General features: G+C 47.0%; 1 protein-coding gene across 2 annotated transcripts; it reads right to left on the minus strand.

Moving 5' to 3' along the window:
- Positions 1-3,355: 3,355 nt before the first annotated feature.
- Positions 3,356-38,916, minus strand: KIF3C (kinesin family member 3C). Of its 2 annotated transcripts, none has more exons than XM_016209178.2 (8): positions 36,731-38,916; positions 19,469-19,570; positions 18,678-18,800; positions 17,220-17,338; positions 16,642-16,758; positions 6,311-6,416; positions 5,965-6,137; positions 3,356-5,773 (listed from the first exon to the last, which is right to left on the minus strand). In XM_016209178.2, exons 1-8 carry the CDS (start codon positions 38,264-38,266, stop codon positions 5,680-5,682), a joined length of 2,370 nt encoding a protein of 789 aa, XP_016064664.1. In that variant the 5' UTR covers positions 38,267-38,916; the 3' UTR covers positions 3,356-5,679. The 2 variants fall into 2 exon arrangements, with proteins under 2 accessions (XP_016064664.1, XP_016064655.1); XM_016209169.2 differs by having other exon boundaries at positions 6,311-6,419.
- Between the last annotated feature and the right edge of the window lie 11,795 nt (positions 38,917-50,711).

Below are 50,711 nucleotides of genomic sequence, written 5' to 3' on the forward strand. Positions count from 1 at the left end.
AAAGAGACACGTCGTTGGGCACAGGGGCTCAGTGCCCTCAGTGACTTTGTGTCCTCTGCCTCTACCATCCTTGAGCACGGGCAGGTGGCCCTGGTGCCAGTGCTTGTTGAAGGGCAGGCCCACTGCTAGCATGACTCAGAATCACATGTGGCTAGAACCGAGATCCTCAGACTTAAGTGGTTCGTTGGAATCACCTGGAGGTGCTAGTTTCAAATGCAGATTCTTGGCAAATCCTCCTAACACCGGCTTAAAGGGGTCTGTCTGGCACCATTATAAGTCAGCAAGTGGACAGATCTGGACTGGCACAGAGCACAAATCCCATCAGGGATGTGGGTCTCCTTGTGTCTCTACACTTGCATGCAGTGCTTATTGCCTCAGGGTTGCAACATGGCTGCTGCTCCTTGAACAAGCCTGACCCAATCTTGTCCACAAAGTTCGTGCATTTTTCTTCCCCTGGAGTCCTTCCTCCAGATAGCTGCACAGTTGGTCCACTTCCTTACCTCCTTCAGGAATTTGCTCAGATGTCACCTTCTTAGTACGAGCCTTAAAACTGCAATCCCTCCCCCTCTCCCTTCTTAGTAGCTGGAACTCCCTATCTCTTCTCTGCTTTATTTTTCTTGACCACTTATCACCATCTGATATGCAATATGTTTTTCTTGTTTAACGTTTCTCCCCACCCTGGAATGTAAACACTGTGAGGATAGGGACTTCTGTTTGTCCCATTCACTGCTGCATCTCCAGCACTTACAACAATACTTGAAGTATATGGGTAACAGGTGCTAAATAATTTTTTGTTCAATGAAAGAATATACTTCCATAAGGTGCCCTTGAGTTCTAGGCAGAAAGAAGAAAGGGGAAGATGAGATGGGTGATGTCTAAATCAGGAAAGCAAAGTAATTTCCCAGAAATCCCTAGCCAATTTTCATTTACATCTCCAAGGCCAAAACCATGTCACATGGCCACCTACTGCTACAAGGGAGTCTGGAAAGATGAGTATTTCTAATTGCGTGCACTGCCCTCCTTAAACAAAATTACTTTGTAAGACAGAAGGGAAGGATGGATATTGGAAAGGCAACCTACAGTGTCCACCACATGGATCTATCCCGGACCTAATGAAGTAGAATCTCTGAGGGTGATAATTTTGATGCAGGTGAACTGTTGTAAGAAAAATGGCCAGAATAAGAGAATGAGCCATCCTGGGTGATGGACACACTGGTCATGAACATGTTTGGTTGACTACCAGAGCATACTCCACACTCCCTGTTACCCTCGCCTTTTTTGAGAAATATCTTTATTTGCACCCCTGCCCGCATATACATGGTTATAGCAGTAGGACTCTTGGAGGTCTCAGTTATATATCATGTTCCCACCCACCTGACCCAAACCACTGAATCAGAATCACATTACCATGAACTTGGCACTAGGACTGAGATTCTAAGTCTCTCCGGATGACTGGATCATGTAAACAGAGCTGCTGGCAGACAGATCTTCAACGTCATGAACTGGAGCAGCTGAGGGAAGAGCATGAGCCCCACACAGGAAGAAGTGCTGTGAAACAGAGGGTCTTTGTGGTGTCCGAGTTCCTGGTAGCAGGTCATTCCTGAGGCCTGGTTCTGTTCTCACCCTTGGAGTCCACGGCACGCCTCTGCGTTCTCATTTTGTTCAGGCCAGCTTAGGCAAATCTTCAGTCCTGGCTGAGTTCTAACACACACACACCCTGGCCCTAGGCATCTGAAAACAGAAGGAAGTAACTCTGGAGATCAGGTGTCCAGTCTTGGAGGAAGAAGTGAACCACGGCAGTTTCTTTATCAACTGTCAACAAAGGGCTGGGTCAAAGGAAAGTTCTTCTCGCTGTTTTGCGAAGCTCTAGAAAACCACCCTTGTCAGCCACACAATGGAGCCCACTGCTAATGGGGGGAATGAGTGCTTTTAGAATAGGACCTCTAGGTTAAGGGTCTGGGGGTTTGGCTGTATTTCCAACCACTCTGCCCTTCGGCCCCTGGCTTCCACTACTTGTAAAGCATGTAGGGTACATATCCGTTTTCCTGAGGTACAGATGGGCCAGACAGGTAGTGTGGCACAGAAAACAATGGGCTCTAGAGTCTGGAAGTCCACTTTCATTGCATACCCTTAGCCTCGGCACAGGCATGCCTTGTTTTATTGCACTTCACTTTTACTGAGCTTCCTAGGTGTTGCATTTAAAAAAAAAAAAAAAAGTTTTTATTGCTTTCAGAGAGAGGAAGGGAGAGGGAAATAGAAAATCAATGATGAGTCATTGATCGGCTGCCTCCTGCACGCCTACTGGGGATCGAGCCCACAACCAGGGCATGTGCCCTGACTGGGAATCGAACCCTGACCTCCTGGATCCTAGGTCGATGCTCAGCCTGAGCCATGCAGGCCTGGCCGGTGTTGCACTTTTTACAAATTAAAGGCAAGACCCTCCATGAGCAAAAAGATTACTACTCCCTTCATGACAGCAGTCTGGACCTGACCCCACAGTGTCCCTGAAGGATGCCTACAGTTAATTCCCCAAGCCTCATGTGACCCAGTGGCAGTGCCCCACCTGCGAGGAAAAAACGAACCTGTGTGCGTACACCCCCACCCCTGGCAAAGCCTCTCAAGCAGCAGGGCCGTTTGAGCCTGGAGCCCTGTTAGAAGGCAGGGCTGGGACCTGGCACAGGCAGGGAGCCCCTCCAGGAAACTGGGTGCTGAAACAACGGCCCACTGCTGTGCTGTGCACCGGTCAACTGCCGGGCTCCTGAGAGTCAGGGGCCTTGTGTTTGTTTTTTAGCAACTACCTTTCACTTCCTATAAGACCTCCATGCTGCAGGAAGCCAATCCCTGGAACCCAGAGGGACGAAGGGGCCCTGTGAAGGGATGAAAAGGGGAAGCCAGTCTTTAAGTTATTCTAATTCAACACCCACCATGTGCCAGGCACATCGATGTGCTCTGCACACATTATTGGCTGTTTTAGCTTCTCTTGGCTAATAAATGGAGGCGCAGGCGAGGCAGAGCCGTCAAATGCTATTGACCACTTATCTGGACAGCATCTAGGCAGTTCTCAAATCTGCTAATAGCTCAGATTTGAGAACTGGGTGGAGACCGCTACTAGAACATGAACAGCTGCTGCCACAGCTCTGGCACAGACCAGACTAGAGCCTAGGGCCTGCCCCTCAGCCCTACTGGGCAGACGGGTTCCCTTTTACTAAGCAGCCAAGGCACTGATCATTGCAGCTGGGCTCCCAATGCTGTTGAACCCTCACTGGAAAAACAAGAGAGAGAGAGGAGGGAGACAATGAAAAAGGGAGTAAAACTAGAAGACACAAAGGGAAGAAAAGGCAGGCAACCGGCTCCGTAACGATGCTCATTCCTTTATTGTCAACTGTTAATTCAAACAGGGCTGGGGCCTGCCGGCTGCTGGCAGCACCGAGGTGCAGGTGCGTTTCAGCTCAACAGAGAGGCCTCATCCTAAGCCAAGGAGACACAGGGCAATGCTTTATATATATATATTTATATATTACATATGTAATATATGGGCCACTGCATTATTAGCTGTTGTCCTAAATACAGACCATAGCAACAGACATGAAAATTTGGTCCTAATCAAGGCCCTCACTTTATCAATCAAATGTCTGATACATCAAAAGGAAGAGAGAGAGAAACAGAGACCAAGATCCAACCACCCCAGTGGCCCTGTTCCCAGCATATCCTATGCTGAGTGTAGAGTGTCCCCTGTGGAGCTAAACACACACACAAAGACACACATACATACACACATACACAAAACCGCAGGCAGAAGCTCCTCTGACCACGCCTCGGGCCCAGCCCTCAGACCAGGGTTGGTGAAGTTGGGTAGATTGTGCTATAAGACTGTTAGGGTCAAGTGACCAGACAATGCAGAGTCAATGTGTCCAAGTGGTGAATGGGGGTGACACGTGCTGCTTCATCCACAAATGAGAAAGAGGTCATTGGGAGGGCTGCTCAATGCAGGCCGGGAGGTCCCCCTGTGCCCAGGCTCCCGGGGGGATTTCTGCACACAACTCCTGTTCCAGCCTCAGCCAAATCAATTATCTGGATTCTGAGTCTCAAATAATCTCGGGCTCTGATGAAAAATGTTATTTCCTTGATGGACAGGAGCAAATGGCAACTGAGTTGCCCAACCATGTAGTCCAGTAATTACAGCAGGAATGACAGCATCATTGATTTAAAACAAACCATAACTTGGTCCTTAGAGCAGAACTTGAAAAGTGTAAAAAGGGTTAATTTCCTGACGAAAGAGAGTAACCAGGTAATCAGCCTCCACTGCCACCTCCCACATACCAACTTCCAGGCAAACCAGTCAGTTTTATGCTTTTATATAATGACTAAATTCTTCATATTCTAGGAACTGGAGACTCCCACTATTAAAGGGCATTTTAAAATCCTAAACCACTGGTTTTCTCTCATGATTACTCTTCACCCCTCCACCAAAATACACACTTAAAAAGTAAGTCAATGAAAATTAATCTTTTCTTTTTTTTTGGTAGAAATTTACTTATCACTTGAGATACCTGGAGACATCTTGGGATGTCACAAAGGAAGATAAAGAGCACTTCCCTAGGGACCCATTTGCACAATTCTGAAGAAGGGGTTAATTTTCAACAAAATAATACCCAACACGTGATCCAGAAACAGGGGTAATAGGCAAAGCTGGAAGGTCGTGCCTGGGTCTCCATCTCCTGTGCAGGGGTAAGCAACAGGCTCCGATATCTTTGTTTAGCCAGGGGGACAATGACATCGTCCCCTCCCACTGTGCACTGGGATCCAGGCAGCTGCAGGAAAGACATTCGAAGCAGGAAGGAGGAGCATCTCAGAAACGGGGAGTTGGTTTGACACTGGTTGACCAAAGTCACTTCTCAGACGGGGGACAGAAACAAAGGGCATCGGAGGAGGGACTTCCCTTGATGACTGTCCACGGTGCCTCCATTACTGCTTTATTTTCTGCAGGTCCCAAGGAGGCAGCAGCTGGCTGAGTCACAATTCCTACCCAAGGCTTAGGAAGGTAGGCAAGAGGCAAGCAGAGTTTGGGGCACCACAGATTCTTGGCAAAGCTGAAGAGCATGGGCTGTGTGAGTGAGGTCTTTAAGTCTTTGAAAAGGAGCACAAGAAGCTGAACAAGGTTTTCTGAGGCCCAGAAAGTGCTGGGAGCACTGTCAGGATGTCTCCTGTCCTCAGGGGACACCCAGGATTTTTCTAGTCCCAGAAAGTGCTTAGGAGCTGCTCACCACCAGCATACGAGGAGATGGAGATTTTGGAGACAGGTGGAAAAAGTCCTCTCTTCTCAGGCACTGGCCACCTTCCCCTCTGGGGACAGCTGACAGGGAGGAGCTTGAGGTCTGACTGGGGGGGTCTACAGTCAGCAGGAAAGGAGGCTATGCAGTGACCATGGCAGGCTCAGGCGAGGGCCTCTCCCCCACACTAACTGAGCTCCACGAATAAATAACATTAATTAAATAAAGGAGGCTAAGAAGAGCAGGCAGAGGCACGGTCTGCCAGATTCTCACCCCCTCACACATACAAACATGTACATGCGCGCGCGCACACACACACACACACGCACACCAAGCGGCAGATGAGATGATCCAGGGTTGGCTGCTCCATCCCAGAAGTCTGTTAGATGGGCAGCCTAACTGAAGGTTGTCACTCATGGTCTAGCACTGTTGCAGGGCGCAGAGCAGCGGAGGCCAGTGAGGCATGTGTGGTGGAGGGTGGAGGCCGCTGAGGACTCTGGCACCTGCAGGGGGTGGGGACAAGTGGGTGAAAGGGGAGGTAGGAAAAGTGCAGGAAAGAGAACAGTGAGGACCGTCCATTCCCTCGCCCTGTTGCTGGTGAAATGCCTCCCCTCACACCCTCTGAATACACCCATGCAGTCTCCCTGGCTCCGATCCTGAGTCCACTGCCCACTCTGACCACGGGGGTACTGACCAGGATCTGGATTTCCGAACTTTCGATGTGGAGGGTCTTTCCAGAAAGCTATCCAACCGCATGAGCCTCTCCATGTGTAGTGCACGGGGATCTTGGTCTTGGTCATGAGAGAATTCCATCTCAAAGACAGCTGGAGGGGACACATCCAACTCCAGAAACATTATGTTTTCGGCCTGTGGTGGGAGTATCACACCAGACATGAGCAGTGGCCTGACGACTGTACCTTCTAGGCTCGGTAAATATTGGGTGTCGCAAGGGAGGTGAGGTAGGCAGAGGAGGCAGAGGCTGCGAGCATCGCCTCCCTTGGGCTCTCTCCCCTCCCCACTTCTACTTTCCAGCTACTTACCCTGTACCTGGGGTGGGACCCCATGGCCATGGCAACCCGAGCATACTGGCTGATAGGCCTCTTGTAGCCCACTGCAGATGTTGGCCGCTTCTTCATTTGGCTGTTGCTGCTGTAGGGAAGAGGCCATATGAGAATGGATTTCTTTCAAACGCGAAGCGGAGATGACATCCTGAGGAAATAGCGTCATGCAGGTGGACAGGGGGCCCTGCAGACCGCAGGCGCTGGAGTTTCCTTCTCTTTGCTTTAATACAGCCTGACAACTAAAACAAGTATAACACAGCAGGCACGTTTCTGCCCTCTGTTGCTTCAATTATTTTCTACAGTACGAAGGGCTGAATGAGGAATTGGGTGAAAAAAGCAAATTCTATCCTACTTTAGCTTTCAGGTTCATATGCTAATTTCACATACTACCCAAAACCACTGATGATCGGTGTCCTGCTTTTCCTTTTCCTTCGCAGGAGTTAGCACAACAAAATGACTAAAAACTCACGCTCGAGATGCAAGCATCCCCAAACAGCTAAATCAGTCTTGAAAAAGAACAAAGTTGGAGGACTCACATTTCCCAGTTTGAAAACTTATCACAAAGCTATAGTAATCAAGGCTGTACGGTGCTGGCATGCAGACAGATAACTATATCAACGGAATAGAACTGAGTCTAGAAATAAATTGTCATATTTACCCTAATTAATTTTCTATAAGGGTACCAAGACCATTTCACGGAGGAAGAATAGTCTCTTCAACAAATGATACTGGCAAAGAACATACATGCATAGCCCATGGGCACAGACAACAATGTAGCGAGGGCCAGAGGGAGGGGAAGGCGGGGTCTGGGTGGAGGGAGACAAAGGGGGGGAAATGGGGGACATCTGGAATAATGTCAACAAAAAAGAAATAGAATTTTAAAAATAGAATACTGGGACAACTGGATATGCACAAGCAAAAAAAAAAAAAAAAAGTGAATTTGGAACCTTACCTTGCATCAAATAAAAAAATTAACCCAAAGTGGATCATAGACGTAAATGTAAAATCTAATCTATAAAACTTTTTAAATTACACATAGTGGTAAATTTTTATGACCTTAGCCTGGCCAGCATGGCTCAGCAGCTGAGTATCAACCTATGATCCAGGAGATCCCAGTTTGATTCCCGGTCAGGGCATATATCCAGGTTGTGGGCTTGATCCCCAGTTGGGGGCATGCAGGAGGCAGCCGATCAATGACTCTCATCATTGATGTTTCTCTCTCTCTCTCCCTCTCCCTTCCTCTCTCTCTGAAGTCAATAAAAATATATTTTTAAAAAATCTTGATGACCTTAGATTATGCAATGGTTTCTTACCTATGACACCTTACTTATGACATCAAAAGCTCAAGCAACTAATGAAAAAAATAGATAAATAGGACTTTATAAAAACTAAAAACTTTTATGCTTCAAAGGACATACAGAAAATGAAAAGACAATTTACAAAATGGGAGAAAATATTTAGAAATCATGTATTTAATAAGGAGCTTGTATCCAGAGTCTACAGATAACTTTTATAAATCAACAACAAAAGAGACAATGCAACTTAAAAATGGACAAAGAACCTGAATAGCCACTTCTCCGAAGAAGATATGCAAATAGTCAAGAAGCCCATGAAAAGATGCTCAACATTATTGATTAGCAGGAAGATGCAAATCAAGACCACGACGAGGTACCACTTCACACCCACCTCAATGACCCTAATCAAAGAAGACACACAGTAACACACGTCGGCGAGGACACACAGAACCTGGAAGCGTCGTACGTTGTTGGTGGTAACGTACAATGGTGCAGCTGCTTTGGAAAACAGTTTGGCAGTTCTTCAGAAAGTTAAACACAGAGTTACTATATAAGCCAGCACTTCCAGTACTAGGTATATATTCATGATAATTTAAAACATGTCCCCGCACAAAAACTTGTACACGAATATTACAGCAGCATTATTCGTAACAGCTAAAATGTAGGGATAACCCAAATGCCATCAATTGATAAACGGATAAACAAAATGTGGCATAGCCATCAAGTGGAATATTATTCAGCAATAAAAAGGAGTGAAGTACTGATATATGCCGTAATATGAATAAACCTTGAAAACATTTTGCCAAGTGGAATGAAGCCAGACACACAAGACTACCAATTATACGATTCCATTTATGTGAAATGTCCATAATATGTAAATCCGTAGAGATAGAAAGCATATTGTTGTTGCCTAGGGCTCGGGGCATTGGCAAGAAACGGGAGTGACCACCAGCGGGGACAGGGTTTCCTTTAGGGGTGATGAAATGTTCTGAAACTAGATAGTGGAGATGGCTGAACAACTCCGTGAACATACTGAAGTCTACTGAATTGTACATTTTAAAATGGTAAATTTTACGATATGTGAGCTATTTCAATACAACTGTTATTTAAAAAACAAAACTCAGGCTTGGCTTTTAAAAAGTGCATATTCTTTGACACAAATCCCACTCCTAGGAATTTCCCTAAGGAAATAATCATTGATGGGGACAAAATTTACATGTAGGGATGTTTGCTGCAACATTATTTACAATTGCAAAAAACGAGAAACAACCTAAACCTGCTCAGTAGGGACCAGGTAAATTATTCTTCAGCCATGGGAAGGAATATTATGTAGTCATTAAAACCAGTGTGTGGCTCTAAGTATCCATAAAAAGATTTCCACAACACATTCAATAAAAAAGCAATAAAATGACACTTTTTGTTTTGCTTTTAAAGAAAAGTGTGTATATGCTTATGAAAAAAGTGTGGATATTAAACAAAATGTTAAAAGGGCAATTGTCAGGGAGGTGGGATGGGGTGGAATGGGTCACTGGGGAGAAAAAGGGACATCTGTAATATTTTGAACAACAAAAAAAAGGGCAACTGTCTTTGCATAGCTATGATTATGGATGATTTAAAAAATTATCTTTATACCTTTCTACAATATCTAAATGTTTTTACAATGACTATGTATACCTTTGTATCTAATGGATTATTTCAAACATTCAGAAAAGTACAGAAAATTATACATATATCTGTATGCCTCCCATCCAGCTTTGCCAAATTTTAATATTTCGTTGTACTTACACCAAATCTTGTTTTAAGAAATAAAATGTAGATAGTTGTTAAGACCCCCATCTGTCTCCTCCCCCACAGTTAACCACTGTCTTGAGTTTGGTGCTTATCAATGTCATGCATGTTTTTATACTTATATACGTGGATATTCATAAATAATATATATGGTATTTACATGTCTAAATTTTGAACTATATGGTGTACATACTGCATTTTTTTGTGCTCAACAAGCATGTTTTTTAGATTTATCCATGTAGCTCTAGATTAGATTATTAAAGTTTATATATTATTTTAAGGTTTTAATATAGCAACATACATACATACATATATTATTCATGCATATATATTTTATGTATACAAGAGGTTGATTCCTCCCCTACTCCCCATTAAACATAGTTACTGTGAACATTTCTATACAGGTATCTTCAAGTACATATTCAACAGTTTTCCTGGGGTACATACCCAGGAATGGGATGGTTGCATTGTAGGGTATGTGCATTTCAACTTGACTAGATATTGCCAAGTTGCTTTTCTAGTGGTTATACCTATGAAAGTTTCCATTGCCCTGTATCTCAGCCAACTCATGGTATGTCAGACCTTTTTTTTTTTTTAATATATCTTTATTGATTTCAGAGAGAGGAAGAAAGAGAGAGAGATAGAAACATCAATGATGAGAGAGTCATTGATCGGCGGCCTCCTGCATGGCCCTGATTGGGGATCAAGGCCACAACCCAGGCATGTGCCCTGACTGGGAATTAAACCGCGATCTCTAGGATCCTGGGTTGATGCTGAACCGCTGAACCATGCCCGGCTGGGTGGTATGTCAGACTTCTTACTTTTAGCAATTTGATGAGCATGATGTATTACTTTATTACTCAAAACAAACAAATAAATTAGGAAAGAATACAAGAAAGTTATTTCCATTAAAAAAAATAATAATAACAGCCTGGCTGGTATGGCTCAGTGGTTGAGGGTTGAGGCACATGCTTGGGTTATGGGCTCGATCCCCAGTGGGGGGGCCATGCAGGAGGGAGCTGATCAGTGACTCTCTCTCATCATTCATGTTTCTATCTCTCTCTCCCTCTCTCTGAAATTGATAAGAACATTTTTAAAAAAAATAACACAGGTTTTGGAGGAAGACAGACCCGGGTTTGAATGCTGACTCTGACAGCTTTGTGGCCTTGGGAACTGGCTTCATCTCTCTGAGCCTCAGCTATCTCAGCCCTGTCCTCCAGAATGGCTGAGATGATACAAGATAAACACTGAGCACAGGACACCACAAGGACTCTGTACACGGCCCCTGAGATGATGATTTATTCTCAATGCCACTTGCTCATTTCAAGCAGGGACACAAATGAGCAATGAATGAAGCCAAAAGGGAGGCAGACAGAAGACAGAAGGGGAGGTGAAACTGGCGAGCAATTCACAGGCAGGGTGCTTTGTCCCTGCGTGGTAGACCAAGCCGTGCAGGAGCCCATGGAACAGTGCCTGCCTTCCGCAGTGAGGGTAACAGGAACATTCTCGTGGCTCATTTTATGAAAAGTTAAAGAAGAGTGCTGGGCCCCACCTGGGGTCCCTGCTGACTCCTTTACAGATGAAGACAAGGAAGGATGAGGCTGTAGGAGCCCCACCTCGCTGGCTCTGCTACGCTGGGACCCCAGAGGCTGCATGTGGAGAGGCAGCATTGGTGACAGCTCTGAGGGCGGCAGGAAAATTAGTAAAATAACAACTTATCATTTATAAGGTGAGCCTGCATATCCCATTTGAATTGGACAACAGCCTCCTGAGGTGTAGACAAGGCAGGCACCATGCTGCCTTTCGTGTCCAAGATCATCTAATTAGGAAGAGACTCGGAGCTGAACCTTCCTGGACTCTCAGATACTCTTTTCACGATGCTGTCCTGTCTCTGCGGAGTACACATAACCCGGTCTGGGGCTGAAGTGCGCCTAGAAGGCTGCAGGCTCTGGGAACGGGACAGAAGGACACAGCTGGGCGAGCAGAGCAGTGGATCAGTGTGAATTGGCAGCCTGACCCAACAAAGATGCCAGGGCTATTCTGGGTGGCATTCGGGAGGAAGGCTTTGGGGGAGGGGAGCTGTAACTAGGACACCAAAGTCCCCATCTACTCTCTCCTCGCCCCAGGCCTACTTCCATGATTGATCCCTCTGTAGTAAGCAGGTTGTGGGCAACAGCCCAGAGTGAAGGCCTGGCTCTGCAAGTATCCACCCTCCCCAACAGGAAGTATGTGCTGAGTAGGTCCTGAGAGTTCTCCTAGGGCCCTCTGTCCAGATGGCTGTTATCACAATGTTTTTCGCCCCCTAATATTAAAAAGTCACTCTTGGCTCCATCTCAGGGGCTGACCCCATTCTGATGAGCAGCTCTGCCCAATTACCCCCTTTCTTCTCCTGTCCTGAAAACTGGCATCAACATCATAGGGTGTGTTTTCCTCTTAGGTCCTTCACATGCAACTGCCACCACACTTTAGGCTTTTCTCCAGGATCTGGCCCCTCTGTCCCCACCATAATGCCACCTTGCAGCACTCCCCCACCCTGCATGTCTGAACTCTCACCCTTCTCATGCCCTTCGCAACACTGCCCCACCCCCAGCTGGAAAGGCTGACTGTCTCCCTGTGACAGATTCCCTTCACTTCTCACTGGCATATGAATAAATCCGGGGACCCAACCCAGAGCTGAGAAGGTTCTTACTGAGGTAAACTTTGCCTTTAGAATGAAACCAGTTTAACTTTCTATCCTGATTCTATTTACAGCAAGGAATGTTCTCTCTTTAAACTTGGAGATATCCAGAATAAAAAATTAAAAGTTAAAACAAAACAACAAAACCAAACTGCCCTCCTACAGCACTTCTAGGGAAGAAGGCAGAATGGTTTCTCTGGTTTCCCCATAATTGTAATGCAGCTTACTGGTATGATTGCAACCATTTATTGATTGTCTCCTCTGTGCCAGGGGCTGGCCTGGAGCCTCACACACATGACCTCACTTCAACCTCAACAATCCTGCAGGGTACATTTATCCCAACTTTAGAGATGAACAAACTTGGGTTCAGAGAGGTTAAAAAAACACCTTCTCAAGGCCACAAATAAGAGGCAGAGCAGGGTCTAGAATTCAGAATGTTCTAAATCGCAAGTCCAGTCTCTTTCTACTGCACCAGGATGCCTTTGAAAAGAATCTAGGGTGGCTGGCATTGCAAAGGCCAAAGGGCTAAAGTTACAAACAGAATTTTGTGAACTGTAAACCATGGGCTAGAGACATTGCCAAATATTCAACCCTTAGAAGGTAATTTTGTATAAACACAATGAAAAATAAAGTCTATTTATGAGAAATTAAAAATAAAAGTTCATACTTGAAAAAGTTTTTGCTTAGAGCTGGTTGAAAAATTGTTGGAGATTATGGAAGGCACCTCACCTGAAGAAATTGTGTATCAACCAGTAGCAACATAGAGAAAACGCAGAAAAAAGAAAAAGGGAGAGACTTCTAAAATAAGCTGACATGGGCGCATTTCAAGAGTTGCCTGACAATAATCCCTTGTTTTAGAGAGAGGCACGGGAAGAGTGCATGGGGTAGATGCTTATTGCTAGAGGAGGAGAAATAGGTTTTTCCAGCAAAAGCTGTCTAAAGAGACAGCATGACTTGAGGTACCAATTTCTTCCCAGCAATGCTCGCTTTCCTCTCCCTTTGAGCAGCCTCTGGTGTTCACATCCCCAGAGTACCACAGGCCAAAGTAAAGCAAACCAGTCAATGCTTGACTTGAGCGAATGGGACAATGCCCTGATTAGTTAAATATGCTTCAGGAAGAAGTTTTCAGCCCTGATTAAGTTACGTTGCAAATAGTGGGACCCAATGCTGAGGGAAGGCACCTTCCCTCCCAGGAAGGCAGCTTCTTCCACAGCCTCAGACGCCACTGTTTCACCAAATGGGGGAAGCTGCACCGAAGGACCCCTGCACACTCAGCCTTCTGGGAAATGTGGGGTGTGGGGGAGGCGATCTCCGAGAGCAGGGCCAGCGGCTCTTGCACCATGATGCTACCCTCTGGCTCTCTGAGCTAAGTCAAAATCACGATGAGAACTCCAGTTATTAGGGAATTGTTTTTACTTTATTTTAACCACCATCTGCTGCTTTAAAAAAATTAAAAATTTTGTTTCCTATAAAAACTTCCAACATCTATTTTTACTTTTCTTTTGCATTTTTTGTGATTTTAAAAAAAGTTCTGAGATAAATATTATTTATCACAGTTATCAGACATAGCAAAATGGACAGTGACATTTGAAAAAGAAAAAATGTATAGCAGCAATTCAGAATTGCAGGTAGTGGATTACCTAGCATGTATGTATGTATTTATTGATTGATATTCCCCCACCATCACCTGGTATTTATTAGGAAATATTTTTGAGGTAATGTATTGGAGTTTTTTCTTAAAGAAATCTATAATAACTGTTTATATCATTTGTATTTAAGTATGGTAGAGAACACTGATATGTCATAATCACCTTAATACCTTTTAGCCTTACCAAGATATATTTTGAGATTCTCTATACAAAATATATACTCTGTATGTATTCTGAGCAGATACATACATATTTGTATAAAATAGCAATGGTTAAGTTGTGAATATACTTAACCAAAATTTTGAAAAAACATAAACATAGTTATACCTTTACATTTTTATATAAAGTGTTTCAGGAACACAGTCCTTTTGGGATCCAGCTAGAAGTGCTGCTAACACAGACCTGCAAATGCAGGCTGGGGAGCGCCTCTGTGCACACGTAAATCAAAGGGGTACGTCTGTAAGGCCTGGCTCTTCCCAAGGAGTTACGGGAAAGAAATACTACAGAGTAAGCTGAAGGAAGAAGCTTTTGAGGACTAAGCAGTTTTCTGGTTTTCTAATGGCAAAGAAAACAATGGATCTTTCTTTGCATTACTTTCTTCCAGCAAGAAGGACGGTGGGAGGAATCAGAAAAGAGGAATGGTGGGAAAGGGCATTACTGGCAGCTAGCTCTACTGTGTCTGGCCCAGATCAGTTACCAGAGGGTTTTCTGAGATGCACAAAAGAGCACAAATTTACGTTTAAAGCAGAAAAGAGGGACAAAAGAGGCAAGGGGCTGGGAAAGGCAACAGTTAAACAGTAAACAAAGATGCCTATCTATATTTTGGAGGACTTTTCTTTTTCAAAGTTATTACTGGTATCTAGTCTACCTATTATTTAAAGTGTGCCATTTTAATATAACTGTCTTAGTTTTAAAAATTGTGTATGGTTGGTTTTTCAGTGTATGCAAACTATTTTATTTTTGCAAAAAAGGAAGTTATTTAGAAGGTTATTCAACTTAAAAGTTATCTGAGTTATTTAAAAGAAAGTAAACTTAAAAAAAAAGAAATAAAGAATGGAATATACTCATTAAGCAGAAAGCTTGACTTCAGGAAAAGCACCCATCATGCTTCCAGTCTGGACTGTATGCTTGAGGTGGTCAAGTCAAAATTGCTGAGACAATGTTTTGCGAAGTGAATAAATTCTGAAGCATGAAGCTATAAAACTCACATCAAGATCCCTTCTCAGTTCCACATGAGAGGGGACCAAAGAAGCATGACAAATGCAGTGTACCATCTCAGGTAGGTGGCTGGGGGGGGGGGGGGGGAAGGAGGAGACACTGCCATAAAGGACAGTATTATGGTACTGGCTAAAATGCAATATTACCTATATAATAGTATTGTGTCAATATAAAATTTCCTGAATTTGATCTCTGTATTGCGGTTATGTAAGATAATGTCCTCATTCTTAAGAAATACAAGTAAAGGTCCAGGATGTCTGCACTTAATCTCAAATTGTCGGGGGGGAGGGTTGGGGAATTAATAAAGCAAGGGGTGGCAAAATATTAATTGGTGACTTTTTGTGAAGGGTATGTGGGACTTCTTTATATTATTCTTGTAATTCTTATTTTTCAAAATAAAAAGTTTAAAAAACACATGCCTTCTCAGATTCTCTCTCATCCCATCCATATCCATCCAACATAAATTCCTCCACCTGTTGTAAACTTCAACTGCAGAAATTTTCTAAGCACAAAATAACCCTTACAAAGCAGAAGCCCCACTACCACTTTCTTCCAGCAGAGGGCGCGGGAGTAGTAGTTTTTGAGCCTGGCTTCCTTGCTGGAAGCCACACCTGGAAGCTTTGAAAAAAATTAGTCTGGGGAACAGCCCAAGATCCTTTAAGTCAGACTCTTTGGAGCCCAACTTACAGGTGATTCTAGTTTCAGCCAGAACAGAGAATCTCTGCATTAGATACTACTGTGGGTCTCTACCTAGATTGGAAAGATAGATTTTAAGTCCAAAGTGACACCACTGAAAAGCCTACTTGTGAACTTGCCACTTACAAACCTGCTTAGTGTCACCTTGGGTAGGATCAGCCTTTCAGAAAGTAGTCAAATGAAGCAGGCATCTGATGCTCCAGTGAGAAGCTACAGACCTATACAGCTAGCTTCCCAACCCAGCTTTGGGGAGACTCCTGCCATACCCTGGCATTAATATTTTTAGAATAGAGAGAGCAAAGAATCTCTGGGGAGTGCATTGGCATTTGGCCTCCCAAATACCTCTCTATACAGATTTTCAATTAAGGGACAGTGAGTGATCTAGCTGAGTGAGGCAGTCACTCTGGAGGGTTTGAATATCCAGCCTTGTTCTTCATGGTCACCAGCAGGGGGAGCTACACACTCAGCCAATGGACACAAACTGTACCTAAGGGCTAGGCTGTAGAAACAGGTGGAAATGCTGAATCACCGAGCTGAGTGAGGCTATAAAGATTGGATCACACCTCTATCATTTCTTGATCTAGTTACTTCTCTGTATTCCTCACTGGACTTGAGAGCTGACCATGTCTAATTTACCTTCTGGGCAGAGTCTCCCACAGTGCCCAACACACAGAAAGGCAAATATTAACTACTGTTGCTGCTTTTGCCACCAGACTGGCCAAATGTTAGCATTCACTGGGATTGCCAAGAGGCTGAGATGCTCTTCCTCCCCTCCTCAGGTCCCTCACAGTGTATTTTCTGCATCCCAGGCCAAGGAGGCACTTTGTTTTTGTCAGGACACCCTTCATGGAGACCCCTACGCTAGGTCCTGAGAAAGCCATCCTCCCACTGCATCCCCCCCAACCCTCCCCACTGGACCCTGGCCATCTCCAACCTGGGTGGGCCTGTAAGTCCCTAGGCCCAGAGGGGGAGCTGCATGAGACTCACACTCCGGCTGGCACGAGGGGCTGGAACTTCCACTGCTCCTCCTCGCAGTCCAGGAACAGTCTGTTCATGATCTTGTTCTTCTCCTCGGGGGGGATGAAGTTCTCGATAATTAGGTACCTGGGATCGGAAAGGAGGTAGAGATGAGGAAGTGGGGAGTGAGACACCACACGTATAGATGAAGTGGAAGGGTCAGAAGGAAGAAGCAAAGAGGCAGAGGAAACACAGGTGGAGACATCAAAAAGTTGGGGGAGGGGATCCCAATAGAAATAATAGACCTTGAAAGTCACTTCTAATGCAGAGTGCCGGCTCGAGGCTGACCGGGTCCTTTTGGCCAGCCCCCAGCATGCGCTCTGGGGGTTCATCAAATGCAGGCTGAGGAGAGGAGGAGGAAACAGAGAAGGCAGGAGAAATTCCAGAGCCTGGGCCTCTCCCTCATCCCTCAGCCACGTGATTCCTAAGACAAACGGACTCATGGGTGACAGGTGGAGCGAGGCCTTCAGGAAGAAGATACTGTCAGGGAGAAGCCTGGGGCCCGAGGGATGGCTATGGGCCAGGACTGGGAAGAGGAGGGAGCCTACTTGAGCTTGAGTTCCCGGGTCTGCTCGTTCTGCGCCTCCTCCAGGTCCTGCCGCACTCGGATGTACTCATCATGCTGGTCCTGGATCTCCGCCTTCACCGCCTGCAGCTTGGCGTAGAGCTGGGTGGGGACAGGTGCAGCTCAGAGGCCACCCAGCTTGGGCCCTGATGGCTGCAGGCTCAAGGTCCACCAGCTCAGCACAGGATGGGGCCAGAGCCTGGTCTGAATCTCCCTCCTGCGGCCCCAACACGAGTCAGGGCAAGTACCCAAAGGCTACCTGGTCCCTCCTACACTGTGGCCTGTTACCTGCTTTCTCTGGCTTCTGTCAGCAGTGTGGGATGTTCACACTGGAAGGGGCTCCAGGGACCTTTTGGTTCAACACCCTCTTTTTATAGGTGAGGAAACTCAGGCACAGACTTGCTCAAGGTCACACAACTAGTTAATAGAAGAGCCAGAATCAGGGCCCAAGTCCGGGGCTCAGGGAGTGGAGGGGGCCTAAGCCAGTTTGGAAGGCAAACCATCCCACTCCTGCCTCTCTAGGAGCTCTCAAAAGTGGAGGTGTGGCTCGGCCAGTGTGGCTCAGCGGTTGAGCATCGACCTGTGATCCAGGAGACTGCGGTTAGATTCCCGGTCAGGGCACATGCCTGGGTTGCAGGCTCGATCCCCTGTCGGGGGTGTGCAGGAGGCAGCTGATCAATGACTCTCTCATCAATAATGTTTCTCTCTCTCTCCCCCTCCCCTTTCCTCTCTGAAATCAATAAAGATATATATTTTTTAAAAAAAGTAGGGGGATGAAGGGGAGCACTGACCCTGCTGTGCCACTTTTAACCACTGAGGAGTGTGTCCCTGGAAACTGCCACTGTGACTGGGCTCTGCCTGGCTGCTCTGGGGCAGCCATATCGGCAACCCTAGGAGCTCTCCAGGTTCTTCCCAGAATCCAGGCCAAAACTTGCTGCTTCCTGCCCTCCACCCTCGCCTCCTGTACACGCTGCTCCTCGGCCACTGACTTTGCAGACACCCTCACCCCTCCACAAGCCCTCAAGGGCCCTGTGTCTCCTTCCTGGAGCTGTCCTAGGCTCAGGTCTCCTCAGGCCCCCTCACCCTTCCCCTGGCCCTGCTCCAGGCTATCCAAACTGTGACTCACCAGTAACACTGTAACGGGGGAAGTTACCCGGGCCGGGAATAATGAGGACAGTCACCCTGGAGGCCGGAAGTGACAGTGTTCCCAGCCTATCAGGCCTAGGCTGGCCCAGGAGCAAAGGCTCTGTTCCACCCAGCACCAAGCCCTGCCTTCCCCACTCCCCGCCCCAGCAGCCCAGGCAATGTAACAGGGGTTCAGCAGTTCAAGCAAAGTGGGGAAGAGGCACTAGAAGACACTCCCCCTTGGGCAGGTGACTGTCTTGGACAGAGGTCGCTAGGCCTGCACACACCTTGACCCCGTCCGGCTGTGGCATCTCACCTTCTTGAGTTTCTTAGTCTTGACCTCCACCTCCTGCTGCAGAGATGTGTAGGTGCCCCGGAGCTCCATGGTCTCCTCATCTCGGAGCATCATCTCCTGCTGCATCTCCCGCTCGCGGCGTTTCTAGGCCAGTGCAGGGCACAGGGGCTCAGAGCGGCAGCACATACGGGGAGGGCCAAGGGAGCTCACGGACAGGCTCACTCTGCCTCTCATGGGACCTGGCTTTACTCTGGCCACGGCTGCCCGAGGAAGAAGGGAGCATCCCGTGGCCCACATCCATCGCTCCCACCCCACCCTCCGTGGAGCCTCCCTGAACCTTATCCTCAGCTCCTATGGCCATGCCTTTACTAGGCACTGCCCACGTGGATGAACACCCCAGCCCTGGCACATCCAGAGGTGTCAACCACTTATACAGATGTCCCTCATACGGCCTCCCAGCTGCCTCACCATCTCACCATGCGGTATTACAGTTTACTGGTAAGGCCAACAAATTGTGGCTCATGATGATTCAGGACATAGTCATACAGGTGGCAAAGAACTTGCGCCCTGGCAGAAGACTCAAGAACTCGGACCAGGAGGTGTGGAGGCTGACACTGTGGAGAGCCACCTCCTTTCTCTCAACCACCAGCTAGCAGTGCCCCTGGGCTGGTGCACCCATGGGATCCAGGGCAGCATGTCTTAGGTTCTCAGCACTTCCAGGGATCCTGAGTCTCTGATGGCTTACTGCTCGATGCCCCTCAGACATGACCTCAAGGCCATGCGTCCCCAGGGACCTGAAGCCCCAGCCCTACCTGCTCTGCAATCTCCTGCCTCTTCAGTTCCAACATCTTTTGCTGCTCGTTGGTGTGATCCATGATGTTTCTGCCCCCGATGAGCAGCTTGCTCTCCATGGCCTGGGGACACAGAGAGGTTTAGAGACACACTTTTCAAAAGGCCACAGGACTCCCAGATTGAGAGGTTTTGTTTCCCTACTTTCTGTAGTCCTTCCAGGAAGGGACATAAGATGTGTCCCAGACAGGGCCTTGTGGCCCTCAACAAGAAGGAAGTTTTCCCCCCTAGTCCCTTGGGCTCTAGCACAAGGCTCCTATTGTCGGCAGGACCATTAGGTAAGAAAAAGAAAGGGAATCCCTTAGGGAATGCAGGGCACCTGATCTGTTTGCTTTGGATCCAGATGGAAGGTGGTTCACATGCCTGGGAGGGGGTGTTGATGGCAACCTAATCTTGGCAATCAGCACCCAGCTGGTGTTCCAGGAGGGGGAGACAGAAGATAGTTACTGGGCGGCCCAGCCATTTGGCTGACTGTCTCCTGACTCAGAAAGAGGGCTCTCAACACAGGCAACAGAAAAGAGTCTAGTGGTAGGCTGGAAAGCAGAAGAAAGGCCAAAGGGAGAAGACTCTGTAACACTAAGGGGCACACTGGGCCCCAGAGGCACATGAGCTTTGGAGATGGCCAGACAGACCTGGGTTCTACCCACCAACTGCAAAGCCTCGGCCAACTTACCCCCTTCAGTTCTCACATCTAATATTGGAACCGAGCCCAGCTCGTGTGGCTCAGTGGTTGAGTGTTGACCCATGAAACAAGACGTCACCGGTTTGATACCCAGTCAGGGCACATACCCAGGTTGTGGGATCGATCCCCAATGGGGGGCATGCAGGAGGCAGCGGATTGATGTTTCTCCTTCATTGGTGTTTCTATCTCTCTATTCCTCTCCTTTCCTCTCTCTCTAAAAATCAATAAAATCATTAAAAAAAATAATAATAATATAGGAACCTAATATGACCCAGGATGGCTAGCAAACATTTGCTGAGCACTATTTGCTAGGGCCCTTAACAGACATTATCTGTCCTCACCCTAAGAGAGAGGTACTATTGCTCTCCCTCTTTAAAGAATTTTTTGGCCTGGCTGGGCGTGGCTCAGTGGTTGAGCATCGACCTAGGATCCAGGAATCAGGGTTCGATTCCCGGTCAGGGCACATGCCCAGGTTGCGGGCTCAATCCCCAACTGGGGCCGTGCAGGAGGCAGCCGATCAATGACTCTCTCATCATTGATGTTTCTCTCTCTCTCTCCCTCTCTCTTCCTCTCTCTGAAATCAATACATACTTAAAAAAAAAAAAGATGATTCTCTCATCATTGATGTTTCTCTATCTCTCTCCCTCTCCCTTCCTCTCTCTGAAATCAATATTTATTTTAAAAAAGAGAATTTTTAAAAATTGATTTTATTTATTTTTTTAATATATCTTTATTGATTTCAGAGAGAGGAAAGGAGAGAGAGACAGAAACATCAATGATGAGAAAGTCATTGATCAAGCCCGCAACCCGGGCATGTGCCCTGACTGGGAATCGAACCCCGATTGCCTGGATCCCAGGTCGACGCTCAACCACTGAGCCACGCCCGGCAGGGCTAAATTGATTTTAGAGAGAGAGAGCAGTGGGGGAGAGAGAAACATCAATCCATCAGCTGCCTCCTGCACGGCAACCCCCCACACCAGGGATCGAGCCAGAAACTAGGGCATGTGCCCTGAGGGAATGGAACCAGTGTTAGGAGGAGCCACAGCCACACTGGCCAGGGCTACTCTCCCTCTTTAACAAAGGAAGAAATTTAGAGAAACCAGCCTAAGGTCATGGAGATAGTTAACAAACCTACCACCCCAGTCTCACTGTGGCAGCTCCTGGCCCAGTGCTTGGCACAGACATTCCATAGGTGCCTGCTGAATCTGAAGCATAAATGAAACAGATTTGTGTAAACTGTGTAAACTGTGACTACATGAAATGCACTGTCACTATTGCCAATCAGAGGGTGCTGCCCCAGGGCACTCTAGCTGTTCTCTGATTTCATCCTAGGCTTCCTGGAAGGTTGAAATCACCTTGAGCCACCAGGAGAAATTGGCTGCCTCCCCGCTGGAATTTTTCCCAGTGGAACCCGCTGAGCTGCCTGAGGGCTCTCAAAGCAGGGGATGCTGTCAAAGGGGACCCCTGCGCCACCTGTGAGAGGCCCATCACTGGGGACATAGCAGGACAGGGGTTAAGGGTGCTTTTGGGAGGTCAGAGGTTGGACTCGGTGAAAGTGCCAGAGGACACTGGGCAAAGTTGGGCCAGTTAGAGCAGCCCCACGCAGCCTTGAGGCCAAGGAGAGCGGCTGCAGAGAAAGGCACCCTCCAGTGGCTGCCTGTCCTCACTGCCACACCACAGCCACCTGCTACACTTGAACCTCCCCCAGGCCTTGCTTGGGGTTAATATCTCACCATTCACCCCACCACAGATCACAGACCTGAACTCATCCTAGACTCCTTTTCACTCAAGGTAAGTGAGCAATTCCTTACATTTTGTGTCCTAGGCACCTTACCCACCTCACCCTAGCGCCCGCCCCTGCATCTCACACGCCTCCCAAAATCTGGCCAGTCATTAAATCCCACCACTGTCTTCTTGGTGAGGCTCACACACCATTCTGTTCTTTTCATCCTCATGAAATACCTGCTGATTGCACTGTGATCTTCAGGACTCACCTGGGTCACTTCCATGAGCTAGTCACTGCCTCAATTTCCCCTTCCATCCATCTCCACATGATACTCAGAGGAGCCACCAAAAACACAAGTCTGAGTGTGCCTCGCCTCTGCTGCAAACTGTTATCTACTTACAGAATAAGCCCCCAAGTCTGCAGCAGTTCCAGGCCCATGGGCTGCCCTAGCTTCCCAGTCTCCTCTTACTACTTACTCTCTCTTCCCCACTGTGTGCTCTGCACTCCAGTTCACCCCAAAGGAACCCCCTAGGATGAGTGCTGTGCCTTTTCACAGTGCTGGCCTTCTCTTCCCACCCCATGTCCACCTGCAAAACCGCTACTTCTCCTGCAAGACACAGCTTGAGCATCTTGGGACTTTTTCTCTGATTTCTTCCAATGTGCACATTTCCTCCTTTGGGCAGCCTCAATAACCAGGACACATCCCTGGTGTTCTGCCACAACATCCCACTATTTGTTTACATCCTGCCTCCCCTGAGAGCTCAGTGTCAAGGGCTTAACACAGTGTGCTAGGCACACAGTGCTCAATCAATGTTTGATGACCTGAAAGGAATCCTTGGGGTTGTCCCAGCTGGGGGTTTCAGATCCTGCCTCTGGGCTCTCTCATCCCAGCTTCTCCTCTTTCAATTGAACAACCCACACTCACTGCTGCAGAGAAAAAGGGCAGAGCAGCACCTGGGCTGCTGGAACACCTGGTAGGAGGGATGGGCTGGGGGTGAGGAGAGAGGAGAGAAGGCACAAGGAAGCCAACTAGTGCTGTGGGCCGTGGATGACTGGTCCCTCTAACTACCATGGAATGGAGTCTTGAGGGACCACCTCATTCTGGAACACACTTGTCCACTCCAGCCCTGAGTCCTTGCACTTCCCTTGGCATTTTATGTAATCCAGTGCTCTTCACTTTTTGCTATCCAATAAAAGACACTAGTTCTCAGACTCGGTTACATATCAGAATCACCGGTGAGCTTTTAAAACTCCCAGTACCAGGCCCATCGCATTATCTCGGTCCCTTCCACTCATGGCTGTGAAAACTCCTAGGCCAGGTGCTCTAGAGGAGACCCCAGTAAGGAAGGTACAGGCAGCAACAGTAGATGCCCTACTGTTTCCTGCCTGATTTAAAGACTGGAGACTAGGGTGGGCTGACAAACACAGGACAAGCAACCAACCAGAAGAAAACCATTTTCTTTGTACCTACTACACAGGGGTGTATCACATCTAATCCTCAATAACCCTGTAAGCACTGGGTCTCAAACTTCCATGTATATCAGAATCATCTTTTGAAAGGCCCAGTGCCCAGGCTACACTCCACTGCCAGTTAAATTGGGATGGAGGAGAGAGGGCAGGTGGTAAGGTTCAAGCATTGGTGGTTCTGAACAGTTCTCAGGTGATATCATTGTGCAGTCAAATTTGAGAATTGCTGCTTTTTGAGGTCTCCTGAATCAGCATTACTTGGGAGCTTGCTGAAATGCAGACTCTCAGGTCCTACCAGACGTAGTGAATCAGAAACTGCATTGTAATAAGATCCCAGGTGACTTTAAGGGGCATATTAGCACCATTATTTTTCCAATGAAAGTTCAGAGAGGTTAAGTTATCCATCCAAGGTCACATCATGGCCATTAAATATAAATGGAGAATCCAGACCCAGGTTGGCCTGGCTCCAAAGCCCATGCTCTTTCTACTGCAGACATTGTGCCAAATGCATCAGGAAGCAGAATCTGCTAAAAGAAAAGCAACATGCTTCCAGGAAGAGAACATCATATCTGACTAATCTCCAAGGTCATTACTGTACATGTGGAAGCCTGTGGCCAGAATTTTAGAGGTAAAATGCTCCTGGTAAGGTTCTTCTTCAGAGGTTATTCAAAGTTACAGGGTAGGTGAGAACAAGAAGAAAGGGAAGTACTTTCTCATAACAGAAAGGTAGATTAGCAAAAGGAAACAGAAATGAACAGGAATCTTTCGAGATGCAAAAAAGTTCAAATGTTGAATGCTGGGACTGATGCCACTGGAAAGTGTGCATGGTGAAATACCCAATTTCACAGCTGCTCCCAAATCCTTCCTGGTGGTAAAGCACAAAAGAATCTCTAGGCTGGGTGAGCTGACAAAAAATGGCAGGTGAGCTTCAATTACAGTTTTACATTTTGGGAAAAAGTACTCCTAGCTCTACTCATTAAATGATAGCTACAAGCAATCAGTTATAAACCAAAACGGGCGGGTGAGGAGAGAGTCAATCTCTATAGTTCCCAGAAGACATTGGCTTAATATGCTGTCACAGCTAAAAAAGCCAATAGCATCTGGCCAGCCACCATCGTGAAGGCTTTTTAGAGACAAAACAAAAATCATTCTATCCTAATATAAAACCATGATGCAGCTGAATCTGGAGTACTGTGCACAGCTCCCTCCCTGCATCTCCGGGGACACGAAGGAGAGAGAAGATCCAGAGAAAGGCAGCTAAAACCATTCAGAGCAGGGCTATTCTAAGAGACTTTAAAAAATAGGACTCTTTACTCTGCAGAGACAAAGGAAGGTTAAGAGGATCGGCCTGGAAACTACACAATCAACACAGGTGTAAAAAGCAAAGACCCAGACTTTTCCAATCAATCCTGGTACACAGAGTAAGAGCTTATATCTTGAGTTTTTAGAGTAATTAAAGGGAAGTTCTACTGTTTATAGAAGGTAATAAATTTATGAAATCTGACATCTCAGGAACATGAAGTTAAATACTTAACAGTTTATTAAGGAATTCTGGGGACATATTTTTAACCTTTTTTGTCTTCCTCTCCTTTCAAGGGGGAAAAAAAAAAGCACTAACATCAAAATAATGAGAAAAGACTTCACATTTTTCTCATCATAGCTAATCAGCTTCTGTTATTTTCCCTGTTTTTCTCCAGATTTTTTCGCATCTGTAGACATGGTATAAATACAAGCGTATGTCCTGCTATTTCCACTTTGTCAAATATCTCAAGCATTGTCTGTTACTCCCATAATGTTTATGATTATAAGTTTAATGATTACAAAATATTTAAAGTGGGTCATTTATAATATATTTAATTGACATCCATTATAAGATTATTGGTTTACGATGTTTGCAATAAACACCCTTCTGCATATAATTTTTTGCTTTTTTAGATGACTTTCTTAGAAGGAGATTTCAGGAATGGATAAAGGGTTATAAACATTTCGAGTATCTTAGAACATACCGTCAAGTTACCTTTCTAATGGTTTATACCACTTAAACTACTGCCAGCAATAATGGAATCACTTTTATTAGACTATCATATGCATGAAGTATTATCATTGTTTTTAAATTGTCTATAATAACAGATGTAAAATTGAGCCTCCTCATTTATTTTATATTTCACAATATACCTCTTTATGCTTTTTGGGGGTGACTTTTAAGTGAGGAGGTAGACCTCTGATTCAAAACAATTATTTATTCAACCTCCACATTTTTTAGCTACCCATACCTAGTCCTATGTTCTCCTCATTCCAAATTCTGCCTGGCAGTGTCCAAATCGGTTCAAGAACTGGCTGATCAACCCATCTGGACATCATGAGGCAGAATTTGAGCTGCTAATCAGGCCTGGAATTTGATGCATCAGCCAAGACTACCAGGCCCCCAAGTTCCTTCCAACCCTCCTCTTACCCCCATCCCCAGGACATGATTCCCAGGACTGGGTTCTGTGTTGGCTCTTGCTAATTCACCTTCCTTACGGACCTCCTCCTTGGACCCGGAACTCTGCTTCAGGATCTCTCATTCTGGCTGAGCCCTGGGCTCCATGAAAAGTCCTGGACGATGCCTGACCACCCCTAATCACCCCATTCTGTTTGGCCATTGCCCCTGTGCTTCTCTGCCTGCCCCGCAGAGAAAATGGGTCTGAAAATGAGTCTGCCTTATCAGTTACTCGCCAAGTCTTGCCCACTTGCCCAGCCCACACTATCGGCCAGGCCTGCCTGACAGAACCTGTATTGTGCTAGAGGAGGGGGCTGGCTCTGGCACGAAATCTGCGGGTGGGCCTCAATCCAGGCGCAAGGTCTCGGCCCCCTCCTCCCCAGTCTCAGCTCATGCTGTCTGCTTCACCCCCCACCCCCCCCTCTGAAACATGTCACTCACAAGTTTCAATTCTTTACTTAGAAACCGGCTTTTCCCCCTTGCTTTTGTTTTTTATTTTCCCTATTTCTTTGAGGACACCAGTGGCCAACTCCTTTTCCTCAGAGATCCGTGTCCTTAACTATCACCTATGGAGGGCAGGGAAGGACATGAATGCCTCCGGTGCCTAGGCCCACTTCAGGCTGGGGGGGCACTAGGCAGAAGGGCTGGGAATATGGGCTTCCTAGTCCCCGGGAAGGGTTCTCTGGAGCTCTGAGCTGCCAGAGTTACTGCTGCCTTTGTGATTCCTCAGACAAAGTAGTACAGGTGGGTGAAAATTGTGGATAGAGCTGGGTTTGGTCCTACTGGTTCTAAATACATCCAGCGTAGCTCAAAGTCCAGCAGAGGCTGTGGGGGCAGAAGAGACAGGGTAGGAGCTCCAGGGCACCATGGTCTGACTCTGGAAAGAGCGATACAAATCACAGGCAAACTGAGCTGACGTCAGGGAATCATCAACCCCAACCCCCCTGGCTTTACTGATGAGGAAACTGAGGCCCAGATATGGAGTATTCTAAGCCCAGAGTTCATAATCAAGGAATCTTTCAGTGTATTTGCTCCTTATTAACTATGTACGTTCCAGATAATTTCCCAATTTGATCAGAGTCTTGATTCCAGGTGTTAGAGGCGGGTCAGTTGCTATGACAATTAACAGCCAACATCACCATAGGGACCATGTCCGCTGGCAGACATAGTGTGGGATATTCAGAGGCCCACCTCTTCCTATTCCAGAAGTAACTGGAGTATAAAACCAGAAGGCAGAAAAAGGAGACCACAGTACTCATTAAGTGCTGATCCAGAAAGCCAGAATGGAGACAGCCAGGCCCAGCCAGCCACTCTTCCGAGAAGATACCATCAAGTATAATTTTACAAGGACAGAGAAGCCAAAGGGGCTCTGCCCTGCCACTGCCAGCTAGCTAATCTATGACATTTTACAGGAGACAGGAATCTCAGATGTACCTTGCCATGTGCCTGCAACTGGGCTAGGTCCCTTTTACATTAATCATCCTATTTAATCGTCAATAAAACCTTGAGATAACGAGTATGATCCCCACCTGACATAAAAAACTCAGGTTCAGACAGGTGAAGTGACCTGCTCAAGGTTAAGGTGCTAATAAATGGTAGAAGTGATATTTGAACACCAGCCTCCTAATTCTACATCCAGTGCCCTTTTCCTTCTTCCACAGCTTTCTCCCAGGTTCAAGCAGGAAGGTGCCTTGGAGAGAAGCAGCATCTGATATTTGCACCTTTGCCAACTCAGGAACCATCAGAAAAGCTCAGAGCACCTTTCCATTATGAAAGGACATAAAGAGTGTTGGCCAAGACAGCCTGTGTCCTGGTCACACTCTGCCACCCTGTTTGCTACAAAATCTAAGGCATTAGCCCCTGAACTTCAGTTTTCTCGTCTGTAATATGGGGAGAACCCGCACTACCTTGCAGGCTTTGGGTGAGAAGGGTGAAAGTACTTAGTAAACGATAAAGTAATCAAACATCAGTGGTTACTTGCTGTTTCAGTATCTGATTGACATTTACACATCACTCATCACAAAGAGCAAAACAAAACAAAACAATTAGTGCAAGTCTCTTAGGAAATACAGCTAATCCTGCTATCACAGACCTATTTCTCCTTTGGTGGCTTCCTGGTTGTGAAACTTGAGAAGCCAGCAATAAGGGAAGAAGAAATGAAAGAGACAATGGTGAAGGGAAGAACAGTGTTATTTTCCGTGATTCTCTGCCCTGGGATTGGACACAAATCAGGAGACTAAGGCTGAATTTCCTGCCTAGAGACTCCTTGGATGGCTCAGAAGACAACAATGATTGGTCTTTCAAATGCTAAGCATTCTCTCATCAAGAAGACAGAAGAGTTAGAAATCAGGAAACAAGGGCTGGAGAGTGCAGTGAGCTGGACTCTACTCCAGCCTCATACTGGACAGGCAGGGTGTGGATGCCCAGAGTGCTTCAGGTCACCTTGGAGAAAAGCAGGAAGAAAAAAGCCAGCCCCTCTACTTCAGTCCTGACCTTCATCTTTCTCCCCTAATACCCCTGCTTACTTGTGGCATTCTAGAGGGTTTTGCTTCAGCACCGGGGATGCAAGTCCAGTCAGACAATACAAAGCTACAGTGTCAGAACTGGATGAGACTCAAGGATGCACAAAGTACAGACTCAGCATTTTACAGGGTCCAGAGGGCTTAGGTGGGTAGTCGTGGCTCATACAGCCTCCAGCTGGCAGAAGATGCTCAGTGACTCCTCCAGCCCTCACTGCCTCTCATTCAGGCAGATCTCAAAATCCTGGGCTCCTGACACACTGCTTCCAAGGTGAATCAGCAAATGGTGCAGAAAGCAAGGAAACATCTATTGATTATTATTTTTTTAAATATATTTTTATTGATTTCAGAGAGAGGAAGGGAGAGATAGAAACATCAATGATGAACGAGTGTCATTGATCAGCTGTCTCCTGCACATCCCCTGCCAGAGATGGAGCCAGCAACCCGGGCATGTGCCCTGAATGGGAATCAAACCCGATCTCCTGGATCATAGGTCGATGCTCAACTGCGAAACCTTACCAGCCACGCTCTATTGATTATTTTTTACAGTCCCTGGGAGGGGCACTAACTTGTTCAAGGCCACAGGATTACCAATTACTGGGTATCGTTGAGTATTATTATCAACTCTGGATTTCCCTCAATTATTCATTACCTTTAAGCCAATCTTCCAATCAGGTGTGAACACATTTGTTTTTACGTTTTCTCTCTTAAAACATTTAGATCAGTTTTTTGTTTAATTAACAAAGTAATATATGCTTGTCATAAAAAAAGTAAAAGTAAAAAAAGATATAAAGTAAAATATAAAAGTATCCCTCCCTACTGAAATCCTTAGAGATAACTACTATTAGTGAGTTCCTGTGATTTCTTCCAGAAACTTTAATTTAAAAACAAAGTTAACTAGCCCTAGCCAGTTTGGCTCAGTCTTTAGAGCATCGGCCCATGGACTGAAGGGTCCCGGGGTTGATTCTGGCAAAGTGCATGTACCTTGGTTGCAGGCTCAATCCCCAGCTCCAGTCAGGGCGTGTGTGAGGCAACAAATTGATGTGTCTCTCTCACATCGATGTTTCTCTCCTTCTCTCTCTCTCCCTCTCTCTCTTTCTCTCTTTCCCCCCCTTCCACTCTCTGAAAAGTAATGGAAAAAATATCCTCAGGTGAGGATTAAAAAATAAATTAAAAGATGTCATTAAAAAAATAAAAACAAAGTTAACTATATCTACTGATTTATGTTATTGGCCCTGGGTACTCCAAAAGATTTGTTGGTTATAGGAATGAGTGGCGCTCGGCTGAGGTCAGAGGCTGGGGGCTTGCATCATACAGAAAAACAGATAAGGTAGGCAAGAGCTCCCATTGGGGCCTATTAGCCAGGGATTTGGCACAAATCCTTCCTTTCTGAGTTGGTAGTACAGTGTGGATGTTAAGACCATAGGCTTTTGGCATAGGCCCATATTCTGGCCCCAACACTTCCTAGGCATGTGATGTGGGTTGTTCTTTTCTTAATGTGCCTCAGTGTTCTCATTTGTCACATGGAGATTAAAATAGTACTACTTCATGTACTATTATGAGGATTGAAGAAAACAATGCACATAACAGAACAGAGTGCTTGGCCTTCAACATGCACTAAAGAAATCGTAGCTATCATTATTATAACTACTGTTGTTATTATTATTCTGCTGGCCCACCTCGAGGAGAAAGCCTGAATTACCTAGTGCTATAGAAACACTTTAACACAGGGCCTGGTACTCCTTCTGTTAAGTACGTCTGGGAGGAAAGGGAGACAATTAGAAAGTAATTCTTTAGTCTGACCAGGAGTTAATGCCCAGAAATGTCTCTGGATATTAAAAATTCTAGATACATCAGCCCAGCCGGGCGTGGCTCAGTGGTTGAGCATCGACCTAGGATCCAGGTGATCGGGGTGCGGTTCCCGGTCAGGGCACATACCCGGGTTGTGGGCTCGATCAATGACTCCCTCTAGATACATCAAACCACAAGTGCAGGTGCCCTACAAGCTATGAGCACAGGGATCTGCCTTGCACTGCCTGCAAGGCTGAGGATCTGTGGGAAGAACCATTCTCTTATCCATTCACACAGGCCACCTGGTTCAGCAGCTCTCAGAAGTGCCCCAGGCTGGCCAGGCCCGCAGGGGTGCCCTTCTATAGCTGAATTCCAGGCCCTTCCTCCTAGTCCTGTGTACAATGAAAACATTATCACAGATACTTTATCCAATCTCGTGCAATCCGTTGGCTGAAAATGACTAAGGGCAATATGATAATAAACTCCTCCAGCCAACACACATCAAGAAAAACCTAACACTCGACCAAAAGGCCTACTGAGCTTCCCCATAACTTGAAGCCCAGAACCTCTATGGAAATGTATTAGTTTTATATACCTCCTGCTGGCTGAATCTCTACAAAATGCCCCCAGCTTACAATTCTGTTAACTGATCACACCACCACGGATAGGAAGGAATATAGGTCACTGCTTCCATCGATGCCAAGAGGCCATGGACTCTGACCCAGATCCCAGACCCAGCTTGGGGCACCAATCACTTATTATCATGAAGCTTCTCTCAAGGATGGTGAGTGACTGCAATGGGGTAGGGGTGCACACAGTCCCTGATCACCCAGCCCCATAAAATTCACAGTGTCTAGCATGGGGCTGGTATCCTTGGGGACATGCAGATAGAACCAGACCAGCTTGGGAAAATTAGATGCCCTCTATATTATTGGGGAGTCTCTGGAAACTGGGTACAGCCCTATTTGGAGAATAATATCAAGATCAGGGCAGTGGAACGACATGGGATATTTAACTCTCTCCTCTACAGTAGGGTCTCTCCCAATTGGGGTTTCTTCTCCCCAGTAACCCTACTGTGCACCTCTTTACCCACTCTCTCCTTTCTCTTAGACTCTCTGACTCCATTTCTGTCTCCCTTCTTCACTGCCTCCCTCCCATTTCTTTCCTGTCTTTCCCCTCATTTTCTTCTCTTCTTCGCGTTGTCTTTCTCTAACTGGCCACGATAGAAAGCTGAGAAAATATCTTTTATTATTGGTTGAATTCATACATAAAATGTAAACCCTCTAATTTTAATTTTCAAAACAATGAAACATTTTATGTTTTACTCTAGAAAATGTTATCTTCACGATGAAGGACTTTTAAGATGAGAGAACTCTGGCAATCATCCAGCTCAATGGCTTTTCTGATACACGAATCCCTTTAGAGCACCTCTGACATTCAGTTTCTCCTTGAACACTTCCAGAGAGGGGAGCCCAATTCTGTTAAACAGCACAATTCTGTTAAAAAGTTCTTTATATGGAGCTGAATCTACTCCCATAATTCCCTGATCACCAAGGATACAAAAACAGTGCAATCAGCAGAAGGGCAGTAAGGCACGTTACAGTCAAAGGATAGGGGTAGACCAGTTGGCTGTGAGGTTCTCCTATTGGAGTAGCTCACTTGGGCAGGAAGGTTGAAGAGATATATTGTAGTCAGACTCTGGTAGGCCTTGAATGCCAAACTAAAATGCGATGTGTCTGACATATGAAGAAGGTGGCCAAGTGAAAACATTCATTAGGTAGTTGTAGATAACACTAATGAACACTTACATGCCAGGAACTATGCAAAGTGCTTTAACACCAATTATCTCATTTAATGCTTTCAATAGCACTATGACATAGGTATTAGTATTATCCCATTTTATAGATGAAGAAACTGAGGTCTCAGAACTAATAAGTCACTAAACTCAGGCCTGCTTGACTCTGATGCCTGTGCTCTGAATATAGCACTCCAAAAAATAAGGTCAGCAGAGAGACCAGGACAGGAGACCTCAATTTGGGAGTCACTTACATAGAGGGAGAGAATGTTAACATAGGTCTCTTTCAAGCCCTGTTCTTCTAAAGATGAGCCCCCAATCTCTATTTCCAGTCTTGTGCTTGCTCCTAAACTCCACTGATGTATCATCAGCTGTCCACTGGATTTTGCTACCTCAAATTTAACATGTCTACATCAGCTCCTGTCATTTTTCACCACCTTCCCAACAACTAGTTCCCAGCCTGATATTCCTAATTCCTTAAGCATAAAAGAAGATAAAATTTTGTGTCAAACCAACCTGGGCTCAACTAGAAGTGCCATATACAAACCATGAGGTCTTGGGCAAGTTATTGAACCTTAATGAGTCTCAGTTTTCTCATCTAGGAAGTGGAAACAGTCACAAGACCTTTCTTGGAAGGTGCTTGTGGGGATTAAATGAGACAATCTATATATAACATATAGTATAGTGTTTGGCACCTAGCAAATGTTAGGTAAGTGGGATTATTGTTGCTATTACTGTTGTTTCTAAGGTTTAAAACTCCCTCGCTTACATACCCATTTATGGTTAATTCCGATCCTGAAAGGTGGGAGGAAAGGAGATAAAAAGGAGATAAAAAGTCAATCAGTTTGTGTTCCCTGCAGTGACCTCATCCCTCTGACTTCTGGGCTGCAGGGTCCCTTCCACACCCACCACAGAGAGAGTTGGGCTCTAGCCAAGACCCCCTGTTCTCCCTCCAGGTCTCCTTACTTGGGATCAACAAGCAGTGTTGCTGTTTCTACCTCTTCCACTCTCTTCAGTTTGAGTCTGCATTTTGTGTCATCTATAGCCCTTGCCTCCCCCAAACACCCTCCTTTCCCTCAAAGTATCTAGAATCAGGGTATTAGAAATTGTCTGTCCAATCCCTCAAGACTGGTTTAAAATTAAAAGTCATTTAAAAGAATATTCTTGCACAATTAAATCTGAGTAAGGTAGGCCTTCTCCCAACCTACCTGCATCCAACAGGAGTCACTGCAGTAGGGGAACTGTCCACAAACATTTGCATTTTTACTGTGCAGAGCGAACCTCAGTGCAGGTCTGTCTGGGACTTTGACTACTCTCCTCCCTCACAGGCCTAGTCGGCTATCCAGCACGCCCCCCCCGCCCCCCCCCCCTGCAGACGATATACATAAATACATAAATATGGATGGCTAATGATGGATGGTAAACGGCACTGATCACAATCACAAACTCTCACACATCTGCACAGCTTAACATCCCCTGAGGCCCACTGTAAATATAAAAGGAGAGATGAAAGGAGACTCTAGGGAGACAGGCTTGGTGTTTGTACACACTGAGGGGACAGCAAAGAGAACGGGAACCCTGGAGGTGGCAGGCAGGAAAAGCAGGCAAGGCAGACTGTTAGATGAGTCAAAGAGAATGAATGAGGGCACTGGGTCGCATCAGTTACTGCTTAGCTGCCCCCAGAGGGTAATGTGAAGTGAAAGAAGGTAATGGGGGGAGGCAAGAAGGGGAGTTGATGCCATCACTCAGAAAGTGGGAACCTGCTCAGCTCATTTCCAGAAGGGACCTGGGCTCTTGCCTTCTGATCTGGTCTCGCCTCTGGTCTCCTCAATCTGTCTTGCCTGGCTCTGCTCCCAGGGCTTCAGGGTTATGGCAAAGCAACTGGGATGGCACAGGAAGGAAGGAGTTAAGCCAACAACAAAGATGTCAGTCCTGGAGATCACTGGACCCCTGCTTGGCAGACAGAAGCCACCCGGGGCTGCTAATGCCCTCAATTTATTTGGTGCTTTCAACATATTTCAAATGCCCTCACACTAATGATCTCATTTAGTCTTCAGCACAACCCTGTGAAATAGGCAGGCCTGGGATTATCTCTAACATGTTCCTCCCCTCTTTACCCTGTGGATCCCTCAAGAGCCCTCAAATTGTTTCCCCCATAGAAACATCCAACATAGGGGCTATAAAGAGGTCCTCTCACTAGGCTCCATTCCCGGCTTGCTTGTCACTGTCTGTCCTGGGCTGGGTCTGACGATAAGTCACAGGATATGGAATCATTCCCCTACTGGAATTTCCCAGGCTTCCCTCCCCTTTGCTTATATCTGAAAGCCTGGCACACAATGACCATTTCACCCACTCCCCAGAGAGCTATGTCAGACTTCTCATTAGGCGAATGGAAACCTGAGGCCTAGAGAGGGAAAGGCCTTTGCCCTGAGTCACACAGTGAGCAAACATGGAGGGCTTCGTGATGACTTAGAAAGAACACAGGACTGGGGAAATCAGAAACCTGGGTTCCAGTCCTGGCTCCGCCCCTTATCAGCTGAAGTCACCAGTCACTCAACCTCCCCAGCCTTGGTTTTCATTAACTATGGAATGGAAATAACACTCATCTCTGGGGCTTGCTGGGAAGATTGTAAGAGATGAAGATGTCAAGGTGTTATATAAAAATGCATTACTCTGATTATCAAGAAGCATAGGTAACATCAGGATTATAGAGTAATGGAAAGAGGCTGGGCCAAACATACAGTTCAGCTCTCCTTAACTCACCTATATGGCTCTGGGGAAGTCCTGGCCTCGGTTTTCCAAGGCCCATGCCAGCTCTAAGACAGGGTTCTGAGGGCTATGCCTCTGGTTCAAGAATTCTGGCATCTTTACTGTCCTGATCTCTTTACTGTCCTATTACCTGTGCCCCACATTGCCTTAGATCCAAGAATCTTATTGAGGGAGCCAGTCAGTCACCAACAGTGGGAGATTGGTGTCTTTGTTCCAGCCCCTTTACCCATTTCCTCAGGGCTAAAGTGTGCTTCTGCACTCTCTTAGCCTCAGTTGCCTCTCAGCCTTAAGGACAAGGCGGGGGTGGGAAGGGGAGTGAGGGCTATGGCAGGTGGGGGTGCTCTTGGTAGTGAAACAAATGACAGATTGCCCATGTAAGATTTCCCAGTGGAATGCACCAGATTGCCTGGATTCCCTTTCTCCTAGGGAGAGTTGACTCTAACTATCCTACCTTTAACATCCTGCTTCTTCCAGGATGGCCCCAAATGTGCCAGGCCCCTGATCCTTTCTTTGAGGAAGCAGCTCAGCATGACCCTTGCTGAGCTCACAGAGGTGAATTAAATACTAAATGTGCAATGCTACAGCCCCTGGTACAGCAGCACATCCCAAAACACAGACAATGGCATCCAGCTTGTCTGTCACCCTCCCAGAGGCTCCAGCTCTCCCTTTCCAGGCTGGGCTTCCCTGATCCCAGACCACACTCCTGAAAATGCATAAGAAATAGCAATGTTTTGCTCTCCCCTGGAAGTGATCAGCTCATGAGTCCCTGTGTCCTTCCTCCAACCTCCAGTGTTGAGGGCTCCAGGGACCTAAAAAGGCCAGGAACATTGAGTTATGGCATCTGTAGTGCTAAAATCTAGCAGGTCAGTGGCAGGCCAGGTAGGGGCCTCTTTAGCTTAGCCTAGCCCCCACCTAAGGCCTGGAGGCTCCCATGGGAACAGCTCAGGAAGGACACTCGGGCCTGATATCTCCCAGGGCAATGGAGAATTTGCTCTTACTGAGATGAGGCCTTGGCTTGAGGGCCAGTTGATTTGCTTCTCAGATTAATACAAGTCAAAGAATTAGCAGGTTGGAAGAGCCTCAGAAACCACTCAGGCCAACCCTCTATTTTACAAAAAGAGAAATTGAGGCTTGAGGAAAATAAGAAGCCACTTCACAAGATCTTTCAATGAGCTGTAGAATAGCTAGGCCTAGACTCCAGGTCTCTAGTATAGAAGCCAGTGCTCTTTCCACCCCCTGTGTGATCCCCCAAATCTCCTTCTTAATGATGCTGTGTAATGGGGCTTGCCCTGCAAGGGCCCAGTGGACCTCATTTACAGGGAGCAGAATGCATACATAGTTCCGCCTTGCCATCCAAGAACTGAAAGAGCATGAGGCCCAAGGGTTCCCACTCAGTTCTGCCACTTCATAAGATGGTACTTTGGTCATGTCCCTTCTCTGAGCCTTAGTTCCTCACCTGTAAAATGGGGATTTAAGAACCAGTTCCCCAGATGGCTACTGTAAGGATCAAATGAGATCATGTATGTGGGGCATTTTGTAAACTGTGAAGTGCTATCCAAATGTCAGATATAATTAAAATGGTGTGAGGTTTGAAGGTGCGGCAGAGGAAGGAGGTCACAGGTGAGGGGGCTGTGCAAGAGGGAGAACCCACAACCAAATGAGGCTGAGGACCTGCCTGGCCATCCCATGGACCTGACTGATTCCAGGCGTTTAGCAGAGACTGACACGCAGCAGGTCAGACCAGCCCAAGCTCATTGGCTTGAGAGACTGCCTGCCTGCTTTGTGTGTGTGTGTGCATCCGTCCTCCTAGGTGCTCCTGGGAGGCTAGGCAGGAATTTGCCTGGCTTTTCCAGGGGAGTATGTGGCAGGAGGGCAGTGTATGGTGCTGGGAAAGGACACCTTGCTTCAGGCCAGCTCACAGACCCACAAAGAAAAGCCTGCCAGCTCAGATCCCTCTGGGGACCTCTGGATGCCCCTGCTTCCTCTGGGGCTCTTACCTTGTACTTGGCTGCGAGCAGCTCTGTGGCTTGCTGCTCACGCCGCAGGTCTTCCAGCATCTTCTCCTTCTCCTCCAGCAGCTTCTGCTTCTCTTCGCTCACCAGGCTCCGGTCATCCTGGATGGCCGCCTTCTCCTCCTCCAGCCGCTCCTTCTGCTCCTGCAGGTAATTCTCCATGTTCTTGTCCAAGGCCGACTCCAGGATGGGCTGGGGTGGCCGGTGGTTGTTGTTGTTGTCGTCCTCCTCTTCAGCCACCCAGGCCTCGATCACGGGCCCCTCCGGGTAGCCGGCTGGGGCGGACGTGGCCTTCTTCCTACGGCTGCTCTTCCTCCGGAGCCGCTTCCCTAGCATCCCCTTCTTCTCCAGCTGGGCCTTCAGGCGGGCGATCTCCTCCTGGAATTCCCTCAGCAGTGTGTCCTTAGGGTCCTCGTTCACCCGGGGCTTGTTCTTGATGTTTTTGGCCCGGTTGGCAAAGCGCAGGGTAGAGAGGCTCTCATCATAGCTGTGAGAAGCTGGCCCCAGTGTGGCCACCATAATGGTCTTGGCATTCCCCCCGAGAGAGTCCTGGAGCAGCCGGGTCAGCTTGGAGTCCCGGTAGGGAATATGGGTGCTCCTGTTGCCCGCCAAAGCAGCGATCACGTTGCCCAGGGCAGACAGTGAGAGGTTGATTTTGGAGGCTTCCTTAGGCCTCTCTCCACCACCACCGCCCCCTCCACCGCCGCCACTACCTGTGGACTGCGTGGTAGCCCCTCCAGCTGTGTTGGGGCCCACCTTATTCTGCCTCTCACTACCAGCCAGGTCCACCAGGTTGAGCTTGCCCACACGGATGTGGTCCTGGCCATCTGAGCCACGCTCGCTGCACTCCACAGTGATGACGAAGATGGCGTGGGAGCGGGAGCTGACCTCATTCATGTGTGTGCTGCCCACTGCCCGGGTCTGGTTCCCCAGGTTCATCACATGCTCGATCTCCTTGACATTCTTGGTGACAAAGGAGGAGAGATCCTTGATGTAGACACCGGTCTCTGGATTTTCCTTCAGCTCCAGCCTCTTGCCAGGCTCCTTGGAGAGCAGGTCTCGAATCTCCTCCTGGTAGATCTCCAGGTAGGAGGCCCGGACCAGGTACTGCTGGTTCTGGGAGCGTGAGATGTGGGTGAAAATGTGCTCAAAGGCATTAGGGATGACCCCACGCAGCTCGGGCTCCACCCAAGTCCCTTGCATGGTGTAGGTCTTACCGGTGCCCGTCTGGCCATAGGCAAACACCGTGCCATTGAAGCCCTGAAGCACTGAGTCTACCAGGGGCCTCACAGTTTCATCATACAAGTCTGCCTGCTTGGAGCTGGCATCATATACGGCATCAAAGGTGAAGGTCTTGGGCAGCTCCCCCAGGGCAGCACGTGGGTTCCGCAGGGTCACCTGGCCCAGTTTCACGTCCATGGTCAGGATTTGCTCGTGACCCGCAGCCTCCTCCTTCCGGCTGAGGGGGCGGCACCGGGCCACCACCTTCAGGGCCTCGCTGGCCTTGGTTTTACTGGCCATCTTGCTTCTGTCCTTCCTGCCCCACTGCCCCCTCCGTAGCCTGGGCGGTCCTGCGGTCCTCCCTAGGTCGGTATCAGCGGGGCAGGGCCAGCCCCCCGGCGCCGCTCCTCAATCCGCATGCAGCCTCCTAGGGTGGGGATGCTGGGAGGTGGCCCTGGCGCTGCTGCAGTCCGGGCCTCCTCCGCTCTCTGGTCCTCGCTGCACCGGTTGGACACAGAGAATTAGGCAGAACCCCCGGGCAGCCGCGGGAGCCGTGGTGGCCGAAAGGCAGTGCCCGGAGCCTGCCCCATGCTGGGGCAGAGGAGCCCGGCTGTAAACAGCTCCGGCAACAATGAGATAAAGGAAGAGGAAAATGGGATGGGGGTGGGCGGCAGAGCTGTCGTCCCCGCCTCCTCCTCCCCCACTAGGGACCCATGGCGGGGGCTGCAGGTCCTGGCGGCCGGGGTCTCGGCCCTCCTGAGGGCAGAGGCTCACCTGGAGTCCTCCTCCCCAGCTCGGGGATCATTCATTGCAGCCAGCGCTGCCGCTGCCGCCGCCGCCTCTGCCTCCGCCTTCCCCGCCGCCGCCGGAGAATGAGAGAAAAACAGACGGGGATGGGGCGGAGCGGCGGCGAGAGTGATGCTGCCGCCGCGCTGCGGCCCCGGCTAAGCCTCCCGGCTGGGGTGGGGCAAGGGGCGGGGCCGCGGGCCCGGAGCCGCCAGCCCGCCGCGGCCCGCGCTCGGGGAAAAGGGGTGCATGGCCGACCGGGACCCCGCAGACCCCTCCGGAACGACCGACTGCGGCGCCGACTCAGGTCCCGCGCCCACCGGGCGGGGAGCAGCGCAGCCACCGCCCGCCGTCACCCCACTAAGCCCGAGCATGCTGGGAGTTGTAGTCCCGCCTTTGTTAACCCGGATCTGGCAGGTTGTTGCTCTCCTCTGGCGTCGGGGAGGCCCCTCCCCCTCTGGCACGAAATGCCCAGGGGCTGCTGAGGTTTCAGCCTACCTGGTGGGGGGGAGAGGAGTGATCCACTGCCCACACTTGCTCCCTCCACAGCCACTATCCTTGTCTCTCCAATGCGCCTGCCTTTCTGTCTGCAGACAGGTACATGTCACCCCTCCCCTTCAGGGTGTCTCCAGGTACCCTAATTCTGAATCCTTTCCTCTCCCTACCCTGGTTTACTTCTGTCTTCTTCTGTCTCCTGAAACCGCCTCCAGCTGATTCTCTCCTCACCTCCCCACATGCATCCCTCCCTCCACCACCTTTCCATATTGTATAAAAGGCTCTCCATCTCCTGGCTCTTGCCTAACTTCCCAGCCTCCCTGCCAGCTACTCTCCTATGGAGAGTTTGTGTTTCAGACATTCATTGCTTCAAACTGCCCAGAGGACCCTGTCACCTTTCTGTACTTGGTGCCCTGATACATGGGCAGTTCGAGCATCTCCTCTGTGAAGCCTTCCCTGACCAATGTCCTTTCCATCGCAGAAAGACATAACATGCATAAAACAAAACTTGGATTCTAGTTCCAGTTCTGATCTTCATCCAACTGTGTGACTCTGGGCAGTCACTTACCTTGCCCCAGCCTTAGTTTCCTCATCTGTTTAAGAAAATTGGAAAGGGGGCAAGAAATAATATCTACTTCTGGGAGTGGCTGTGAGGCTGAAATAAAACAAATGAATCATAAAGTATTGCACCCATGAGAAGACTTACTTTAAGCAAGCCCTTAATAATGCACGTGACCTTGGATTGCCTGATAGTTCCTGCTTCCCTGAGCATCTTGGATGGGCCAGGCCTATGCTCGCTGTTCTGCTTTGGGGGTCTTCATATTTTTCCCCTCTAGAATACAAATCAAGTATAATTCCACAAGTCCAAGGACAAAGCCAGTATCCCACCCATGTTCCACTCTGAGAAGGGAACTGAATCTGTAGACTGGGCCCCAGTTGTCCTTACCCTCCATATGAGATCCAGATAGAGATGGTGCTATAAATTCCAAGGCCATTCATGCCTAGAGGCACCAGAAGAATCTGTCCCTACGTTTTCAGTCATATTATTCTCTAGAGGGCCTAATCATGTAGTTCCACTCTATACAACCTATCTCCTTACTTATTCCTGTCTACGAATCCCTAGCACCTGAATGCCAGCTCAACTGGAAGCCTGAGGCTTAGCTGGCAGCTGGCCCACTTCTGTAATTTCTTGGCCTTCCTCAGCCCTCTTTTCCTTTGATCAAGTTGACTGCTTGTGATTAACTTGACTTTTGGACCAATTACTGGGTGGGGTTTTGGCTTTGTAAACTAACCTCTCTTGGCTCTGGCAACCTGACTTCTGGATAGACGATTTGGCTGTTGAACTATTTTCTTGTTGCACTTGGCTTGGTTTTTCAACTACCCTTCCTCTGCTTTGGCTAACCCACCTGACGCTACAGTGCTGGATAAAATGGATCCCAGCCCTGTTCTCATCACCTGATGTCACCACCTGGCAGGGCACTTGCCCAAATCCTCCCATATGGAATGGACACTGGATTCCCATTGCTTACAAGATGTGTGACCCTGAGTAAAGTATTAAACTTCTGAACAGCTATTTTCTCATAGGGAAAAGCGAGGATGAGAATGCTTACCTGACTGGCAGGGTTTACAAGAGGATTAAGTGAGATAATGGATGCGAAAACTCCCAGGGCATAGAAGACATTCAAGAAATTGCAGTTTTCCTTCCTTTTGTCCTTTGCATTCAGGTTGTTCACATTCTTTGTCTCCCTTTCAGCACTGTCTTCAACCATTCTTCCTTCCTACACCCTCTTACACATTCAAGTCTCCAGCCATTCTGGTTTGCTTAAGGTCCTCCAAACACGTAGCTTTTCATGTTTCTGTATCTTTGCTCATGCTGTTCCTTGGCCAGAAATGTCCCTCAAACTTTGTCCCTGCCTACAGAGCCTCACCTTCTATTAATTCCACAACTCGATATGGCTTTTACTCCTACAGCTCATAGAGATGTCCTTTGCCAAGGATGTCAGTGAACTCCATGACCAATTCTAGTGGGCCCCTTTCAATAGGAGCATTTGGCATAATCCACTTTGCTCTTTATCAAACTCTCACTGCCCATGGCTTCCATGATCCTGCACCTTTCTGGTTTTCCTCCTGCAGCTCCTAGGAATTCTGGTTGCTCAATTTCAGTCTCCTTAACTGGTTGATCTCACTCAACCCCGACATTAGATGTTGGAGTTCACTAAGGCTAGATTCTAAGCCCTCCTGTTCTTCCAATGGCACCCCCGGTGATCACTACAGCTTATGGCTTCAATGACTGTCTAAATGATTCCTAAATTTGTAATTCTGGTCCAGATTTCTCCTCTGAGTTCCAAATTATATATCCAATTCTCTAATGGACATAGCCTCTTGGATAGCTCCCATACATATGAAATTCTACCTGTTCAACTGAATTCGTCAACCTCCCATCCAAACTTGGTCCTCTAGGAATGGTTCTTAGCTCTGTAAACAACTCCTTCTCTACCCTCAATATATGCATTCACACACCAAATCCTATCAACTCAACTTCTTAATATTTCTCAGATCTATCAACTTCTCTACTTCCAAGGCCAGTATCATGACACAACCCATTATCTTCTCTGGCATGAAATCCCACAGTAGCCTCCAATCTGGTCTTCCTAGGTGTGTTCTTGTCTCCACCCATCTATTCTCTATAAAGTAATATTTTAATAACATATGACTGATCACATCACCCCATGTTTAAAACCTTTCAATGCTTCTCACTGCTCTTAAGATAAAGTCTAAATCATTAATGCAGCCCCCAAGGCTCTGCATGATCTGGAACCTGCCCATATCTCCTGTCACATTTCACGCCACTCACTACCTTGCTCTCTGGTCCCTCGTTACACTGGCCTCTTTCAGCTCCCTTTCAACTTCCTGCCACAGGGCCCTTACACATTTTGTTTCTGCTGCATAGAATATTTATCCTTATCATCTTTGCCTAGATAACTTGCTTTTCATCCTTCAGCTCTCAACTTGAATGTGACTTCCTAAGGGCACCTTTCTTTTTCTTCTTCTTTTTCCCCCCCCTAAAATATATATTTATTGACTTCAGGGAGAGGAAAGAAGAGGGAGAGAGAGATAGAAACATCAATGATGAGAGAGTCATTGATTGGCTGCAGCCCGCAACCTGGGCATGTGCCCTGACCGGGAATCGAACCCTGATCTCCTGGATCCTAGGTCGACAACCACTGAGCCATGCGCGGCTGGGCAGGGCAACTTTCTTGACTTTCCCATCTAGTTTATGTCCCTTTCTAATATGTTCTCATTGTTCCCTGTATTTCTTTCATAGAAGTTAGCATAATTATAATTAAATGGTTATTTACCTGCTTCCTCTGTTGTTCTTTGAAGACATAATATGTCTGCTTCATTCAGTTTTGTATCTACAATGACTAGTCTAGTTCCTGGCATATAATATGTGCTCAATAACCATTTTTAGAAATAAATGAAATATATAAAAGCCCCTTATGAATATCATCTCTTCCGGGAATCTTTGACTCCCCTGAGTCTACCTTCTAACTAATCTTTACTTTTTCCACGATCCTATGGCTCATTATCTACTCTTACAGTACTCATCATAGTCTGATTTATACTATGGTTAACTGCATATGTCTCCCTCACCATAACGTATACTCCCCTAAAGATAGGAGCTGTGGTTTGTGTTATTGTGCTTCATTTCTCCATACCTAGCACAGTACCAAATACACTTTAGGTAATCAATATTGGTTGCTAAGCAAATGAATGAGTGTTCTAAGACCTTCAGAACAAGAAAATGGGAAGGCAAAATAAAGAAGTTGCAGTAATAAACACTTAGATTTGTAGAATGGTTTACAGTTAATAGAATGTTATCACGTATATTACTCACTTGATCTTCACATCAATCCCAGAAAAGGGGAAAATACTAATATTCCCGTATTGTAAAAAGGATGTCAAGCTTTAGGCTAAATGACTAAGGAAGGAAACCCAGCCACCAAGTGGCATAGCCAATCTTCAGACTCCAAACCTGCAACCCTGGGGGCAGAGGAAGGGGGAGGTGTAGTTCCCCTATGTCATGGAGAGAGCTTACCATGGATGTGGCAGAATAGTTGCTTCTCAGTCCTGGTTTGAATGACAGTTTCTCCTACCAAGCCAAAGATGGCATCCAGACCCATCTTTGGCTTGGTAGGAGGGAGAAACTTCCTTTGCTGTTTTTCCTTTGACAATGGCAGTTCTTTTTTCCTAGGGGATTTCCACACCAGCCTCTTCTTCTTGTATGACCTCAGTAACAGTCAGGATGTGATTATACCCAGAAGACAGAGCTAGCTCTTTAGTAATCCTGGGGCAAGCAAATTTTCAGATGCAACTAATTTAGGATTTGAGTTTACCTTGTAAAATCAAGTTCTGCCAGCAGAGGGAGACATGAGTATGTGACAGAGTCACTGGATGACCTCCAAGCTTCCGGGCTCTCAATTACTGCAACATTATCTAAGTCAAGAGATCCCCAGTTGTGTCCAAGTCTAGATTACTAATAGCTCCTCTTTCCCCAACAGCTTATTTCCCCCTTTTTCTGCTGTAATTTCTGGCGAATGGGATTTGAATCAACTCCTCTGCCCTCCCCCTCTTACTCTACATGAATATTAAAAATGTACTGTCCTTGGTAACTTTATTGAACACCTAATAGGTGAGTACAGATGTTTTATTTAACCTTTGCATTAACAGAGGTGGTAAGTGGCAGTACTGAAACTCAAGCCTCATCTCTCCAACTCCAAAACCTATGTTCTTTCCACCATCCTATACTGGGCCCCAAGGTTTGGTTCTCAATCTGTCGCCTAGCTGGACTAACTCCACCTCTTTCAACACTTTCCTGCTTCTTCCAGCCTCAGGGGTCTCTTCTCTTCTTTACCTCCTTTGGCAATCTGCTGTTTTTATGATGTTATCATATGCATCTATGAAAATATTCTGTCTTTCCAACTGGATTTTTTCTACTTTGCTATATTTAAGTTTCTCATTACAAAAGTAATTTCAGAACATGTTTTAAAGAACTTTCACTATACTACATATATAATTGGGTATCCTAATTTTTAAAAATATTATACACATTATTGACTACACTTCCTCTTACTCTACATGCAGTCCATCCACACATCCTATCTGGGTTCTGCCTACAAAAATCTATCAGTTCTGACTCCAAAACACTGGTGCCACCACCACTGCCACCCTAGTCCATGCTGCCTTCACCTCCTGCCTGGAAACCATGGTAGCATTTTAATAGGAATCCCTGCTTCCACCACTCTCTCTCCCTCCTCCTCATAACAGCCAGAGTCTTCCTTCTAAACTATAAATCAAATCATACCACTTCCTGCTCTCAAACTTCCAATGCACTCTCATCACTCTCAGAATAAAATCCAAAGTCCCTCACCAGGGTGCGTAGGCCATCCAGGATCTATCAGGTCCCTGGTTACTTCTCCCATTTCATGTCTTCATGCTCTTCCCTCCCCTCACTCTGGTCCAATAACACTGGCCTCCTTGTTCTGTGGTCCTGCCAGGCACATTCCGGTCGGTCGCAGGGCCCGTGCACTGCTCCTTCCTCTGCCTGCAGGCTTCTTCTCCCACAGCTGCTGTGTTTTCAAATGCCATTTTCTCACAGAAGCCTTTCTGACTACGCTTTCTGAAGTAGCTCTTCATCACTCTCTTACTCTTACTATCCTTACTCTGCTTTGTTTATTCATAGCATTTGCCACTATTTGACATTCTAGAAGTTTCTATATTTGTTTATAGATCATCTGTCCATTAGAATGCAAGCATTGCTGAATTTTATTCTGTACCTCAATGCCTGAAAATACGACCAGTTCATCATAAACCCCAGGAAACATTTGTTTAATGAATAAATAAGTGAATGAAGTTAATTAATAGCCTTCACAATCATTTCGAATGGCTGCTTAACGTAAATTATTTTTATTGTGAAATATTAGGTTGAACCACGTGAAATTGCCATTTTGTAGGTTTAAAATGGTTGAATATTGGCAATTTCACATAGTTCAAATAAAACACACACTCAGGAAGTTGCATTACATAAATATATCATTTAAAGAATTATTATAAAACAACATCCCTGTACCAACCATCCAGGCCAAAAAAATGACACTGCCAGGATCCCTGAAGTCCCTGCAGGACCCTTTACAGCCACAATTCCCTCCTTTCTCTCTAAGGTACCCATTCTCCTGGCTTTTGCAATAATCACTCGCTTGCTCTTCCTTGCTCTGTCGCCATCTAAAGAATACCATTTTGTTTTGCCCATTTCTGAGCTTTACATAAACTCATCCGGTGCATATTCTTTTGTATCCTGCTTTTTTCTGATTTCTTTTATTTCAGAGATTCATCCATGTTGTTGTGTCTGTTGTGTGTTGTTACTACTATACAACATTTCGTCGCATGACTATGCCACCCAGCATCTACTCTTGATGGACATTTGGGCTGCTTCCAGTTTGGGGCGATTACTGCTATGAGCATTCTTGCTCCTGTCTCCTATGCTCATCCAACACCCATCTGTTGCATATATAGCGGGGGCAGAATTTCTGGGTTATAGGGAATACATATCTTCGACATCAGGTGATGGCATCAAACTGTTTTCCAAAGTGGGTGTAACACTCTGCACTGCCAGAGCGTGACAGTCCCATTGCTTCACCTCAGAACCAACACTTCATACTGGCATTCTTCGTTTTAGATATTTGGCATCTCATTGTGGTTTTCATTTGGATTTCCCTGATGACAAATAAAGCTGATCGCCTTTTCATGTTGGCATCTCGATGTCCTTCTTTTGAGAACTGCCCCATCAAGTCCCTTGCTCAGCTTTCTACTGAGTTGCCTGCCTCTTTCTTATGATTTTATAAGAATTCTTTTATATTTTGGCTTTGGGCCTCTCGTTGCTTATATGTGTTGCAAGCCTCTTCTCTGTGGTTTGACATTTCATTCTTTTCATGGTGCCTTTTTATAATCAGGATTTCTTAATTATAATGTAGGTACATTCATCAATATTTTTCTTTGTTTAGCATTTTTTGTGTTTTGCTTAAAAAACTTCCTCTACCCCAAAGTCACAAAGATATTCTATGTTATTTTCTACAAGCATTGTTGTTTTGAATGGCTACTTAACTTTATGATTTATTTCAAGTCATAATTTATTTTGAATCATTCCCCTGTTGCACATTTGGGCTATCTCTGTTTTCTTTTGTTTTGCTGTTTTTAACTATTATAAATATTGTGGGCACAACTCCAATTACTCTTCTCAGTTTCATCAACCCTCTGGGACTTGGGAAAAGGAAGTGAAGGGTGAGGTGGGGTGGGTGGTAACTGTCCACCTGGCCCTAACTTCTAGATTTGTTTTCTTGTGTTCCAGGTCAGGTACCCCTCACTGCCCGCCCAGCCTCCCCTTTGGGATGCTTGCGATCATTACCTACTTGAGGGGAGGCTCCTACAGCCCAGATTCAGGAGACCTGGGCAGAGGCCAAGCTCTAGCCACCCCTGTATTTGATGACTTTGACAGGAAGAGCTCCCGAATCTCCCTGCCTCGTGATGGCACAGAGTCCTGCATCTCCAGACTGCCCGTCTGGTGCCCTTTACCCTGACTCATTACCACCAATCAGCAATTGGACCAAGGTCCTGGCTTCTGCATCCTGGAATGTTGCAGGGGCGGTTTCCTGGTGTGATTCACCAACAGCTCGAATGTTTCAATCTGACACAGAGACTGACTTGGGGAGGGGGACTCGGTGTCCTCAGCCAGGAAGCTTCCCCAGAGCCTCCCATTCCCTGGGGATCTCTTTCTTTCTGAGCTCACAGTCTCTTTCATCCCAAGGGTCACTGTGTTCCCCCTAAGAAGGCACTCATCCCATCCTCTTTGCTGTTTCTTCCCATGTGTTGCTCTTTCTCCAGCTGTGAGCAGCTGCAGGTCAGTGACATGCATGAATTCCTCTGCTCTGTCTAACTGGAGGCTGGACATGAATAACACTCAGAGTTATGAAAGTCAGCCAGCAGATGAGGTTTATGGAGTATTGTGGCATTAGCACAAGCTGTGGTTAGAATCCCACCTGGAGGAAGGATTCCAAATGATCCAAAATTCGCACCTCTGGCCTAACGGTTGACTACTGTCACAGAGGCATGACAAAGGAGTCTGGGTAAAATCCTATGGCCCTGGCAAGTAGATTTTCAAAAACCAAGCCTGTCTCACTGGCAAAGCCTTAAGTATCCTCTGAAATAGCTCCACCCAAAGGTCATGCTAACTACTGGGGAAGTTAATCCCCTAAGAATATCCTGTCTGTACCCTCTGAAGGTTTAGAATCTAGACAGAACAACTGCTGGTACGTACTGGGAGTAGAGTGGCTCCAGGAGCTGGGAGGAGGCCCGAGTTGGAGTCAGGAAACCTGAGCTCAGGCCTGGCTCTGCGACAATGCACCCCGTGACACTGGGCCTCTTGGTGACTTCACCCCCTGAACCTGTACCCTTATATGCCCAGCAAGGGGCAGCCCTGAGCAGGCATTGCACAGAGATGATGTCAGAAGAAATGGCACATTGTATATAAAAGTACTTTGAAAAGTTTAAGGTGTTATAATGACATGAAGGGTTATTAGAAAGAAGAGCGCTAAGAGATGAAAGGGGCAGGTCTCTGACAGTTCTTAGTATAATTTGCTGGGTAGTAGAAACAATCCCTTATTTGTTCAGTGCTTGATAATTCACAAAGGGTTTCTCTAGGTTCTTTATCTCACCTGAGCCTCATAGTAACCCAGTGAGGCAGGCAGGGTGGGGATTATTTTCCTTGACCACTAATCAGATGGAGAAAAGGAGGCTTCGAGACCATGATTTTCCCGTTGTCTGACAGTCACAGACCTAGGACTAAAACCCTTCTATGTGGCTCTCTATGCTCCTATCATGGGCACTTATGATGCTCTCTCTGTTGCAGTTACTGTAACCCCATGAGGCAATTTCCCATATGACCTGCATGAACACACCCTGGCAGGCCCCAGAACCCCATGTGACCGGAAGAGGTGGGGCAGGAAGGGGGAACAGGGTGAAAAGGGGGTGTGGTTACCTCATGAGCACTAGAAGTTGGTAAAAGGCTTTGAGCAAAGAAACAATACAATCAGGGCTATGTATTTAAAAATACTTTCCTTCCTCTTCTCCTTCTTTTCTCTTCCTCCCCTCTTCTTTCCCCTTTTAATCCCTCATTTACCTTATATAATTCCCTAGGAAGAGAAAGAAGAAAACTTGGGGACCTTCCATTATGAGAACCCTGTGTCCAGCTAGCTGGAGCCCTAACTGGCTGGGTCCCTGCATTTATAAGATGCACAGTCCTACCCAGGGACTCCCCTCTCCAGAAGAACAATTCTAGGGGCTTCATGCTCCAAGAACTAGGCCAGGATTCAGTAAAGGAGTACGATGTAGCAGGCATAAGCCCTGGACTGCTTGCCTCCCAAAAGGCTGGAATCACAGGCCCCTGGGTCCCTCTTTGGGCCCCTGGGAAGGGCCTTGCCTCAAGCACTGCCTGAAGTGGCCCAGAATCTGGCATTCCAGTGTGTGCCCTTCTCCAGTGGGTGCCTGACATTCAGAGTGGCCAGGAGGCTGATGTGCACATCCTGGGGTGCTCCCTCCAGGTGTCTGAGCCTCTTCTTTAGCCTACTGGCCTAACTTCCTTCCCATCAGTCTGTGTCCCACATAGATCACATGCCTGGCAGCTGGGTCCCAAGTGAGAGGTTTTAGAGAGGATGCAAACAGAAAAGCTAGCATATGAGCCTTTGTGTGTGTGTGTGTCTGTGTGTGCATGTGTGTGCATTTACATGTGTTGTATGCCTGCATGTGTTGTGTGTGTGCACATGTGCATGCATGTACACACATGCATGAGTGTGTGGCATCCTGGGAGGAAAAAGTACACACTGTCTCCATAGAAAACCTCTGCCTAATTGATCTTGCTCAATATCATATCCCCAGTACTGCGCGAGTACTTGGAACCCAGCAAATATTCTTTGAATAAATGAACAAGTGAACAATAAATGAATGAAACAAGACTAGAACTGGAGCATATCTGTTGCCTGGATATAGCAACCAGGAAGTCCTTGGAGACCTCGCTAGCACGTTTCAAAGGAGTGCCAGCAGGGCAGGTCTGGTGCTCACAGTGGAGGGGTGCAGAGGAGGTGAACAAGGGAACATGGGCAGCTTTTAAGGAGTTTGGAGTGAAGGAAAGGAAGCCATAGGGCAGTGGAAGGGGTGGGGATAGGGGTGGGGATGGGAGAACCTGTTTGAGCAGAAAGGAAGAGTCCTAGAGAGAATGTCACTGGCCACAGCCCTTCTTGCACCCTCATCCACATCAGCATTGTCTGTCTTAGATCTTGGCCTTGCTGCTTCCCCTTCCCAGACTAAAATCAGTCTCTCTTTTATCTTGCTTTCCTTGAACACAGACTTTACACCTTGAGCACACCAGGATCACTAAGTTGGCCACTTCCAGACATTTTTGACAGCCTTTCCAGCTGGTGCTCTGCTTGGCTGCTTTAACAGTGGCCTTGCCTCCCTGTGGGGTTTCCAGAGCCCTCAAGCTTCTGCCAGGTGTGCCTTCCCTCCAAGGAAGCAGAAGATCCTAGTCTGCAAATGCAAGAAGAGCACAGGAAAGGCCCCCTGTACCCCAGTGACACAGATGGGGAGCCTCGCCTTTGATGTTCAAGCTCCTTGTTTGAGTAGCTCCAGGAGGTTTCTATTCCAACCAAATGATACTACAGACCCGCAGCTTGGACATCCCACCGGAACAACTTCAAAGTGTAACCACACACACCCTTTCGGACACCTGCCAGGTCCTTCTCTCTCAACTACCCTGTCCCTGTCATCATTACCAGTACTTGGAATTATATTTTTGTCATGCGCTCATTCACCCAGGATGTACCTCTTACCTCTCCATCTCCTTCTATTCCTATTCTCCCTGCTCTACCCCAAACCTTCCTCACTCTAGGTCTCCATCTCTGCATCAGCTTCCTTCCTGTACCTCTGATTCCAGAGTCTCTCTTCTCCATCCTCCTCTGTAGACCTCCACATTACTTATTTTCCGTTTCATTTTTTGAAATTACGTATTATATCATGTATTTATTCAAAAGAAAATACAAAACATGTATGCGTGATTTAGGGTGAATGTATGTGGGGGGCTATGACCATTCCCATGTTAAGGAACAGAACCCTGCCAGTACCCATTTTCTCTATTTTTTTTGAGAGATTTAGCTTTTTCTTTTCAATTTGTTGATTTTAGAGGGCAGGGGGAGAGGGAGAGAAACATCGATTTGTTGTTCCACTTACTTATGCACTCATTGGTTGATTCTTATAGCTGCCCTGACCAGGAATTGAACCTGCAACCTCAGCGTACTGGGAGAACATTCTAACCAAGTGAGCTATCCAGCCAGGGCCCCTGTTGCTTTCTTTAAATGTC

This window comes from Miniopterus natalensis, chromosome 13 (assembly GCF_054644295.1).
Source record: "Miniopterus natalensis isolate mMinNat1 chromosome 13, mMinNat1.hap1, whole genome shotgun sequence".
In the NCBI taxonomy this organism is placed as follows: Eukaryota; Metazoa; Chordata; class Mammalia; order Chiroptera; family Miniopteridae; genus Miniopterus; species Miniopterus natalensis.

Coding starts and splice junctions, on each gene's coding strand:
- KIF3C (XM_016209169.2), bottom strand. CDS start 38,266: ATGGCCAGTAAAACCAAGGCCAGCGAGGCCCTGAAGGTGGTGGCCCGG. Junction 19,571..36,730: donor TGCTCGCAGCCAAGTACAAG/GTAAGAGCCCCA, acceptor CTGTGTCCCCAG/GCCATGGAGAGCAAGCTGCT. Junction 5,774..5,964: donor GTTCGGAAATCCAGATCCTG/GTCAGTACCCCC, acceptor CACCCCCTGCAG/GTGCCAGAGTCCTCAGCGGC.